This window comes from Musca vetustissima, unplaced genomic scaffold, assembly GCF_032173495.1.
Source record: "Musca vetustissima isolate MV318-11 ecotype Yass unplaced genomic scaffold, APGP_CSIRO_Mvet_v1 utg35610, whole genome shotgun sequence".
In the NCBI taxonomy this organism is placed as follows: Eukaryota; Metazoa; Arthropoda; class Insecta; order Diptera; family Muscidae; genus Musca; species Musca vetustissima.
In genome coordinates, this window is record NW_026886921.1 from 1,775 (window position 1) to 73,863 (window position 72,089).

General features: G+C 34.8%; 4 protein-coding genes across 4 annotated transcripts; 3 read left to right on the forward strand and 1 right to left on the reverse strand.

Annotated features, from left to right (window-relative positions):
* The first annotated feature begins 3,096 nt into the window (after positions 1–3,096).
* On the forward strand, positions 3,097–3,960 carry LOC133334392 (adult cuticle protein 1-like). The gene is made up of 2 exons (XM_061542688.1): positions 3,097–3,114; positions 3,575–3,960. The coding sequence occupies exons 1-2, from the start codon at positions 3,109–3,111 to the stop codon at positions 3,941–3,943; spliced, it is 375 nt and encodes a 124-aa protein (XP_061398672.1). The 5' UTR covers positions 3,097–3,108; the 3' UTR covers positions 3,944–3,960.
* A 6,748-nt stretch (positions 3,961–10,708) lies between these two features.
* Positions 10,709–11,471, forward strand: LOC133334393 (adult cuticle protein 1-like). Its single transcript, XM_061542689.1, has 2 exons — positions 10,709–10,726; positions 11,105–11,471. Exons 1-2 carry the CDS (start codon positions 10,721–10,723, stop codon positions 11,453–11,455), a joined length of 357 nt encoding a protein of 118 aa, XP_061398673.1. The 5' UTR covers positions 10,709–10,720; the 3' UTR covers positions 11,456–11,471.
* Positions 11,472–16,256: 4,785 nt separating this feature from the next.
* On the forward strand, positions 16,257–17,157 carry LOC133334391 (adult cuticle protein 1-like). The gene is made up of 2 exons (XM_061542687.1): positions 16,257–16,299; positions 16,760–17,157. The coding sequence occupies exons 1-2, from the start codon at positions 16,294–16,296 to the stop codon at positions 17,144–17,146; spliced, it is 393 nt and encodes a 130-aa protein (XP_061398671.1). The 5' UTR covers positions 16,257–16,293; the 3' UTR covers positions 17,147–17,157.
* A 26,483-nt stretch (positions 17,158–43,640) lies between these two features.
* On the reverse strand, positions 43,641–50,474 carry LOC133334390 (probable cytochrome P450 6g2). The gene is made up of 4 exons (XM_061542686.1): positions 50,408–50,474; positions 45,453–45,931; positions 44,582–45,385; positions 43,641–43,928 (listed from the first exon to the last, which is right to left on the reverse strand). The coding sequence occupies exons 1-4, from the start codon at positions 50,472–50,474 to the stop codon at positions 43,641–43,643; spliced, it is 1,638 nt and encodes a 545-aa protein (XP_061398670.1).
* Between the last annotated feature and the right edge of the window lie 21,615 nt (positions 50,475–72,089).

Sequence of the window (72,089 nt, forward strand, 5' to 3'; positions counted from 1 at the left end):
TGGCGTCTATCGGTAACATACAGACAAACAAATTTTTTTCTATTTTATATATATTGATATATATATTTATGTATCTCCGGGTTCATTGACGCTACATACAGAACTGGTAGTTTAGTCAATTTGCATATGACATAGTAAAAGCCAACACACGTTAGTGTAGGTTGATATTGAAGTTATTCCGGAATCGTTGATTTTCATAATGAAATACATTTTAATCAGTCTATCTTTGGCCGGCATAGATACTAAATGCCTTAAAATAATAGAAAACCAGAAAAGCAGAATATATGATACCATTCACCTCTTTGGGTATATTCAACAGATGCATCCTACATACGTCGCATTTTTGAAGAAGCAATAACATGAAAATATGTGATATTTACGATCCCATTCTGCAACCTATACTAAATTGTTCATTTGGGCAGATATAGAGTCGTTTGTATACAATGGGACAAAATTATGTAAATCGATTTAAAGCAAATCTCAATCGGACATCCGTTGATTACTTAGAGCCCAATTAACATGAAGTCGGTTGATAATATATGGGATATGCCTACACTACATAACGCAATTACGTCATTCTATCTGCAAATTTTGTGCGTTGTGAAAAATTTTGGGTAAATTTGTGTGTACAGTCCAAAAAAATTCGGGGCACAAAGGGTTAAAATCTTCCTGGTACTGTATTATTTGTGTTCATCCATCAGCAAGTTGTCTTCGGACCTCTTCCAGTTGTTTTGCTTCACCAGCTCTTCTTCCCGCACCATATGTTGTTGTTGCTATAGCTGTGGTTGCCGCTCATACCGCAGTTCCTGCTAATAGTGGTACTTTTGTTGCTAAGACTCGTAGTGCTCCAGCAACAGTTTAAATTAATTATAATAGTAAAATAAGTGGAAAAAGAGTCGTGTCTATTGGTGCTTGTTACAGGACGGTTGTTCCATAAGCCGAGCTTAAAAAAGATTTCCAAGCGCGTCGGTCTTGTGCGCAAGTCCACCAATTTGGAAGACCACGTTCCAAGATGTTGTTTTCTACTTGGTCTTTCCATCTAATTCGTGGCCTTCCCCTTCTACGGGAACCATCAGTAGGCTCATTTTTATATGCCTTTTGAGCTGGGGCATCTTCATTCATCCGCACAACATGGCCTAGCCACCTTAGTCGCTGCAGCTCAATACGACTGACTATGTCGATGTCCGCGTATAAATTGTAGAGCTCGTGGTTCATTCGACGCCGATATTCACCGTCGACGCAGATCGGCCCGTAGATCTTTCGGAGGATTTTTCTCTCAAACACCCCAAGAGCTGCCTCATCTGCTTGCGCAAGTACCCATGCTTCTGATCCATATAATAGCACGGGTAGTATCAGCGTCTTGTAAAGTGTGAGTTTGGTCTGGCGGGAGGTGGCCTTGTTTCTGAACTGCTTACTTAGACCATAGTAGCATCTGTTGGCCATCACAATCCTTCTCCGAATTTCAAAACTGATGTCATTCGTTTTATTTATGGCGGTACCAAGGTATATAAAGTCTTTAACTACCTCGAAGCTGTGGTTCTCAAGTTCCACAGTTGGTCTGAGTCTACTGGACGTCTTGCGCATTGATACCATCAGCTTGGTCTTCACGCCGTTTACTGCCAGACCCACTATGGCAGACTCCTTTTCTATTTGTTCAAAGGTGGCTGTTACCGCTCGCAATGTTCGACCCATTATATCGATATCATCGGCGTAGGCGAGTAACATGTGTTGTTTGGGGTACAGAGTGCCATTTCTGTTCACCTTTGTATCTCGTATGACCTTTTCCAGTAGGATGTTAAAAAGATCACACGACAAACTGTCACCTTGTCTGAATCCTCGTTCGGTATTGAAGAGCTCCGATAGGTCCTTTCCTTGGTGCATCATAATGTTGATAAAATTGCGGTGCTTCAAAATTTTATAACAGATGACGAATCATGAAAGGCGCATGAGCCCGTTTCGCCTCTAGAAGAATCTGTTGAATCATTAAAAATTCACGTGTTTCAATCAGAGTGGAAAATGTTCATCGATAATTGCTTTGCACGCATACAATTATGCTGAAGAATACTTTGAAAACCAATAAAACCATTTCTGATGATAAATATTAGCACATATATAATACGATAATATATCGGGTTTAGAATATGGGGATTTCGGACATGTAGGAAAACCTATCAATTTAGGCTTAAGTTTCGGTGTAAAAAGACCCCATATTCGCTTAATTTCAATTTTAATGTTATGCCCGTAATAAATAAACCAGGATTTCTTGCTATGTTGATCCTAAAACATTTAATAATATTAATATAGAAGCTCGATAATACGATAATATTTCGGTTTTACAGTCCAGTCAATTTGGCCGATAGTATTTTGGATTCTCATTGCGTAAAAAATCTTCGTAGCAAAAACTATCAATTTTGATTTATGTTTCGGGGTAAACAGACGCCATTTTAGTTTGAATATAAAAATCTGACATTATATTTATAACATCCCAGATTTTGGACCAAAACAAAGTATAATTGGCTTTACATGATATATACATTTTTATGAAAAAGTTCACTATCCAGATGGGCGATTCCATCTTCAGATTGAATAAAGGTTTGATATAAAATGTTACGATGTGCAATAAATGGACCATATCGAATCACATTCGCTATATGAAATATCAGTTTTTAATATGCTTACCATTTATGATGGTGGTTGGTACTATTAGCAGAGCACCGATTTAAGTTGGGTTTGTTAAACATATATAGGGAAATATATCGGCGTTGATTGTCATTATGCACCAAAGTATTTATGCAATAGTGTGTGCAATTTATATTTCTCCGGGTTGGTTGACTTCGCACACAAATCTGGTTTTGTTTGACATTGCTTTTGTTGAAATAATTTCTGGAATTATTTGTTGTAATAAAAACTGGACATTTTAAAATGCATTGGCGGCGTTTTATCTACCTAGCGGTGTAAGCCCGGAATGAATAAAAAATAGAACAAAACAAATATGTAAATTTTTTACAATATGTTGGGAATAGAATTGCTTTGGTATAAAAGGTTGCATCAAACCTGAAATGTCAGTAGAATTATTTCTAACGTTTTACAAATAACCAAATAGCAAACATGAAGGTGAGCGGAGTAGAAAATGGATTAAGGATATTTTAAGAAGGATATGAAGTATAAAATATAAAATAAAATGTTGGTGGGAAAAATAAAAAACTGAAAAATATTAAAAAAGTGTTTATCCAGTTTCAGCAAAAGGATTTTACCCTCCATAAGGATATTGTATATATTACGTCTATAAAACATTGTGGTATTAGGAGTGGAAGATCGCTAAATAAGGATTTTCTACCAAAAATTAAATAAATTTCAACGGATATTTAGAATTTTTGGAGACGATTAACTTTAATAACAATGTTTCAGTCACGAAATTATTTTTGAAATTTTGTAAACATGCAATTGTGTTTAAAGTGGGGATTTTATCAATACAACGAAATATTATACATTATCGATGAAATATTTAACATCGACACCAAAAATTTCAATTAAAATTTCACTTAAACTTTTCCATTTCATTCGTTATTTTCAGTTCGTCATTGCCGTAGTCTTGCTTGCTTTGGCTTTGGGAGCCAACTCTTCAGTTCTTCCTTGGGGACCAGTTGTTGTCGGTGGTCCCCTACCCGGTACAGTTGTACTAGGTGCACATCCCCCCGCCGCTGTTACAGTTGCTGCACACCCCCCTCAGGTTGTTGTCGGTCCTGGACCGGTACAAGTTGTCTCCGGCCCTCTTCCTGCCGTTGTCCCCGCCCCAGCTGTTGTCGCTGCTCCTGCTGTTGTGCCAGCACATAGTGGTACCTTTGTTGCCAAGACTCGTGGTGCTGTACATGTTGCTCCATTGGCCGGTCATACTCAATCTGTTGCCTCCGTTAACCTACAACCTGCACCAGGAACCGTTTAAATTCCATCTGTGTAAAAATTAGAATAAATACTATCATTAAATTAAAGTTGTAATTAATATTGAGTGTGAAATCTTAGAGATGTTCACACACATAATAATGGACATCCTTCACCTTATTTAGTTAATTTGGTAAACTTGTTTAAACATTGTGAAATTAGAAGTCATTATCTACATATCTTACTTTCATATTTTTCTTCATCTGTCATCTGCATGTATCTTAATACATAACCTTCTTTAATTCTTCTCTATCCCAATGATTTTCGGATTTCAACTAGTACACAGTCTGCAATTTGTCAAATAAAAAATCAATATAAACCAATCTGGTGATTAATTGGTCTAATATGAGTGTAATTGAATCGATTCATGTTTGTTCGTAAACAAATAGAGGGTGTATTTATGTTCCGGTATAGATGACTTTTTTTGAAAATCGGTTCAGATTTCAGAATCACGACGTTTTTACACGAGTGCACCGAAGGCTGTTTGAGTCTAAAATGAAGCGTATAAAGTTTTATCGATATCGGTTCCACGTATACTTATATAGCTTCCATAAATATATTCGTCCGATGTTAGGTAAAGTCACCGAACTCCTAAGGTATGTCGGATTAAAACGAAACTTGTCATAGCGTACCAAGTTGGGTCATGTGGTAAGTTTCATTCGGTTCAGATTTAGATACAGCTCCTATGTATAATTTCGACCGATGCACCAATGACTGTATTCTCATTCCATTTACATGAAATGTGTTGTTAATAAGGTTAAGATATATTGCGACAAATATCCAACCTTCCTCCAATTTTCTTCATACCCTTCACCACATTGTGGTACAGGGTATTATATATTTGTGTATATATTTGCAACAGACAAAAAGAAACGAGATAAATACGTGGTAACTTTTTGCAGTATGTTAGAATCACTTTCCGATTTGATTTATTCATGGGCGTTTGCTGTCGTTGTATTTACGGAACAAGGTACAAGACGCATTTTTATCTGAATGAGAAGAAATTTGGTGCAACTCATTTATCAAATCAAAACGTTTTTGATTTGGATATAGTTCCTACATACGTCAAACAAGTCACAAAATCTTGCACAATGTAGCGAATTAAGTACAAATTGACGTGTGTAATATTTTGTTGGAATTTGTTCGGATTTAGATATAGCTCCCCTATATACTTTCGTCAGATTTTAAGTAAGTGATGGACCAAAGATCTAACGTTTATCCGATTAGTACAACATTTTGCACAACGTATAAAAATGTGTCTAAAATAACGTCTGGTAAGTTTGGATGAAATCGCTTCAGATTAAGATATTCCTCCTGTTAATATTTTCGTTCGATTCTATGTTAATGTTACACTAAACACCTAATGGGTGTCCAATGAGTTGTAGTAAGTTTTTACAGTATTGACGTTTGCAACACCTCGTGGGACGCATTTACTATTCGAATGTGATGAAATTTAGCACAGCTTCTTTGTTTGGCTCTTGACCAAACCCTATCGATTCAATGGCAAAGGGTACCGTTCTCATATATATTTTTATCCGATTCCATGTAAATTGTTAATCAGAGACATTATTGTAATACTATGTAACATAATTTCGATGTTATTTAAGGGCTGTTTATACCCTTCACCACACTGTGGTACAGGGCATTATGTCTTTGTGCATATGTTTGTAACAGGCAAAAGGAAACGAGATAGACACATGGTTCCTTTTGAGAATATGCATAGAATCACTTTCTGAGTCGATTTACGCATGTCCGTCCGTCTGTCTGTCCGTCAAATGTATTTTTGTGAACAAACTGCAGGTCGCATTAATGTTCCGATTTGGATGAAATTTGACATAGATCACTTATTTGGCCCAAGGACGAACCCTATTGAAATTGGGAAAAATCGGTTCAGATTTAGATATAGCTCCCATATATATTTTCGTCCGATTTAATGTAAATGGTACACCAAAGTACCTATATATCTTTCGGTATGCACGAAATTTGGCACAGCGCACTATAGGTAATTTAGACAGTTTTTTAGGCAAAAAGTATTTTTTTTTCAATTTTGAAAAATAATATCTTTTTTGGCATTAAAGAAATATTTTTTTTTTAAATCAAGGCGTATTTTAAAACTTTTAAAACCGCTAAATACAAAGCATAACCATCAAAATTAAACCGGGAGAGTATTGGCGGTGATGTGTGCTGTTTATTTAATATAATATTTGTTAATACGTTTGTGTAGCGATTCAAAATTTACATAGGAGACTATAATAAAATAATGTGTTTATTTTTTACACATAAGTCATTTTAGATAGACTTTTACTAAAATGTTTAAATTTGTTTAATCTTTTGACACCTGAAATATATTAATGGAAGCCTTCTAAATTGATTCCATTAGGTCTTAAAATTACTATTTTGCGTTTTTCAGGATATATCAGTTTTTTTGTAGGGAACCTCAGAATAAAAAACAATAAAATTTTCGATATTTGGTTTGATGAAAGAAATAAAAGCATGCACACATATTGTTGTTTACAACGCCCCCGCAAGTAAAGTTGGCAATAATAACAATATGGACTAAAAGTACGTCAAATTATAGGTTAGGTTATTTTGCTTGCATTTGTCAAGATGGACCGAATGACATAGGAAGATAGAACTTTTCCACGAAAAAACGAATACACACGAATTTTGATTACAAAATAAATAACGGGAATCGTAAACCGCAAACCGCAAATAGGTTGTCGAAGGAAAGATTATGAGAAAAAAACTAAAAAGTGGAGAAGAGAAAATGTCGGGCTTGAGTTCCCTTTAGAATATAAACCATCAAAAATTTATTTTTTTCAGAATTGATTAAAAATTAAAAAGTGGCATATGAAAAAAAATTGTTCAGTATATCCAGTGTTTACTATAATCGTGTTCGCCTGTAGTAAGCATGGTTTTATCTCACTTTTACATATTAATAACTTTAAAGAGTATTAATGGGTACTGAATTAATTGTTATTAAGGGATCCGGAAAAATATACAACATTGTAATAATTATTCCTTTAAAAATCTAATCGCGGGGTTGAAATTTTGTTAACCCACTAACCCAATTGTTTTCAATCGTTTGTTGTGTTTATGAAAAGTATTGAAAATATCTGAGAAAGAATTTGCTTTGTTCGTTATATGTTTAGTTGCTTATAACCGTTATTCGTTATATCCGGTTTGTACTGTGGAAATCTGCGTTTTCTCTTTCTTGTACATATAAATCATTTAAAAAGTCAAAAAATCGTTTAACACCGCTGTTATTAATTTTTGTCTCAAAAACAGGTGAAATTATCTATAGTGCAGGGTAATGAATTAGGTCTAGAATGTTGTGTGTTAAGTTTCCTGAAATCTGTTCAGATTTAGATATAGCTTCTATATCTGACCAAATGAATAATTTAGTATCGGTTGCAAATGCGACATCTGTTAGGATTCATCTGAATATAGCCAAAGTGGTGAAGGGTATCATATAGTCGGCCCAGGTGAACTTTCCCTACTGTTTTTATACCCTTCACAACACTGTGGTACAGGGTATTATGTCTTTGTGCATATGTTTGTAACAGGCAAAAGGAAACGAGATAGACACATGGTTCCTTTTGAGAATATGCATAGAATCACTTTCTAAATCGATTTATACATGTCCGTCCGTCCATCCGTCCGTCTGTCTGTCGATGTTAAATTGTAAACAAAGTACAGGTCGCATTTATGATCCGAATTGGATGAAATTTGGCATAGGTCGCTTATTCGGCCCAATGACGAACCCTATTGAAATTGGGAAAAATCGGTTCAGATTTAGATATAGCTCCAATATATATTTAACCGATTTAACGTAAACGGTCCCTATATATCATTCGATTTCCACGAAATTTGGTACAGCCTAATCATTTAGGTCTAGAATGATGTCTGCCAAGTTTCGTGAAAATCGGTTCAGATTTGGATATAGCTCCCATATATAGTTTCGTCCGATTTCATGTAAAAGTCCCTATATATCCTTCGATTTGCACGAAATTTGGTATAACGTACTGAATTAAGCGTAGAGTGATGTCTGGCAAGTTTTGAGGAAATCAGTTCAGATTTAGATATACCTCCCATATATAGTTTCGTCCGATTTCATGTAAATGGTGCACCAAAGTCCCTGAAAATCATTTGATTTGCACGAATTTTCGCGTAGTGTATTGAATTAAGCCTAGAATGACGTGAAAATCGGTCCAGATTTAGATATAGCTCCCATATATAGTTTCGCCCGATTTTATGTATATGATGTACCAAAGTCCCTATGCATCTCTCGATTTGCACGACATTTGGTATAGAATACTGAATTAGGTATAAAATTATGTGTGCTAAGTTTCGTGGAAATCGGTCCAGATTTAGATATAGCTTCCATATATAGTTTCGTCCGATTTCATGTAAATGGTGCACCAAAGTCCCTATATATCTTTCGATTTGAACGAAATTTGGCATAACGTACTGAATTAAATCTAGAATGATGTCTGCCAAGTTTCGAGAAAATCGGTCCAGATTTCTATATAGCTCCCATATATAGTTTCGTCAGATTTCATGTAAATGGTGCACCAAAGTCCCTATATATCTTTCGATTTGCACGAAATTTGGCATAACGTACTGAATTGAGCCTGGAGTGATGTCTGCCTTGTTTCATGAAAATTGGTCCAGATTTAGATATAGATCCCATGTATAGTCTCGTCCAATTTCATGTAAATGGTGCACCAAATAGTCCTTCGATTTGCACGAAATTTTTCATCCGATTTAATGTAAATGGTGCATCAAAGTCCACATATATCTTTCGATATGTACGAAATTTTACATAGCGTACTGAATTTAGTCCAGAATGATGTGTGACAAGTTTCGTGAAAATCGGTTGAGATGTAGATACAGCTCCCTTTTAAGTAATTGACACACCAAGGAATCAATAGGATAGGAACAAAACGTACTGACATTTGTATAACCTAACCTGTGACAAGTTTCGTTGGAATCGGTTCATATTTGGATATAGCTTCCATATATATTTTCGTCCGATTTGAAGTAAATGGTGCATCAAACTCCTCATGTTTGTCAGATTTTCTGAAATGTTGCTGAAATTGTGCATAGAATTACGTAGATCTATGTAGATTCACACTTAGTTATATATCACATATTTTATTTCATCCAATTTCATGTTAATAGTCCTGTTTAATATACCCATAGTGGTGAAGGGTATCATATAGTCGGCCCCGTCCGACTTTACTACTTTCCTTACTGGTTTTTGTTTTATTTTTAACACATCAAAAATATAAATTCTTATTCAGCGTAAATTTCTATGCCGATATAAATAAGACTGTTGATTGCAATCATTCTAGCATCAAATCGAATTGAATTCATTTTACATAAAAGAAAATTTTGTTATGGCAGGACTGGGGAGTTATCCTAGTTAGGCCAGACTCTAATGTGGCTGCGTGAAATATAACATATGAAAATTGAAACTGGTCAATAATGTCATTTAGCCGAATGTTAACACTATTATTAATACTAGAAAGACTAGAATTTTTTATAGACCAAATCGCCTAAAATCGGTCAAAATGACCTCATTCTGAAAGAATCTTTATTATGTAAAGACATTTTTTTACACTAATTTTTTAATATTTTTTACATTATCTACAATCATACAAAACGTTTGTTATTATTTGTTTTCGGTGGGAGGGCTCTCGAGTTTCCCTTTTTGAAAAATAAGAACGCTGACAAAATGTTCGAAAAAAGTAAGTGTTTACTTAAAGAGTGAACTCGACTAGATCTGGCCATAGACGAAATTTACTTAATACTATATTAAAAGTAGTTTTATTATTTAATATTTGACTAGAGGTCAAAATGACCGATTTTAGGCAATGTAGGTATAGCACATGTGAATACGGGAATGAAAGGGGGAAGAAGCAGCAACAATGATTTATAAAAGTAGTTCTATGCGACACAAAAAGTCACCAAAATTTTAAAAAGCTGCGACATAATTTACACAATTGTTTTTTTACTTGAAATTGAAAAACGGTCAAAATGACGGCTTTCGGCAATCTAGTGTTAATAACACCAGATACTGCCAAATTGGTTACTTTTTTGAAACAAGATGTCACAAGCGAGTCTTTTCCGTTATTGGAAAATGTTTCCAATATTGAACCAAGCTTTTGCATATACACAAAAAATTTACTTATCCTTTTAAGTTTTAACGTATTTGGTTGCATCTTGGTTGGTACAAATACATAGGGAAAGTTCAAAATTCGTTCGAGGACGACTATATGATATCCTTCAGCACTTTGAAAACATACAAGAGATGTTCATATGAACTATATCCTGCAAATAAAACAGACGTAGCATCATTGGAGGAACATTGACAACATTGACCGTTGACCGTCATTAGGAACCAAAGTAATAATGTAAGTAACTAATTTTATTTCGTCACTTTACATTTACATGTAACGATGTGAAAATAACTCAGGTGTTTATTATGGTGGTTGGTGTAGGTTGACATTGAAGTTGTTGAAATAAGTTCTGGAATTGTTTGTTCTTACATAAACTGGACACAATGAAATGCATTGGCGGGGTGTTTTCTATGTAGTGGAGTGAGCCCGTAATGAATGTTAAATAATTAAATAGAACAAAAGAAATATGTAATTTTTTTACAATATGTATGTTGGGAATAGAATTGGTTTGGTTTGGCTTGCTATAAAAGCTTTGATCAAAGTTGAAATGCCAGTAGATTTATTTCTAACGTTTTACAAATAACCAAATAGCAAACATGAAGGTGAGCTGAAAATGGATTAAGTGGACAATTTAATGAAGGATATAAAATAAATCGAAATAACATAAAATCTTGGTGTGAAGGATAAACAAATAGTGCAATAAATTAACAATATTAAAAATGTGTTATCCTGTCGGAGCAAAAGGATTTTACTCCCCAAAAGGATATTGCACATAACGTCCATAAAACTTTTTTGGTATTAGAAATGGAGAAAAAAGAATTTTATAGAAAAACATGCAATTGTGTATAAAGTTTTGATTTTTCCAATAAATCTAAACATCAAACGGTCGATGAAATATTTAACGTTGAATCCAAACATTTTGATTAAAACAAAAGTAGTGATTTATATTGTAACTTTCCCATTTCATTTGTTATTTTCAGTTCGTCATCGCCGTAGTCTTGCTTGCTTTGGCTTTGGGTGCCAATTCCTCAGTTCTTCCATGGGGACCAGTTGTTGTCGGTGGTCCACTTCCCGGTACTGTAGTAGTCGGTGCTCATCCTCCTGCTGCTGTTACAGTTGCGGCTCATCCCCCTCAGGTTGTTGTCGGTCCTGGACCAGTACAAGTTGTTTCCGGCCCTCTTCCTGCTGTTGTCCCTGCTCCTGCTGTTGTTCCAGCTCATAGTGGTACATTTGTTGCCAAGACTCGTGGTGCCGTACATGTTGCTCCATTGGCCGGTCATGCTCAATCTGTTGCCTCCGTTAACCTACAGCCTGCACCAGGAACCGTTTAAATTTCTTCTATGGAAAAATTAGGATACCTACTATTATGAAACTAAAGTTGTGATCAACATTGAGTGGGAGATCTTAGAGATTTTCTCAACCGCATTAATGGACAACCTTCACCTTATTTAGTTTATTTTTGGAAACATGTTTAAAAATTGTGAAATTAGAAGTCTCTATCTATCAGATTTTCACATATTTCTTCATCTAATTTGTTTGTATCTTTCTACTATACCTTCATCCTTTATTTTCAATCCCATGTGATTTAGATTTATAACTTTTGTACAGTCTGCCGTTTGTCTCTAAGTCAAATAAATAATGAAAATAAAACAAATTTGTGATTGTTTTAATATGAGTGAAATAATGAAGAGGGAATGTAGGTCTGAAGTGGCTGACAACATTTATTTACATTATCCTATGATCCAAAAATTACAGAAATGCAAATTTTAAATTTTAATATAAAACAAAGTAGCAAAATTGAGCTAACATATTGAAAATACGGTAAATAGAGAACCGGATGAAATAGTATATAGCTCATTATTATGACCCAATGATGTAATATATTGAAAATTTTTGAAATCAGTTCAGATTTAGATATAGATCCCATATATAGTTTCGCCGTAGTTTAAAATAGTCCACCGCAGTGCTAATATTTGTCTGATTGAGATACAAATTTATATAGGGTACCAAATATATTTTCGTAAGATTTTATTGTAAATGATACATCAAACTCGTATAATATATACAACTACTAAAAAAATGATGTGTTGCCATATATTGCCCATATTCCTAGTCATGAAATCATCTTCGAATATAATTTGTTTCGGATTTTAGTCTGATTTCAACAAACGCAACCTAAATTATTATATTTTAATATATATATATATATATATATCGATAATTTTACAAACCGATTTATGTAAACCATTCTGTACACCAAATACAAATTTCAGCAATTTTTTTTCGTAAAATCTGAAACCCCTAAAGCGTGGACTGTTACTATTAACGCATGGAAGAGTATACAACACTCAAACTACTGCAATTTAGATTGCAAAGTTATATACTAATCCACATACTATGGTGGAGGGTTTAAAAAATTGTGTTATATTAAATATATACCCCTAAAAGGGATATTTGTTACCATATACTTTGTAGTCGTATATGGTAACAAATACCAATTTACCACGAATTCGGTTGAAAAACGCGCTCAAGAAACTCAAAATGCCGAAAATTTGGGTACCATTATATGGGGGCTACAAGAAAAACTGGACCTATATTTATAATTTTTGGTGGAAAGATTTGGTACCACAATAAGAACCTAATGTATTAAATTTCATCGAATTCGGTTGAAAAACGCACTTAAGAACCCAAAAATACCAAAAATTGGGGGGACCGTTATATGGGGTCTACCAGAAAAATAAAAAATGACCTATATTTATAATTTTTAGTGGAGAAATTTCCAATAAGAACTTAAAGTACCAAATTTCAGCGAATTCGGTCGAAAAATGCGTTAAAAACCCCCAAAATACGGACAATTTAGGGATACCGTTATATGAGGGCTACCGGAAAAAATGCAACGTTATTTATAATTTTTAGAGGAGATATTTGGTCCCAATAAGAACCCAATGTATCAAATATCAGCGAATTCGTTTGAAAACGCGCTCAACGGACATGCTTAAATCGTCATAGAAGCAAATCGATTTCGAAAGTCTTTATTAAAGAAAGCCGGAATATTTTTCAGTATGTGAGGTGTATGAAAGTCTGGATCGATATTAAGGAAAATTTACATATGTCAATCGGTATGCAGCACTATAGCGCATTTTAAGAAAATATATTTGGGAGCTATATCTAAATCTAAGCTGTTCGCAATTGATTTTTATCAAAATGATAAAGGCAGATATAAGAATCAAAAAAGTAATACTGGTGACAGAATTTGTACAATTCGAGTACGAAGCGATTTATGCATGTCCGCATTTATAATCCAATTTGGATGAAATTTGGTACAGCTCATTCATTTGGCCCAAGCACGAGCCCTATTGAAATTGGTGAAAAAGGTTCAGATTTAGATATAGCACCCATATCTATTTTCCTCCGATTTAATGTATAGGGTGCAGCAAAGTCCCTATATATCTTTCGATTTTGTACAGCGCACTGAATTAAGTCTAGAATGATGCGTGCTAAGTTTCGTGAATATGGGTTCAGATTTAGATACAGCTCCCATATATATTTTCGTCCGATTTAATGTAAAAGGTGCACCAAATTCGCTCTATATATTTCGATTTGCACGAAATTTGTTACAGCGTACTGAATTAAGTCAAAATTGATGTATGCTAAGTTTCGTGCAAATCGGTTCAGATTTAGATATAGCTCCCATATATATTTTTGTCCGATTTTATGTTAATGGAGCATCAAAGCCCCGATATATTTCTCGATTTACACGATTTTTCGTATAGTGTACTAAATTAAGTCTGGAACGATGTGAGCTAAGTTACAATACCTCCTATGTATATTTTCGTCCGATTTTCAGTAAATGGTGCACTAAAGATCCATAGCGAGGTCGATTGATACAGCGTACTTAAGTTAATATAAAATTATGTTTGGCAAGTTTCCTTCAAATCGGTTCAGATTTAGACATAGCATAGCTTCCACATATAATTTCGACCTATTCGTGCTTATTGATTTAGATTAAATTTGAAACAGTGCAGCATATCAAATAGTGTGTCTCAAGTTTGCTTTAAATCGATTTTCAAAATTTAGCATAGGCATGTGTAATGATTTATGTTATTCGTTTTACATGTAGATAAAGGTGACACTTTTAAGTTCGTTCAATTTCACGTCAATGTTCCTTCGAACGTCTGTTAGGATACATATGTAGAATATACCCAAATTGATGAAGGGTAACATATAGTCGGCCCAGTCCGACTTTACTACTTTCCTTACTGGTCTCTATATTGTAAAACTCACAACATTACCAAAAATTTGAATATTTTAGATTTTTGTTTTGATATGTGTCGTTCATAATCAGGTCTTGACATATGAAATCCAAAAATATCCATCTACTAGCTGCATATTCAATTTAATCTCTAAAACATTTTGTTGCCCGTGGGTAACATTGGCTACAGTGGCTAGACAAACTTCAAAAATCCCCTGTGGATGCGCATTAAAGTATCAATAGTAGTGGTACCTCAAAAACCTGTAAATAGATAACGGCTTAAAAATTTGTCAGATTAACGTGGATGCAAATACACGTCATCATCTAAAAATGAACATGGTGCGACCAGCGGAAAATTTACATTCTACTGCATTTTTAAAATCAGCATATTGGAAATAGAAAGCATGAAAAGATTCTCCTGAGATTTTCACAGAACGCCATGACATGCACTAGGAATAACATAGGTTATATGAAGTTCTAATATTCCGCGTGGATGCGGAGTTGTATTGTCGAACGTAATCATACCTCGAAATAATTCTGAGTAACGTGGGTGTAAATACGCATCCTTACAACATGATTTATATATGTGTATAGAAAATATATTGTTTGTGGACCTAAAATCACTGAACAGATTTTACTTAAATGTTTACAGTACGTTATGCGATCCCATGGAAGTAATATAGGTTAGACAAAGTACACATGGATGCGGAATAGCATCAAAAGTATTCATACATCTGAAAGAATATGTGTATGAACATTTGCTATATGCGTATTTTAAGATTGGATGCAACTAAGGATCAGATGAGAATATATCTTGGAACGATGAGGATATGTTTTGAAATACATAAAATGCATATGTATGTATATTGAAATTTAACGTTGATAACGAAGTTAACGTTGATAACTTCGGCAGGGGCAGCGAAGTGCCTCGGGTCCAGCTAGTGTATTATACAAAGACATAATACCATGTACCACAGTGTGGTTAAGGGTATAATCATACAACTGTTGAAAGGGAGATTGGGTACCTAATGATAATGGAAGAATCCGAATGGTGTAACCGATTTGATTCATTAATTCCACATCAAATGTAGTAACCTTCTAGAACGACATTATGTAGAATATATATACTATCTAGGAAATCATTATTTCGAGGTGTTACAAACGAAGAAACGAACATTATATACAGCTAACACAATATTCATAATATGGTGCAGGGTATATATAATATGAATTAGGAATAGCCACCAATTATAAGCACCAATAGTCATCTTCCAAAATCAATGTAACCTCTATGATAAAGAGTATATTAAATTTGATACGTCCAATTTATTTGTTCTTTAGTATGTTAGTCGATTAATTTTGTATTCTTCTCATATAAACAATAGCGCTCATGGTTGACCATTTTTAACAACTTACTACTCTCTAATTAGATAAAAGACATAGACTTTAGTGTGTTTGGCTTCATATTTCAGTCATTTAGGATCGTCATAGAAAACCACGCCTTTAATGCTATTATCAATGTAGATTTTATTTCTCCGGGTTTGTTGAGTTTGCACACAATTCTAATTTTGTTTGGTCAGTTTACATTTACATGTATCGAAGTAAAAACAACTCAGGTGTTTAATGTTGACGTTGGTGTAGGTTGACATTGAAGTGGTTGAAATAAGTTCTGGAATTGTTTGTTTCAATAAATACTGGACATAATGAAATGCATTTGCCGGTATGTTATCTTGAGGGGGGAATGAGTGGGAGATGAATGTTCGTTAATTAAAATAATGGAAAATAGAACAAAAGAAATATGTAAATGTTTACAGTTAATATCTTCGGAATGGAATTGGTTTGCTATAAAAGGTCGGGTTTAAACTGAAATGTCAGTAGAATTATTTCTAACGTTTTACAAATAACAAAATAGCAAACATGAAGGTGAGCTGAGTAGAAAATGGATTAAGTGAACAATGAATCGAAATTACATAAAATGTTGATGTGAAGGATAAACATATTGAAAACTATTAAAAAATGTGACTACAGGCGGAACAAATTTATTATATCCTCCATCAGGATATTATATAAATTAAGTTGATAAAACTGTTTGGTATTGGACGTAGAAGGATCACTGTAAAGGAAATGTGGCTATGATTTCTACGAAAAATTAAATAAAATTCAAGAGAAGAAATTGAAGAGAAGAATAGTTTTATAGAATAAAAAAGATTAAGCGAAAGGCAAATGCTTTAATCGCGACACTATTTTTGTGAATATACAGTTGTGTTTAAAATGTGTATTTTATCAATACACCTGAACATCATACATAGTCGATGAAATAAAATGTATAAACTCACAAATAGTTATTTATATTGTAACTTTCCATTTCTTTCGTTATTTTCAGTTCGCCATTGCCGTAGTCTTGCTTGCTTTAGCTTTGGGTGCCAACTCCTCAGTTATTCCATGGGGACCAGTTGTTGTCGGTGGACCAGTTCCTGGTACTGTAGTAGTTGGTGCTCATCCTCATGCTGCTGTTACAGTTGCGGCACATCCCCCTCAGGTTGTTGTCGGTCCTGGACCAGTACAAGTTGTTTCCGGCCCTCTTCCCGCTGTTGTTCCAGCCCCAGCTGTTGTTGCCGCTCCACATGTTGTCGCTGCTCCTGCTGTTGTGCCAGCTCATAGTGGTACCTTTGTTGCCAAGACACGTGGTGCTGTTCATGTTGCTCCATTGGCTGGGCATGCTCAATCTGTTGCCTCAGTTAATCTACAACCTGCTCCCGGCACTGTTTAAATTAAATCTTTGGATAAAATTTTAGAATTGACTGCAGTACCTGAATTTTGTCTTACCGAAATTCACACACCCCTTGGACATACGTCACAACTTCAAAAATCCTCTTTAGCTTCATTACAATTCTATTCTATACCATTTCATTCGCACGCTTCTCTTTCTATCGCCTCTTTACTATATATTTCCTTTCGCCTATATTTCATGGTACTTTATTGTAACACGTATTCTATTTTCATAAACCCTGCTAATCACTCCTAAGTCACTATCCCACATTGTGAGCCATATGTCGACACGATGATAGCCAAACATTTAACTCTTCAGGATATATAGAATAACAAATCTCTAATAAAGATAAAAAACACTTTTATATAAAATGTAAATAAATGTGAACAAACACAAAGTTTAAAATAAAAACATATTGAGTTTATTTATTTGTCTTAAACTCCCTACCACAGTATGCAGGGTATATTAATAAAGTTATTCCATTGGTAACTCATCGAAATATTGATCAGTGTAACATTCTAAGGCTATCTATTCATGTCAGGAGAAGGACATGGCTTAATACGTTATCATTCGAAGGAATTGATATAGCTGAAAATAGTTGTCCTTTGTCAGCGGTATGGTCAATTTCGAATATTGACTATATCGTGTGGGAATACCTTTATATAACGACAACAAAATTGTGCATAATATCACTTTCTGAGTCAAGGTCTTCAAAATAGTGGTTTACAACTTTAATTGCATCTTCATTTGAGGTAAAAAGCTTCCGAGCAAGGATTTTTTTATATTTGGAAACAAGTAAACGTCACTGGGAGCTAAATCAGCAACTCATATTTTAATTCATTGATTTTAGCCATTGTTAAAACACTCTTGTGCGCTGGTGCGTTGTCTTAATGAAAAATTCTTTTTTGTGTTGTAAGCCAGGAAGTTTTTCTAGAATTTTTAAATTTAATTGATCCAAAAGGTTACAATAGTACTCTGAATTTATTTTTTTACCCTTTTGCAGATAGTCAATCAATAAAATACCTTTCCAAAAAACCGATGCCACAACCTTACCAGTCCATTGAATTGTTTTTGCCTTCTTTTGGGCACTTTCTCCGGCTTCAGTCCATTGCTTGGATTGTTCGTTTGTCTCTGGAGTATAGTGGTGGATCCATGTCTCATGAACAGTTATGAGACGACGCTTTAAATCCATTATATTTCGCTTAAAACGATCCAAGAAAGCTTGAGAAATGTTAACGTGAATCAAATTTTGTTAAAATCGGTCCAGATTTAGATATAGCTCCCATATATATTTTCGTTCGAATTTAAATAAAGAGTGCACCAAAGTCTCAAAGTTAGGCCGATTGCAACAACATTTTGTGCAATATACTGCATTATTTATAAGCTAACGTGTGTTAGGTTTTGTTAAAATCGGTTTAGATTTAGATATAGCTCCCATATATAGTTTAATCTAATCCGATTTTAAGACACTTTTTTTAAATGGACTTTTTGTACCATAGAAACGTTTATTATAAAAAATTCACCAAATTTAAAAAAGTGTCATTAAAGCAGTTGCTTTTGTACTTAATGACTGCCTTCGGCACAAAGTTTTGCATAACGCACTGAAATTAGTATAACCTAACGTGTGGAAAGTTTCGTTTAATTCGGTTCTGATTTAGATATATATCTTCTTATATACTTTCGTCCGATTTTAAGTCAATAAGACCCGAAATATGGTCGATAGGCACTCAATTGTTGTCCGATTGAGATTTGCTTTAAATTGTTTTACATAATTTTAAAACATTGCAAACAAACGACTCTATATCTGTTCATATGAAAAATTTAGCATAGGTTACAGAATGATATGTTTATATATTGATTTAAGTCGGTTCACATTTAGATAAAAATCACATATTTTAGATTATCTAATTTCGTCCTTCGAAAATACGTGGTCTATAAGGATGCATCTGTTTAATACACTGAAAGTGGTGAAGGGTACCATACTACTACTTTCCTTACTGGTTCGAAATAGGAACATATTTTGATATAGCTCTCATATATAGTATATATATATATATATATATACTAGCGGGCCCGGCAAACGTTGTCTTGCCTTAACAATATTGTTAAGAAATAATTTTCAGTATTTCAGATTTGTTTTTCGTTTTGCTTTTTATACCCTTCACCACACTGTGGTACAGGGTATTATGTCTTTGTGCATATGTTTGTCACAGGCAAAAATAATCGAGATAGACCCATGGTTCCTTTTGAGAATATGCATAGAATCACTTTCTGAGTCGATTTATGCATGTCCGTCCGTCTGTCCATGTTAAATTGTAAACAAAGTACAGGTCGCATTTATGATCCGAATTGGATGAAATTTGGCACAGCTCATTTCTTTGGCCCAAGGACGAACCCTATTGAAATTGGGAAAAATCGGTCCAGATTTAGATATACCTCCCATATATATTTTCGTCCGATTTTAGGTAAATGGGGTACCAAAGTCCCTAAATATCTTTCGATTTGCACGAAATTTTGTATATCCTACTGATTTAGGTCTAGAATGATGTGTGCCAAGTTTCGTGAAAATCGGTTCAGATTTAGATATAGCTCCCATATATAGTTTCGCCCGATTTTAGGTAAATGGTGCACCAAAGTCCCTGAAAATCATTCTGGCATATCGTATTGAACTAAGTCTAGAATGACGTGTGCTAAGTTTCGTGAAAATCGGTTCAGATTTAGATATAGCTCCCATATATAGTTTCGCCCGATTTTGCACCAAATTTGGTATAGCCTACTGAATTAGGTCTAGAATGATGTGTGTTAAGTTTCGTGAAAATCGGTTCAGATTTAGATATAGCTCCCATATATATTTTCGTCCGATTTCAGGTAAATGGTGTACCAATGTCCCTATATATCCATCGATTTGCACGCAATTTGGCATAGCGTACTTAATTAAGTCTAGAACGATGTGTGCTAAATTTCCTGAAAATCGGTTCAGATTTAGATATAGCTCCCATATATAGCTTCTCCCGATTTTAAGTAAATAGTCCACTAAAGGCCTTGGAAATCTTTTGATTTGCACGAATTTTGGCATAGCGTACTGAATTAAGTCTAGAATGATGTGTGCAAAGTTTAGTGGCAATCTGCTCAGATTTAGATATAGCTACCATACGTATTTTCATCCGATTTAATGTAATTGGTGCACCAAAAACCCTACATATCTTTCGATTTGCCCGAAATTTGGCATAGAGTATTGAATTAAGTCTAGAATGATGTGTGCAAAGTTTCGTGAAAATCGGTTCAGATTTAGATATAGCTCCCATATGTATTTGATCCGATTTTAAGTAATTGGTGATGCACCAAGTCTCTGAAAATCATTAGATTTGCACGAAATTTGTCATAGTGTACTAAATTAAGGCTAGAATGACGTGTGCTAAATTTCGTGAAAATATGTTTATATATATTTTCGTCCGATTTTATGTAATTGTTGCACCAAAGTTCCAATATATATTTCGATTTGCACGAATTTTGGTATAGGGTACTGAATTAAGCCTAAAATGATGTTGCTAAGCTGCGTGAAAAGATCCATAGCTAGGCCGATTGACACAACGTACTGATGTAATATAAATTAGTCTCTGGCAAGTTTCCCTGAAATCGGTTCAGATGTAGATATGTAACAAAAACGCGTCGTCTGTTAGGATACATATGTAGAATATACCCAAATTGGTGAAGGGTATCATATAGTCGGCCAGTCCGACTTTACTACTTTCCTTACTGGTTTTTTTTATACTTGCATAAACAATTTTTCTGGATAAGAGATATATTTCGCCATATACCGATTTTGATCGTTACATTGGAAGCTATAGCACACACGCAATAAATTTAAATAATGTCATAGCGTACTGAACTGAGTCTAGAATAATGATGCACTAAGTTTCGTGAAAATCGGTTCAAATTTAGATATACTTGCCATATATAGTTTCGTTCGATTTTATGTAAATGATGCACCAAACCCCCTATATATTTTTCGATTTGCATGAAATTTGTCATAGCGTACTGAACTTAGTCTAGAATTATATGTGTTAAGTTTCGTGAAAATCGGTTCAAATTTGTATATAGCTGCTATATACATTTTCTTCCGGTTTCAGGCTAATTGTGCACTAAAGACCGAAAGTTTGTACGTTAATTTCTGGCAAGTTACGTTGAAATCGGTTCATATTTAGATATAGCTCGACACGAAATTTTGCACTACGTATCAAATTGACTCTTGAATGACGTTATTACGTGTTGTTGAAATTAGCGCAGATGCAGACACAGCTTTCATATATATTTCAATCGGGTGTCTGATTGAGATTAAATTTTGAAGAGTGCGGCCTACCGAATAGCGTGTATCAAGTTTGCTCTACATCGATTTACTTCAATTAGTCCCATTGTACTCAAACGACTCTAAACTTTCCCGAATGAAATGAAATTTAACTTCCGAATAGACCCCATACAATGATGCTCCACTTCGGAGGTTTGGCCAACGGTACCCGCAATATTCGGCATTTTGGGGAGCTTCTCTTAGCAAAAATTACCTCCTTAGCAATATTGGTCCAAGTTTCCAGATAGCCCCCATATATGGTATTCCCCTTTGTTCGGCATTTTCTCTTGGTGTCAAATCTTCCTACCAAAATTCCACATTATAGTAGCTGCAATATGTCATTACGGGATATTAGGTCCATGCTTTGATATAGCTCCTACATTCAGGTCCCGTTCCATTTTCGGTGTTATAAAGACGTTGACTGGATGGATGTTAGAATTAGAATTCTCTTTATGTCTTCTGATTTTCAATTCTTGCATTTGCCCCAAAAAAATCGTGAATTTTTCGGAAAACGTGTGCATACAATGATCGCGTGTACATTCAATGATATACTTCTGATTTATTTTTTTGTATTCTCACCTCAAATATTTTCAATACAATGACAATCCAATTGAAAAAATAAAATATGTACATATACATACATATGTACATATTTTGTAAATGTAAAAAAAAAATGACAAATCATGGCTTAAAGGATTGATACGCTACCCATTTCTCCCAAAATATCTTCAAATAACAAAAACGAAGTGGTCCAATCAAAATAGCTCGATACTAAATTCGTGGAAATGCAAATATGCTTCATAATATTTTTTTTCCAAATTTTTCGCGGTTTTCGATTTTTTCTCACCTTTTAAACCTTCCCTGAAGCTCCACGCATATTTCAAGACTAAAATAAGAAAAATCCGTTCAGCCGTTCTCGACAGCGAGAAACAAAAACAGCAATTAATTTTTATATATAGTATAAGAAGTTAAGATATATGTATGTATATATATATATATATATATATGTATATATATTATTGTCCGGTTTTATGTAAACTCCCAAAGTTTGCCGATTGAGACGAAAATTAGCATTGGTATTTATGAAAGTTTTGTTGATATCTGTTCGGATTTAGATATAGTTTCCGAATATAATTTCTGATTTCGCCTAAAAGGTGCATCATATACTCAAAGTTAATCCGATTGCGACGAAATTTTGCACAGAATAGCTAATTGAATCTGCAATGAAGTTTATTGAGATTCGTTTAATTCGGTTCCTTTTTTGATGTAGCTTCTATATATTTTCAGACGATTCTTTCAAACGGATAAACATTGGGTCTTTGGTAAACTAAACTGGGGTTGGTTTTGCTCAATGTTTTTTTTCGACTGCAAAGACTTGGTGCAACATAACATCTAGTCACAAAGTTAGTTGTACGGTCAATAATACTTCCTAGGGGTGCTGAATGCACTGAATTGTGGTTCCTAATAACACCTTGCTGCTTGTGTGTGTGTTTTTCGCTAAGAATATCTCTGTTATTATGCCTTGACTACCACCTTCAATGGGCTTGGCCCCCATAAACGTTTTCACATTCTCAAACCTGAAGACACCGATGAACGTAAAGCGTTTTGCTATCTAATATTCATGAAATAAATATCGAAACGGGAGCAGTTGGATATACAAAAAACGGGTTTTAGAATTGTGTCAGGGATAAAAAAATACTGACATCACCGTTACTAAATAAATACTATTTGAATGAGGATGCAATAAAGTTTATTTTATGCCGCGTATTTCGAAGCACAAAACTATTGGCCGTCCATCAAGTTTTCGTTATTACTGTTAATATAATGTCTTTCTTCCTAGTTATGTATAATAAGATTTATGTCACTTTTCTCAACTGTTTCTTGACCTAACCAAGGAATCCGTGAAGTTAAAGTGTATGTATTTAATAAATGAACAGAATATTTAAAATCATACAAATGTTTAATACATGCTGTGCAATAAATCTGTCACAATGCCCTATTGCGAAAATCAGAGATAACATTTTTATCTGTGCCATTTTTGGCAAGGCATATCCCACTCACATACAAATATGTATCAGTATATAAGCAAACCGGATTCCAGATAAGTTTGTCTTGTCTGCATCTTAGACATGCCAGTTCATATGAGTTAATCTGCTATGTCCTCTAACGGAAAAGTTGTTTACCTTTGTTACTTAATCAAGAATTGTTACGGTTTCAATCGGATCAGTTTATACGTAATACATTTTTTACAATTATCATAAGTCAAAGGGGGAAAAACAACAAAACAATAACAATTCAAACAAGAAATTACATAAATTACAACAATTTTATATTAATTTATTTACTACATTTAAAAATAAATGCGAACTATGGATTCTGAAACAAAGAATAGAACTATTGAGTAGAGAGAAGTCAATGTTCCTGGAAGACTTGTGGGCACAATAAATCACTAAAATGTATGGAAATAATTTAAAAGTCATCGGACTCAGATGATGGTTGTTTGTCTAGATACTAATATATTCTTGGACAGATGTCAGACGTTCTTTGATTGGCATTTGATTTTGTCCAAGTCGACAAGCGATCACTTTACAAAGTGTTTGAAAATGTTTCCCTTAATTTGCATCAAAATCGTTTAACTATCGCCAACAGAGCGTGCATGGAGATCACGTTTACAATTTCATCCATTTAGTCATCATTTATACGTCAAATAACATCAACGTATTCGTAAAAGTGTCGAAAATTATCAATAAATCTGTCAATTAAAAGAAAACCAGTGAAAAGTATCGGATTTATTTGTGGTGAACAGTGGAACAGAACAGGCAGATATGGGGTCAGGTTAGGTTGAAAAGAGGGTTGGATTACATGTTCAATATTATAAATATCGGTCCACTTTTTCTCGTAGTCCCCGTATAACGGTACCTCCCAATTTACGGTATTTAGGGGTGTTTAACCGCATTTTTAAACCGAGTTCGCTGAAATTTGGTACAATGGGTTCTTATTGGTACCACTTTTTCTGGTAGCCCCCATATAAGACACCCTAAATTTTTCGGTATTTTGGAGTTCTTGAGAACGTTTTTCAACCGAATTCGCTGAAATTTGGTATGTTGTAGTCGCATATGATAACAAATCTTCCTATCAAAAACTATAAATATTCGCCCCTCGCCCTCCTGAAGGAAAGAATTAAGACGGCAAACAAAAATATTGGGTTCGAAATTGACATATATCGATCATAAATTAGGCGTAGCCTTCATATAATTATAACCCTAAATATTCGCTAATTTCTACACTGTGTAATCTAAATTGCATAGTTTGTGGATTGTATATTCTACCGTCATTAGTATCAGTCCACGCTTTGGGGTTTACATAAAATGGTTTGTAGAATTATCGGTATAGGTTCACTTTTTTGTAGGTTCCCTATATTTTCATTTCAAGTATCTGTCAGTATACCTATGATGGAGGGTATCCAAAGTTCGAACCGGACGAACTTAATGCTTTTTTCACTTGTTTTGTTATACCCTCCACCAGGTTATATTAATTTTGTCATTCCGTTTGTAACTCATCGAAATATTCATTCCTGACCCTATAAAGTATATATATATATATATATTCTTAATCAGGGTAAGACGATCTAGCCCTGCCCGTCCGTCTGTCCGCCCATCTGTTGTAATCACCCTACCTTCTAAAGGAATTGAGACAGGATGCTGATATTTTGCAAATGTTTGTCTTTTGTCTGCAGGCTGGTCAAGTTCGAATGGGATATATCGGTCCACGTTTAGGCATAGCTCCCATAGAAGGGTACCCCCAATTTTCGGTATTTTGGGGTTCGTAAGCTCGTTTTTCAGCGGAATTTGCTGAAATTGGAACATTATGGCATTAAATATCTCCACAAAAAATTATAAATATTGGTCCACTTTTTCTGGTACCCCCATATATACCTCCTAATTTTCAGTATTTTGGGGGCTTTGATCGTATTTTTCACCGAATTGGCTGTAATTTAGTATTTTGGGTTCGTAATGGGTATCAAATCTCTGCATAAAAAATTATGAATATAGGTCAATTTTTCGGATAACCCCGATATAAGGGTACACCCAATTTTCGGTATTTTGGGGTTCTTAAGCGCGTTTTTCAATCGCATATGGTATTTTGTAGTCGTATATGATAACAAATCTCCCTACCAAAGATTATTATTATTCTTTTTGGGGTAGTCCCCAACACACTCTGATACAGGGTATTATGTCTTTGTGCATATGTTTGTAACAGATTCCTTTTGAGAATATGCATATAATAACTTTCTGAGTCGATTTACGCATTTCCGTCCGTCTGCCCGTCCATGTATTTTTGTGAACAAGGTAGAGATCGAATTTATGATCCGAGTTGGATAAAAATTGGCACAGGTCACTTATTTGTCTAAGAACGAACCCTATTGAAATTGCAGAAAATTGGTTAAGATTTAGATATAGCTCCCATATATAGTTTCGTCCGATTTTATGTGAATGGTGCACCAAACTCCCAATATTTGTCCGATTGGGACAAAATGCCAAGTTTTGTTGGAATCGGTTCAGATTTAGATATAGCTCCCATATATAGTTTCGTCCGATTTTTTGTGAATAAAGCACCAAACTCCCAATATTTGCCCGATTGAGACAAAATTTTGTTCAGGGTAGTAAATTAGGTCCAGATTTATGTATGAGAAGTTTTTTCGGAATCGGTTTAGATTTAGATATAGCTCCCATATATAGTTTCGTCCGATTTTATGTAAATGGAGCACCAACGAGTCAAATTTAGGCCGATTGACACAAAATTTTGCACAGCGTACTGAATTAGGCCCAAATCTTGTGTATGCGAAATTTCGGGAAACCGATTCAGATTTAGATATAGCTCCTATATATAGTTTCTGAATATATAGTTTCAGATTTTATGTAAATGGTGCACCAAACCCCCAGTACTGAGTTTGGTCTAGATCACTGGAATCGGTTCAGATTTAGATATGTAAAAGCTCACATATATAGTTGCGTCCGATTTCATGTAAATGAAACATTTACATAGAATGCATAGAATCATTTTCTGAGTCGATTTATGCATATCCTTTGATTTGCACGAAATTTGGCATAGCGTACTAAAGAATGATGTGTGTTAATTTTCGGAAAAATCGATTTAGATTTCGATATAGCTCCCACATATACATATTTATTTGTACGATTTTACATAAATGGTGCACCAAACTCCTAATGTCGAAATTTTGCACAACTTATAAAATTGAGACTTGAATGGCGTTATTGCGTTTTATTGAAATTGGTGCAGGCTTGGCTAAAGCTTCCATATGTATTGCGAAGTGATTGAAATTAAATTTTTTAACAGTACTATAAATCGTTTTCCATAAATTTGTCCCATGGTTCGCAGACGACTCTAAATCTGCCCGAATGAAATTAAATATATCATAGGTAACAAAAAGGCATGAGTATGTTCCGTCGAGGAAATATTGACATGCAATTTTAATGATACATATATATGTACAATGTATCCAAAGTGGTAAAGGGTATCATACTGGGACTGGGCCGACTTTACTACTTTCCTTACTGGTTGTTAAATTGAAATATGTATATATTGCAGCTGGATAAAGGTTGCGTACTAATTAATTACAATTATATGATATTCAAAATTAACGTTGATAACTTTAGCTGTGGCAGTGAAGTGTCACGGGTCCTGGTATATATATATACATATGAAAGCCATAACTTAAATTGCTCTTTCTTCTTAGGAATGTTCTTTGAATATTCTTCGATGACATTCTATGTTAATTTTATAAATTGTTAAAATAAGTCGTTGCATACCGTCCCAACTATTGATTTTATTATTGCCATACCTGAGGATACATTTTATTTCACTGTATCCTAATACGATCGCCACTTATCCGCATTGTTCGACTGATATTAACCAAAGACAATGAATGAATTAAAAATTAGAAAAGAAAATCTCCACTAAAAACCACAAGTATTGTACATTAAACTGACAAGCATCGGACAACACTTGAATGCCTCAATGGACAGGCGGGAAGGCTTAAAAATGATGTCGAACAAATCTTAAAGACAACTGCAATGGCAACAACAAAAAACAACAACATTGACAACAAAATAGCAAACTTGCATGATAAAAATACATATATCGATCTCTGCTGCCATAGAGACTGGGGGCAAAGTCTTGTAAAGAGCTATGTACGCAGTAGCCAAGCCCATGGGCACAGGAACGTTAATCTTGTTTCCAATTTGAGCGCATGCGTCACAGCCAACGTAATGAACGACCAGAAGATTGTTTTCTGTTTTTTTTATTTTTTTGTTTTTAATTTTTTATTCTCGGCTTGTTAACATGAACCGGTTAAGAACATGTAACAATTATTAAACAAGGTAAACTTCATCGTAATTAATGCAGCAGCAAACAACACAGCATTCACTTTTGCTCTCAATTAAAGACACATGGCCAGATGTTAAGCTTTACGCATAGAACAAGTTGGAATATGTGCGGAAATTTTCAAACGCAATATACTCGTATTACAGATATATGTCGGTAAAAACGTTAAATATGCACATAGAAGGAGTATTAAAGTGGAAGTCAAAGTTTCGGCCTAGTAATCATATCAAAATCTTCGGAATCCATCGCTTTAGTAAATTTGTTGACTTTTGAAAATAATATAAGTTAAAAATGCCGGGAATTAGTTACGCTGCCCAAACTTTAGTAGTTTGATGCGTTATTCACATAAAATCGGACGAAACTGTATATGGGAGCTGTATCTAAAACTTAAAATACTTGATTTTTTTCGTTATAATCGGATAAATCTTGGAAGTTTGGTGCAACATTACATTACATCGTACAAAAATATAAACTGGTACATAAAAATTTTAATCGATTTACTCAAAACTTTATACGCTTCATTCTATGCCCAATTGGGTACGGTGGGCAGATCAGTAAAATCTTAGCTGTGCTCTATTGACTTCTACTATAACCATGGTCATTTAGTTTGGACTGATATTATTTCGATATAATTCTTCTTTGCTCTACTCAAACAACTGGTTTGATATATCAAATGTCACATAATGCAAAAATATACTGGTTTTCTTCCTCGAAGCCTTACGAAGTCCAAGGTGTCCTTCAAGTGAATTTCTTAATTTTGAGTTTTTATTTCAAATTTTTCTTTATTTTTATAAATATTTATCGATCTTTAGTTATTCGAGCAATTTCTGGGCCAATTATTGGGTACTAAATTTGGTACAGTGGGTTCTTATTGGGTACTAAATTTGGTACAGTGGGTTGTTATTGGGTACTGAATGTACTGCAAAATATTATAATATAGGTCGACTTTTTCTGGTAGCCTCCATATAACGGTACCTCCTAATTTACAGAATTTTGAGGGTTTTGATCGTATTTTTAACCGAATTGGCAGTAATTTAGTATTTTGAGTTCTTAATAGGTACCAAATCTCTCCACAAAAAAATTTGAATATAGGTATATTTTGTACCTTATATGGGAACTACCCATATATGGGTACGCCCAATTTTCGGTATTTTGGAGTTCTTTAGCGTTTTTCAACCGAATTCGCTGCAATTTGGTATTTTGTAGTCGTATATGGTAACAACTTTCCCTACTAAAAATTATTAATGTTCGCCCCCTTTTTGGGGTAGTCCCCACATAACTCCCTTTTATACCCTCCACCTTAGTATTGAAATTGGTTAAAATCGGTTCAGATTTAGATATAGCTCCCATATATATTTCTGTCCGATTTTATGTATATGGTGCACTAAAGTCCCTGTATATCTTTCGATTTGCACGAAATTAAGTATAGCGTACTGAATTTAGTCCAGATAGATGTGTGTTAAGTTTCGTAAAATTCGGTTCAGATTTAGGTATAACACCCATATATATTTTTGTCCGATTCTATGGAGCATCAAAGCCCCAAAAATTTCTTTGGATTTGCACGAAATTTTGCACAGCGTACTGAATTAAGACTAAAATGATGTGTGCTAAGTCCAATTTTATGGAAATGGTGCACTAAAGTCCCCATATATCTTACGATTTGCACGAAATTTGGCATTGCGTACTGAATTAACTCAAGAATTATGTGTGTTATATTTTCGTCCGATTTTATGTATATAGTGCAGCAAAGTCCCTGTATATCTTTCGATTTGCACGAAATTTGGTATATCTTACTGAATTTAGTCTAGAATGATGTGCGCTAATTTTCGTGAAAATCGGTTCAGATTTATATATAGCATTGCTTCCATATATTAACATAGTTTGCAGAATGACATGTGTAGGGATTGATGTTAATCGGTTTACGTATATGTAGATAAAGATCATATGTTTAAGTTCGTTCAATTTCACGTCAATGTTCCTTCGAAAAGGCGACGTCTGTTAGGATACATATCGTCGGCCCAGCCCGACTTTACTACTTTCCTTATTGGTTGGTATTGCAAATGTCAACGCATTAGTATAGCCCTATATAACGCTACCCTCCAGTGTTGCTAAAACTTGATTGAGAAAAAATGATAGATTTAGCTGAAAAATATGCTAAAAAGAGCTAACAATTTTGGAAATGAATAAAATTAAATTTGATTATAGTTGATAATGAGATCTATATTATTTAAATTTGAAATTAACAGCAATGTTGTGAGGATATTATAAGTGTTTCTGTTTCAACAACATGTAACGTCAACAAATTTTGGACCTGGACTAACATTTTAGTATACGGATCGCTATATCTCGACTAGCTGAGTCACACACATCTATGTGTGTCTGTCCATTAACATTTGTAAACAAAGGCATGTTCACAGCTGTGAAACAATTGTCACGATATTTAGCATACCCGGTTCTGGTCAGAGAAGACACTTATTGTGTTTGGTAAAATCGGTCAATATTTGGCCTGGTCTAGAGGTCACAGAATTGCACATGAGGGAAACTTTAACGAATAAGTATATTTAGGGGATGAAATGAACCAAAAAAGAGTGTTTTTGCCTATATTCCACTTTTATCAAGACAATTAAAAGCCAGTAAGGAAAGTAGTAAAGTCGGACGAGGCCGACTATATGATACCCTTCACCACTTTGGCTATATTCAAAAGATGGAATCCTAACAGACGTCGCATTTTTGAAGAATTAACATTAAATTAAACATTTCATTCCGCAAGCTGTACTAAATTTTGGTCAGATATAGAGTTGCTCCTTACAATGGGACAAAATAATGTAAATAAATTTTAAGCAAAATATCGAAATCTAAACCGATTTCATCGAAACTTGTCACATGTTAGGCTACACTTATTTCAGTATGTTTTTTGCATTCGGCGATATTCTGAACTTTTCATTTACTTATATATCCAAATTTCGTGCAAATCGAAGGATATATAGGGACTTTTGTGTACTATTTACGTAAAATCGGACGAAAATATATATATCTGAACCGATTTTCACGAAATTTAACACACATCACTCCCGACTTAATTTAGTACGCTATGCCAAACTTCGATCAAATCGAAAGATATATAGGGACTTTGGTCCACTATATACCTAAAATCGGACAAAAATATATATGGGAGCTATATCTAAATCTGTACCGAGTTTTACGAAATTTAACACACATCGTTCTAGAATTAATTCAGTACGCTGTGCCAAATTTCGTGAAAACGAAGGACATATAGGGACTTTGGTCCACTATATACCTAAAATCGGACGAAAATATATATGGGAGCTATATCTAAATCTGAACCGATTTTTACAAAATTTAACACACATCGTTCTAGAATTAATTCAGTACGCTGTGCCAAATTTCGTGCAAATCGAAGGATATATAGGGACTTTGGTCCACTATATACCTAAAATCGGACAAAAATATATATGGGAGCTATATCTAAATCTGAACCGATTTTCATGAAATTTAACACACATCGTTCTAGAATTAATTCAGTATGCTGTGCCAAATTTGGTGCAAATTCAAGGATATATAGGGACTTTGGTGCACTATTTACCTAAAATCGGACGAAAATATATATGGGAGCTATATCTAAATCTGGACCGATTTTCAGGAAACTTAACACACATCATTCTAGAGCCAATTCAGTACGCTGTGGCAAATTTCGTGCAAATCGAAAGAAATTTAGGGACCTTAGTGTACCATTTACCTTAAATCGGACGAAAATATATATGGGAGCTGTATCTAAATCTGAACCGATTTTTCCCAATTTCAATAGTGTTCGTTCTTGGGCCAAATAAGTGAACTGTGCCAAATTTCATCAAAATCGGATCATAAATGCAACCTGTACTTTGTTAACAAAAATACATGGACGGACGGACATGCATAAATCGACCTTAAAAGTGATTCTATGCATTTTCTCAAAAGGAACCATGTGTCTATCTCGTTTCCTTTTGCCTGTTACAAACATATGCACAAAGACATGATACCCTGTACCACAGTGTGGTGACATTACATTTTGTTCTTGATCAGAATAAAATTCTATGACGATTTACGCATGCCCGTCTGTTGAAATCATGATAGAGAACGCAATATTTAAGATAAAGCTCCGAAATTGTACAAGGTTGTTCCCCATATAACGGTACTGTCATTCTAGGTATTTTGGACACATTTTTCCACCGAAATGGTTGCAATTGGTTTAATATGGTACCTGCCAATATGGGAAATTTTTGAAACATTTTTCAATACAAGTGACTGTAATTTTGTATTTTGGGTTCTCATTGTATAATTTTTTGCCTTTAACACCTTTTTATACCCTCCACCATAGTATGGAGGGTATATTAGTTTAGTTTTTCCGTTTGTAACGCATCGAAATAATCATTTCCGACCATATAAAGTATATATATTCTTGATCAGCGTAAAATTCTATGACGATATAAGCATGTCCGTCTGTCCGTCTGTCTGTCTGTTGTAATCACTCTAGCGTCTAAACGAATTGAGATAGATCGCCAAAATTTTGCATAGAGTCGTCTTTTGTCTGCAGGCAGGTCAAGTTCGAAGATGGGCTTTATCGGTCCACGTTTAGGCATAGCTCCCATATAAGGGTACCCCCCAATTTTCGGTATTTTGAGGTTCTTGAGCGCGTTAGTTAGTTATGCAATCTGTTTCGGGTTTAGGTTTGGTTCTAAGACTCTGTTGTAATCATATCACCTGCGGAGAATATCGAGATAAAAAACTAGAACGTAAGGTTCGATAATGAACTATATATGAACTTTAACCCGTATTTAGACCTAGCCCCTGTGTGGGAGGTACCAGAAGGAGTGGACCGATATTCCCCATCTTCAAACTTGAAGTATGTTTGGATGAAATTATAAGATGGCCAAAGTTTGGATGAAATCAAAATTTTCTGAAACAAATTTGGTCTAAAGAAATATGGGGTTTAGAGCCATTTTATCCGTGTAAAAGTGTATACACCCTCATTATCCATTAAAAATTTCTGAAATTTGTTTTATAGTTTACATTGTGTTATACATAACTGGTTTTCCCTATATTTTCATTTTAAGTACCTGTCAGTATATCTATGGTGGAGGGTATCCAAAGTTCGGCCCGGCCGAACTTAACGCTTTTTTTATACTCTCCACCATAGTATGGATGGTATATTAGTTTTGTTTTTCCGTTTGTAACGCATCGAAATAATCATTTCCGACCCTATAAAGTATATATATTCTTGATCAGCGTAAAATTCTATGACGATCTAAGCATGTCCGTCTGTCCGTCTGTCTGTCTGTTGTAATCACTCTAGCGTCTAAACGAATTGAGATAGATCGCCAAAATTTTGCATAGAGTCGTCTTTTGTCTGCAGGCAGGTCAAGTTCGAAGATGGGCTTTATCGGTCCACGTTTAGGCATAGCTCCCATATAAGGGTACCCCCCAATTTTCGGTATTTTGAGGTTCTTGAGCGCGTTAGTTAGTTATGCAATCTGTTCCGGGTTTAGGTTTGGTTCTAAGACTCTGTTGTAATCATATCACCTGCGGAGAATATCGAGATAAAAAACTAGAACGTAAGGTTCGATAATGAACTATATATGAACTATAACCCGTATTTAGACCTAGCCCCTGTGTGGGAGGTACCAGAAGGAGTGGACCGATATTCCCCATCTTCAAACTTGAAGTAAGTTTGGATGAAATTATAAGATGGCCAAAGTTTGGATGAAATCAAAATTTTCTGAAACAAATTTGGTCTAAAGAAATATGGGGTTTAGAGCCATTTTATCCGTGTAAAAGTGTATACACCCTTATTATCCATTAAAAATTTCTGAAATTTGTTTTATAGTTTACATTGTGTTTTACATAACTGGTTTTCCCTATATTTTCATTTTAAGTACCTGTCAGTATATCTATGGTGGAGGGTATCCAAAGTTCGGCCCGGCCGAACTTAACGCTTTTTCACTTGTTCCGTTTGTAACGCATCGAAATAATCATTTCCGACCCTATAAAGTATATATATTCTTGATCAGCGTAAAATTCTATGACGATCTAAGGATGTCCGTCTGTCTGTCAGTCTGTTGTAATCACTCTAGCGTCTAAACGAATTGAGATAGATCGCTAAAATTTTGCATAGAGTCGTCTTTTGTCTGCAGGCAGGTCAAGTTCGAAGATGGGCTTTATCGGTCCACGTTTAGGCATAGCTCCCATATAAGGGTACCCCCCAATTTTCGGTATTTTGAGGTTCTTGAGCGCGTTTTTCAACTGAATTCGCTCAAATTTGGTATATTGAGTTGTTATTGGGTAGCAAATTCTTCCACTGAAAATTATAAATATGGGTCCACATTTTCGGATAGCCCCCATATAAGGGTACCCCCAATTTTGAGTTATTTTGGGGGGTTTGATCGCATTTTTCGACCGAATTCGCTGAAATTCGGTACTTTGAGTTCTTATTGGGTAGGAAATCTCTATACTAAAAATTAGAAATATAGGTCATTTTTTTCGGGTAGCCCCCATATAAGGGTACCCCCCAATTTTCGGTATTTTAGGGTTCTTGAGCGCGGTTTTCAACCAAATTCGCTGAAATTTGGTACATTGGGTTCATATTGGGTACCAAATTTCCCCACTAAAAAAATTAAATATAGGTCCACATTTTCCGGTAGCCCCCATATAAGGGTACCCCCAATTTTCGCTATTTTGAGGTTCTTGAGCACGTTTTTCAACCTAATTCCCTGAAATTTGGTATTTTGTAGTTGTATATGGTAACAAATTTCCCTACAAAAAATTATTAATATGCTCCTTCTTTTTGGGGTAGTCCCCATATAACCCCCTTTTTATACCCTCCACCATAGTATGGAGGGTATATTAGTTTTGTTTTTCCGTTTGTAACGCATCGAAATAATCATTTCCGACCCTATAAAGTATATATATTCTTGATCAGCGTAAAATTCTATGACGATCTAAGCATGTCCGTCTGTCTGTCTGTCTGTCTGTTGTAATCACTCTAGCGTCTAAACGAATTGAGATAGATTGCCAAAATTTTGCATAGAGTCGTCTATGGTCTGCAGGCAGGTCTAGTTCGAAGATAGGCTTTATCGTACCCCCCAATTTTCGGTATTTTGGGGTTCTTGAGCGCGTTTTTCAACTGAATTCGCTCAAATTTGGTATATTGAGTTGTTATTGGGTAGCAAATTCTTCCACTGAAAATTATAAATATGGGTCCATATTTTCGGATAGCCCCCATATAAGGGTACCCCCAATTTTGAGGTATTTTGGGGGGTTTGATCGCATTTTTCTACCGAATTCGCTGAAATTCTGTACTTTGAGTTCTTATTGGGTAGGAAATCTCTATACTAAAAATTATAAATATAGGTCATTTTTTTCGGGTAGCCCCCATATAAGGGTACCCCCAAATTTTCGGTATTTTAGGGTTCTTGAGCGCGGTTTTCAACCAAATTTGCTGAAATTTGGTACATTGGGTTCATATTGGGTACCAAATTTCCCCACTAAAAAATTTAAATATAGGTCCACATTTTCCGGTAGCCCCCATATAAGGGTACCCCCAATTTTCGCTATTTTGAGGTTCTTGAGCACGTTTTTCAACCGAATTCCCTGAAATTTGGTATTTTGTAGTTGTATATGGTAACAAATTTCCCTACAAAAAATTATTAATATGCTCCCCCTTTTTGGGGTAGTCCCCATATAACCCCCTTTTTTATATTAAAATAGTTATGCAATCTGTTCCGCGTTTTAGGTTTGGTTCTAAGACTCTGTTGTAATCATATCACCTGCGGAGAATATCGAGATAAAAAACTAGAACGTAAGGTTCGATAATGAACTATATATGAACTATAACCCGTATTTAGACCTAGCCCCTGTGTGGGAGGTACCAGAAGGAGTGGGCCGATATTCCCCATCTTCAAACTTGAAGTAAGTTTGGATGAAATTATAAGATGGCCAAAGTTTGGATGAAATCAAAATTTTCTGAAACAAATTTGGTCTAAAGAAATATGGGGTTTAGAGCCATTTTATCCGTGTAAACATGTATACACCCTCATTATCCATTAAAAATTTCTGAAATTTGTTTTATAGTTTACATTGTGTTTTACATAACTGGTTTTCCCTATATTTTCATTTTAAGTACCTGTCAGTATATCTCTGGTGGAGGGTATCCAAAGTTCGGCCCGGCCGAACTTAACGCTTTTTCACTTGTTACTTGTTATATTCGGATATTGTAGTGTAATTATAACACTAGGAGGTGTTATTTTTCACCGACACGGCAATTGGTTCCGCAGAAAATTTAAGTCTTGTGCTTTTTTCCAGTGAGCGGAGCAGTATAGTAGGACGGGGCTATCCATATGATACATAGCCCCGTCCGACTATACTGCTCCGCTCACTGGAAAAACATTGGAAAATCAGATCCACCATGTGAAACATACGGAAACTTCAATGTGTCAATTTTAAATCGAAAATCGACAATTTTTTGGAGTGATGCTATAAAATAGGTGCTAGATCAATTTTTTTCGTGCTAAGCTAGCTTAAAAAGTGCTAAATCTAGCACTAAAAGTGCTAAATAGGCAACACTGCTACCCTCACATATATGGTATTGAGGATTTTTGGCATGTACTTTGTGCTCCCATTGGGTAGAAAATCTCTCTAAGAAAAATGATAGAAATAGATCCACATTTTAGAATATGACTGTTCTACCCATTACTCGGTATTTTGGGAGGTATGGGCACGTTTTTAAAATTGGAAATACAATAGGTAACACATATTTCTACAAAATACCCCTTTATTCGATAGTTTAAGGAGTTTTGGCACGTTTTTTTATCATTGAGTATCATATCTTCCAAATATTATCAACAGTAGTCAATTTGTTAGTATGACCGTCCATTTAACAGTGCTCTCAAACTTCTTTATTTTGGAGAGTATGGGCACATTTTTTTATCGAATTAGTTATATTGAAATCACATTAGATAGCAAATCTTCTTGCCAAAAGTTATCAATATTGGCCAGGGACCGTAACGGTTATAACTTATATCAAATCAGGTAAAAAATAACTGTTATTATGTGACCTAAATAAAAAAAATCCACTTTAATTATTTATTTTTTAACGAAAAAAATAAACGTTGATTTTTAACTGTTAAAAATGATTTTTATTTTTTCCGTCAAAAATAAAAGTCTTTTTGGGACTTTTATTTTTTCCGTCAAAAATAACAGTCTTTTTGGGACTTTTATTTTTTCCGTCAAAAATAAAAGTCTTTTTGGGACTTTTATTTTTTCCGTCAATAATAAAAGTCTTTTTGTGATTTTTATTTTTTCCGTCAGAAAATAAAAGTCTTTTTACGTAAATAAACGTATAGAGTTTGGTACCAGTTATATAACCTTTGACCTAATAGTCAGGGGAATGATTCTTTAATTTATATTCATGATTTGGTACACTAGACTATTTTTTAAAAATTTATAACAAATATTTTTTACCTTTGATCTTGATTACTTATGTGTACACTTATTGTAATAAGGACAGAGATTTATAAATTGTAATTTTATAACTGATTACAAGTTGTATAAACTTCTTTACATAAAAAGAGTTTTATTTCCTGACGGAAAAAATAAAAATCCCAAAAAGACTTTTATTTTCTGACGGAAAAAATAAAAATCCCAAAAAGACTTTTATTTTTGACGGAAAAAATAAAAGTCCCAAAAAGACTGTTATTTTTGACGGAAAAAATAAAAGTCCCAAAAAGACTTTTATTTTTGACGGAAAAAATAAAAATCGAAAAAAGACTTTTATTTTTGACGGAAAAAATAAAAATCATTTTTAACAGTTAAAAATCAACGTTTATTTTTTCCGTTAAAAAATAATCCTTAACATGGGAACTGAGAGTGTTTTCTCAAGATCACTCAATATCCTTAATGGGCTCCTCAGTACGAATCTATTGGTATATGACACTATTGGTGTCCCATGTCTCTAACATGAAGATTTTTTTGTTCGCATTTTAAAAAATACCTGTTATTTTCGGTCCCTGATATTGGCCCATCATATTTTTAACCGAATGGGTATTTTTAACCGAATGGGTTTTATCTCATTAGGTGTCATATATGGAGAGTACAAAAAGTTCCGCACGGCCGCACTTAACACGTTGTTTCTTTAGTTTTTCTTCGTTTTCGTTCTTGAAATTGTCGCCCAACTCTCTGCCAGTGCCTTCCATAGATACAGCCAACATTTTGCCAAGGACAGTCTAAAATACAGACTCCATATTTTTACCGTCTGTCGCTTTGAAACAGCTACAACGTATAAGAGTTACTTTGCTACAAATAATTCCAATTTTAGCCCAACTGCATTTATAGAGGCTTATCTGTACAGCCGTTTCATTATTATGTCTCAAGTTCAAAACAATCATCTTTTTCTCAAAAACACTTGATAATGAAATTCAAGTTCAAGTTTACGCACATACTGACAATGACAGATATACGCAATGCACTCAAAGGCCGTACTGGCACGCGCATTCTCAGGAGTTCAATGTCCACAGCATCCATTGCTAACGGTGTGGTGTTGACGCAAACTGGTTGGCCACAAGCCAAAACAAAACGCATACAACTTGGCAAAAATTCTTTACGCAAAGCGCGTAAAAAGGCGTGTACACAAACGTGATTCACAGTGGAAGTACTTGAAATACTCATTTGCTACAGAGAGTTTTAGGCGTTGCCTCGTGTTGCAACGTACATACATAAGTGTGTTTATTTTACTTTTTGAATGGGTGTTGTTGTATTTTTTGGATTGGCGCGTGTTTTCCGCGATCGTTGCTCTAGTTTTGGAATGCAATTTTTTTGGATTGTTGGCAAAGTGGTTTTTGCGTTAATTCGTGTTAATGTTCGAAATTGTTATTATTTCAGTTTCAAGTTGAATGCACTCCAGCGTCGAAGTGGGCTATAGATTTGTATCATTTTACATTTTTTTTGTTTTGGCTTGCGTGCCACAAAGTTGTTTTCAAGTTGTTTTTGTTTTGTTGAATATTAAACGTTTTGTTTGTTCTTTTGTGTCTTTGTTGTTGCTGTGCTTGGAATATCCGAAATTTTGCCACGAGACTCTAGACTAGTAGTCCGCCAATCCACACTCATTGATGATGTTGACGAGGATGTTGTTGGCATGGGTGTTCCACTCAGTTCTGCCATTGCCAAATTGAAACGGTTGATGTTTGTTGTTGCTGTTGCAGTTGCTGCTGGTGATGGGCGTTCATCGAAAAATAGTTTGGTGTGGATTTATTGTTTTGAAATAGTTTTGGCGTTAATTAAATCCAATGAATGGCATGTCATTATCATGAAACTATAAATTTGCCACATTGAACGAATTCTAATTGAATGCATTTTAAATGCAACAATTGCATTTGCGAAAGACCTTGAATCAGTTCAAATATCCATAGAAATATTACAAAATTATCGACATTTGAGTAATTGAGTTATTATCGATTGTGGAATGCCTGGGTTGATCTCGTTTCTATTTCTATTTATGTGTTTGATAATTACAAAACATTGGAATTTGATCATTTGGAAAATATAATTGTATATAATTTTTGAAAGGAATATTTTTCATTAGATTTAATGTGAATATTAACTACTAACGATAAATTTGAAATAATTTAGATCGGATTAAGATATGAACTTTGACTTCTTAAACAAGTTGGTATAAGTATCAGATGATATCACTTTCTTAGTTCTAAATCTAAGAGGACAACTATCTATCTATATATCGACGCCTCCGAACCATAGTATGCTAAGTCTGAAAAGTGAGTTTTTCAGTAGAAGCTTTCAAAGTATGGACGTTTCTTTAATCGTACGTGCCATGCTAAGTACATTTTTGCTTATAACTTTGGTTTGGATTGGCCGATGATTACCAAAATTTCAGTGAATGTAAATTAAGGACCGTAGTATATAAAAAGGTAAAGAACTTTAAAACATGCTAATCGACTTAGCATACTATGGTTCGGAGGCGTCGATATATAAAAATGAATTGCTGTTCGTTAGTCTCGCTAAAACTCGAGAACGGCTGAATGGATTTTTCTTATCTTTGTCTTGAAATTTTCGTGGAGCGCCGGAGAAGGTTTAAAAGGTGAAAAAAATTTAAAACCGAGAAAAATTTACAAAAAAAATATTTTGAAGCATATTTCATTTCCACGAATTTAGTATCGAACTATTTTGATTGCACTACGTTGTAGTTGTTATTTTGAGATGTTTCATTTCAAATTTTCAAAATATTTAATTTTTTTGTTCAATTTGAATGACATTGTATTGAAATTTTTTTGGGAGAATACAAAAAATAATTGAGAAGTACATGTGCATGAATGTACATGCGAACATTGTATGTACACATTTTCCATAGGATGCACGTACATTTTGGGACTAATGCTAGGATGGAAAATCAGTAGACATTCTGAATCGAGTTCGCGTCAATTTAGGGTATTCGCGTACATTCGGGGTATTATATGGGTAATAATGAATATTGATATGCCACGGGAAATATCAAATCAGGTAGTTATATGCCTAATCGTTTTTACATATCTTTGAACTTATATGTAAATAGAACACCTCACATATATCCGATACCAAAAATGTGTATCACAGAGAAAACTAATATACGAGATATTTTCTTTGCAAAACTCTATCATTAAACTCAACTGGAAATTCAGAAGAGTGGACCGATATTGACAATTTTGAGTAGGATTCATGCCACCAAATAAAACAACCAATTACAGCTGATTAGGTTAAAAAACGTGCCCAGATCCTCAAAGGATCATATAATGTAGAGTGCCATTATATGGAGGCTTTTCGGAAGCTTGACCAAATTTTGTTAGGAACATTTTCTACTCAATGATCATCCAAAATATAAAATTACAGCCAAATACCCGTATACTTGGGCCAATATTTATAATTATAAGTAGATAATTTTTCTACTCAATAAATGTCCCCTATATTAAATTAAAAGCAATCTGTTGAAACCCGTACCCAAAATCATGAAAATACGGAATGTTTATATGGGCGGTACCCCGAAACATGTGCCAATATTGATAATATTTGGTACGGACGCTTTCTGCTGAATTACAACCAATTCTGTTAAAAAAAATCGTAACAAATTCTCATATTGTGAGGTACCGTTATATGGGGGCTACCCTAAATAGTAAACTAATATTGAACATTTTCAATACCACATATCCTAGGAGTAGTAGCAATGTATGTGCAAATTTCAGACCACTATCTCAAATCGTGAAGGGTAGAAAAAGCTAACTTAATATTGGGCTATTGTTTTGTGAATTATACATCAACAATATTGCTATGCTAAACAACGTTTGCCGGGTCCGCTAGTATATTATATATTTCTTGCCTAGTCAAGAGCAAGTGATGCCCGGTGCTATATGACATTTCTATTAGAATGTTTTGGTGCGCAATTCGAGCGAGCTCTCAGGCATTGGCTCTAGTGAATTTTACCCGACAAATCTTTAAACTGAAAGTCAATATTGCACTGATAGCCGAAATGGGTCTGGAATGAAATCTGTTAGATTTAATGGAAACCGGTTCAGATTTAGTAATAGCTCCCATATATATTTTGGTCAGGTTTACATCAAAGACTCAAGGTTTGTCAAATTTACACAACATTTTTGGAATGTTTAGGGGTAACAACTAATTATCCCCAAGTACCACACTGTGGTACAGGGTATTATGTCTTTGTGCATATGTTTGTAACAGGCAAAAGGAATCGAGATAGACCCATGGTTTCTTTTGAGAATATGTATAGAATCTGAGTCGATTTACGCATGTCCGTCTGTCCGTCCGTCCATGTATTTTTGTTAACAAAGTAGAGGTCGCATTTATGATCCGATTTGGATGAAATTTGGCACAGTTCACTTATTTGGCCCAAAGACGAATCCAATTGAAATTGGAGACAATCCGTTCAGATTTAGATATAGCTCCAATATATATTTTCGTCCGATTTTATGTAAATAATGCACCAAACTCCTAATATTTGTCCAATTGGGACAACACAGTGCACTGAATCAGGTCCATGCTTATGTGTGCGAATCGATTCAGATTTAGATATAGCTTCCATATATATAGTCGTCCGATTTTATGTGAATGATGCACCAAACTCCCAATATTTGTCCGATTGGCGCAAAATTTTGTATAGAGTTCTGAATTAGGTCCAAACTGATGTCTGCAAAGTTTAATTAAAATCGGTTCAGATTTGGATATAGCTCCAATATATAGTTTCGTCAGATTTTATGTGAATGATGCACCAAACTCCCAATATTTGTCCAATTGAGACAAAATTTTGCACAGAGTACTGAATCATATTTAGATATATGTCTGCGAAGTTTTTTTAAAAATCGGTTCAGATTTAGATACAGCTCCCATATATAATTTCGTCCGATTTTATGTGAATGATGCAACAAACTTCCAATAGTTGTCCGATTGGGACACAATTTTGCTCAGAGTAATGCATTGGATCCTGACTGATGTCTGCGAAGTTTTTTTTAAATCGGTTCAGATTTAGATATAGCTCCTATATAGTTTCGTCCGGATATTGGATATTGTATATATTAACATATCTTGCATGTACCCAAAGTGGTAAAGGGAATCATATAGTCGGCCTCGTCCGACTTTTAATATTTCCTTACTGGTTTAAATTGCAAAATTTCTTTAATGATAAAAAATTGGTATCTAGGCAGAATTGTGAAAATCGACTACTAGAGTTTTTTTGCAAATAGAGAGCAGGATTTCTATGAGAGAAACATTATGAAGATACCTTTAAAATGGCAACAAATCATACAACAGAACGGTGCATCGGGCATTCCGAAGCATAATAGATTTCCTTTTATCCATCCTAATATAATCTCCAATCCTTCAGCTAATCTTCACTAACTTAAATAATAATATTTATCACATTATACCACTCCCTATTCTTTCTATATGCATACTCATAGGTATGTCCATTCTTTAAATTGGCTGATGTAATATAACCAAAAAATATTTTAAGAAACACGTTTTTATTAATTGAAATCTTATCCAATTGGACAGCCATTCAATGGTCAAAATAAGCAACAACATGAAAAAAACGTTACACCAAACATGAATATCGGAATAGTTTTTCTTCTGTTTTTCTATGCTGACCAGTGCAACATAAGCGAGACAACAAAGTAATAGATACACTACTGGACACTGTTAATAAATATAACACTTAACCTCAATTCTAGGACAACAAAATTAGGAATTCCACATTTTGTACTGCCAATAAAATTGATATTGGACTGAATGGTAAACAATAACAATACTGGTTATGTTGGATATACGAGAAGTTATGCTGCACGTTAAATGCGAAATTATTTGAATAAATTATAGTGTGGGAGAGGTCGACAAACGTGAAATGAGGTATTTTAAAGAGCTGAACACGATGAAGCCGAACAGAACAATAACAATGAATAGACATAGACGAGCTGAAGGGAGTCTCATATAGACAAGGTGAAAAGAGTCAGTCATATAGTGATGAGTTATACACGAATTACACTAGCACGTCTTGACATTTCTAAAGGAGGCTTCCAAGATGGTCATAGTGTCCATTTAAGCGCAGACAATATTTTCTATATTGTGTTATATTTTTACTAAAAGTTGTTTAACTTATTTTGTATTAAAATATATATATTTTTTTCAAAATAATTTATTTCAATATTGTAATGGATCTCGTTGTACATTCAATACGATACCGCCTTCAGATTGTAATATCAATGCTTTGGGATCCAATTTAATTCGATGAGGATTTTTTGGACTTAACGTCACGCGATGATTGCGTAAAAATTGCAAAAGTCCAACCTTTGTTTGAAGATATGCAAAACGTTCTCCAATGCACGCATGCGGTCCAAGTCCAAATGGCATATAACTATAAGGTGTAATGTTTTTACGATTTTCAGGCGAAAATCGCTCTGGATTAAAGGTCTGTGGTTCCGGGAAGTACTAAAAAGAAAAAGAAAAGAAACAATTAAATCTAATTTAAGTATTGGTATATGATTCCACTTGGGAATATAATTAATTACAACAAGTAACAACGATGTTAAATTCGGCCCGGCCGAATGAGGATGACAATTAAAATATCTAAAATAAATGGAGGCTCCTAGGAGAAAACTCATGTTATGATAGGACCTTGAACATACCGAAAAATACGTAAGAAACAGATGGTTGAAATTCTCAAATATGGGACCTACCCGTAAACGTAGGTAATTATTAAATAATTTTTTGGGATCTTATGGTGGAGGATATAATAAAGCAGCTAGGGGTGTACAAAAACCGGATGCGTACCTTCACCACATTTGGGTACATACAAAAGATGCTACGAAGTTTCTTATTGTAAGCTACAGTAATAAATATATGGATTTCAACCATACTGAACAAACATTCCTCCCTACTGATCCTGTCATGTCCATAAGATCAATGGACAGGGTGGATCCATACGAAGAAAAAACTAAATACACATAAATGAACATAATAAAATCCGAGATGCCAAATTGAAGTTTTTTTTTCGGAAAAATGAGCTATGGGAATTGAGAATGGGACGTTAATTTTATATGGCCACTATTTCAGAACGTGGAATCAATTGATATATATCTTACCTTTGGATCCATGTGCAAAGCATATGCTGGTATATAGATGGGCATACCCTTTGGTATGCTAAAACTGCTAAATGGTTCCAACAAATAGCTATCATCTTTCTCCACAGTACATTCACGGTCCAAAAACGGCAACGGGGGATATAATCGCAAAGTTTCACTTATAACCATTTGCATATATTCCAACGATTCTATATTTCGCAATGTAAGTTTTCCACCACTATTTATCAATACGGTGCGCACCTCTTCTCGTACCCTTTCTTGAATTTCAGGATTTCGTGCCAATTCGTAGAGAGCGAAAGACATGGTAGCCGATGACGATTCAAAACCTGCTGTGAAGAAAATTGCTGCTTGGGCTACCAAAAGATCACCGTCAAATTTCACCTCGCCATTTTTAGATGCGATGCATTTGGAACTGTTTTTAAATTCAATTAAAATATCGATGAGGTCATGGCGTATCTTTCCAGATTTTTCCCTCTCGGCAACGACATAATTAAAGGTGGAACGTAGAAACTCTGTTTGTTCGTCAGGTACAACTTTGGCCCCGAAATAGGGAACCAAATGAGGAAGGAAGAAGACAACACTGAAATTAATGGCTCTACGTTTATTGAAACGAAATATTTCACGACCATTTCGTCTAAACTGGCCATTGGGATTTTCAAATGAGTTGGCTTGAACACCAAAGGCCACAGTGGCAATAACATCCGTAGTGTACAAGGCACAAAATTCCTTTAACTCCAATTCGAATTCGGGGCTATCTGCAGAGGTAGAGAATTTCAGCAGATATTTATTCAGATTTTCACCAACCTTTAAAAGAAATAATTATTTTTATAAAACATGAAGTATTTTTGGAATGGAATTCCTTCTTACTCACCTCTGCTATTAACGGAAACATTTGTTTCAATTTACCACTGGTGAAAAACGGTGTCAATTTGAAGCGTATATCCTTCCACGCAGGATTTTTCAACATAAATAAATTCTGGGAACCCAAAGGATCTCCTTCGATATCTGAACAGGAAAAACGATTGCTGAACTTGGGAAAATCTCTGACTAAAATCCGTTTAATAAGTTCAGGTTCACGCAGTAATATGGCCGGTCGATAAAACACATAAATTCCTACAAATGGTTTGTCCTCCGCCTTGGGATGATTATAAAATTCCTCAATTACCTTGGCAGAAGGTTCAGCCATGCTAAGTATTTTACCCAAATTACCAACCAACGGTAGAGGTGTGATTTGCGGCACATTGTAACGTTTCCAATAGTTGTGTAAATAATTCAAATAAATCCATAGCACCGTTGCCGTCAAACAAAATAAGGGAACAGTAACAGGGACCGTAAGTTCCGACCACATTGCTGCGAAGTGTAATGCAAACTGGCACTACCCTGGAAATATATATAACAATGTGTTGTCAAACATGGCGCATCCTCTTGAAATATTTTTAGATATTACAAATAATTAATACTAAAATATGCATAGAGAGGTCATTTTGGTTCATGCCGCTATTTGTTTAAAATATTTTTAGAAAATGTTGTTTGAAATTATCAAAACATAAAAATGCTCATAAATATCAATGAAAACAATGTTTACAATAAATATAATTTTTTGGAAAAAAAAACAGAAATATTTTCTGCTATTTATTATATATGAGCAATATTTATAATTTTTGACATAAAAAATATATGTTATTCTTCATATTGTGACGTAGTCCATAGTTGTTGAACTGCAAAAAACGATATATTTCATGGCGTTGTACAGCAACTTACAGTGTTAGGTGATGAGTTTACTGTAGAGTAATCTGACGAAGTGACGAAGATTTTGATGTCACTCTGGGCTAGAATGATTGCGCTACGTCGATTGAGAGCTCTTCGAGCCAAATAAACATCAACAAAATTTACGAAGGATGATATTACTAAGGTCATTCGCAACTCTAGGTTGGTCCTTGATATTGGAAATGTAAATAGACTTCAATAGAGGGGATTCCATGAAAAGCAGTTATAATATCACTGGAACTATTTAACCCCTACTTTATGGACTACATGATAACCTTCACCCAGTTTGGGTACATACAAGAGATGCTCATATGTACAATATCATTTAGATGGAATAGACATAGCATCTTTGGAGGACCATTGAAATAGAATAGTACGAAAGTAACTGCGTGAAGTACATAGATATTTGAACTAAATTAAAGCTACCCATACAATATGTGAAAAATACTCTATGCAATATTCCATGTAAAGCGAGCAGACATAGACTCCTCCATTTGCACCATTATACCATTTATATAAAATCGGATGAAACCGATTTTCTCCAATTTCCGTCTTCTCGGGTCGAGAAGACGGAAATTGGAGAAGACCATTTACATAAAATCGGAGGAAAAAAAATTATATATATATATATATATATATATATATGGCAATATTGCCAATTTGTTAACATAGCTGAAGCGGAGGTTCACCCCTTTATAACTCGGGAATTACCTAAGGATATGAAAAAAGTGAATAGTTTTGGGTCAATTGATCTGTCGTTGCAAACTGTTCCTGATATTGACCTCCAAACTTTATTTTGGTGGAAGCTGTGCCTACTTTAATGTAAACAAGTAAAAAGGCGTTAAGTTCGGCCGGCCGAACTTTGGATACCCTCCACCATAGAAATACTGACAAATTTTTGAAATGAAAACATAGGGAATGTACATATAACTACAATTCTTCCAATCGATTGTTATAAACCAAATAGAAAATTCAGCAATTTCAATTCCTAAAACCTCTAAACCCTAAAATGTTGACATATATTATTAACGCATGGTACGGTGAAACATGTGTATAAAATGTTGAAAATACTCCAATTTAGAGGGGAATATTATATATGAGGCATACTAAAGCGGGACCCATATTGACAACATTGTGTAGGAATTAGCAACTACTTGATGTTTTCATTATTTAAGGGGTTAGGTCTAATTAAGGGCCGATGTAGCTCATGTTCCAAGCTAATATTTTAGTTTTTAATCCCAATACCGTCCATCACGCTAAATATTAAATAGGTAGGGTGTTTTATATAGGACCTGGTGCTAAATGCGGGTCGATACAGTTCATTCTCAAACCTCACGTTTTAGTTTTTATGTCGATATCCTCCGAGAGAAAAATTATTACAACATATGGCTAAATCGACTAAATCGTTTTAGAATTCCATAATATGAGGGGTATGAACTGAAAATTTCGTCGGGTATGAACGGAAAATTTCGAATTCGGTTGAAAAACCCGCTCAAGAACCCCAAAATACCGAAAATTGGAGGGTACCCTTATATGGGGGCTATCCGAAAAAATTGGTCTATATTTATAATTTTTAGTTTGGAGATTTGCGACCCAATAAAAACTCAAAGTACTAAATTTCAGCGAATTCGGTTGAAAAACGCACTCAAGAACCTCAAAATACCGAAAATTGGGGGGTACCCTTATATGGGAGCTATTCCTAAAAGTGGACCGATATAGCCCATCTTTGAACTTGACCTGCCTGCAGACAAAAGACAACTCTATGCAAAATTTTGGCGTTCTATCTCCATTCGTTTAGACGCTAGAGTGGTTACAACAGACGGACATGCTTAAATCGGCATAGAATTTTATTCTGATCAAGAATATATATACTTTATAGGGTCTGAAATGATTATTTTGATGCGTTATCTCAAAAATAGTGTGAGCTGGCACATCCATGGTTCTTAATGGACCACATTGAAATCGGTATAGATCTATGTATTTTTTAGGGTGCACACCGAAATCGGATGCGCGTTAATGGCATATGGAGTTTTCGAAAATTATTCGCGTTTTACGAGATTTTTGGTACTTCAATGCAACATGTAGCATATGTTAGTCGTCTAATGAAATTTCGCAAAATATACATGGATTGGAAGATAAACTTCAGAAACCGCATGCGCATCAAATGATTTTGAGAATTACGCGATTTTGACGCAATTTTAAATGTATATTGCATAATATTATCTTATTTTAAGACTTATTCCTATCCAAGATTTATCGGAAGGGTCTTGATATAATCCGCAAGGCGTATACTTATACACAAGAAGTGATTATTTTTATGTCTGCCAATTTTTGGGCGAAATTCGGGTAAAATATTTTCTGAAATTTCTTGTATAAAATTAAAAAAATAAATATGATGACATTATTTTTTCGAACCAAAAACAAATATTTTTCCTCAACATCTTGTTTTGCTGTCGCTGTAATTTACATAATTTACCGCTACACAGACTTTTGTGATTTTGATTCATCGTGGTGTTTCGATTATGTAGATATTTTTAAATTAATTTTTAGGTGTGTGTATATCATTAATATAATGGAAATATTGACGTAGTCTCCTATATTATTATTATTGTTCTCATATTTCGTGAAGATGTGCAACTTTTTCCCGATTATTATAATATATTCATATTCTTATTTTAAGGAGGCAGATATATATCAACGTTTTTGGTCAATATAATAAACAGCGTAATTTTAAGATTTTTTTCTTATGCCCAAAATTAAAAACACGATAACTTTTGCGCGCATCAACCAAAAATTTGATCGCGAACAGTTTCGGAGTCAGAACATTTTTCTCTACATGTGCACCAAAAATCATTGATGTACCACAAAAACAAAAAAGCTGATTTTTTGTAAATGGAATATTAAAAAATTGGCAATATTGCCCATGTATATATATATATATATATATATCTAAATCTCGAAACTTGACACTCGTCATTCAATACTCAATTCAGTACACTATGCAAAATATCGTTCAAATCGGGACATTGGTGCACCATTTACATAAAATCGGACGAAAATATATATGGGAGCTATATCTAAATCTGACCCGATTTTCTCAAAACTTGACACACATCATTCTATACTCAATTCAGTACACTATGCAAAATATCGTTCAAATCGAAAGATATATAGGAACGTTATTGTACCATTTACCTAAAATCGGACGAAAATACATATGGGAGCTATATCTATATCTGAAACGATTTTCAAAGAAAAACTATTCTGAACCGAATTCAGTACCCTATGCAAAATTTCGTCCAAACCGGAAGATATACAGGGACTTTGGTGCACCATTTAACAAAAATCGGATGAAAATATATATGGGAGCTATATCTCAATCTGAACCGATTTTCCCAATTTCAAGGGTTCGTCCTTGGGCCAAATAAATGAGCTGTGACAAATTTCATCCAATTCGGATTATAAACGCGACCTGTAGTTTGTTTACAATTTAATATCGACAGACAGACGGACGGGCATGCATAAATCGACTCAGAAAGTTATTCTATGGACATTCTCAAAAGGAACCATGTGTCTATCTCGTTTCCTTTTGCCTGTTACAAACATATGTACAAAGACATAATACCCTGTACCACTGTGTGGTGAAGGATATGTACATTGCGGTGTACAAAATTTTAATCAATATTATTAAACACATCAGTTGTTTGAGGTCTAGATTAGGTTTAGACCAAATTGTATACCCCATTATTCTGTTATTACGTTTATCGTTTTCTTCAATATTGAACATTTGTGAGGGATTACCAGAACAAGTGGGCCGATGTTTAGTCTTCCAAATATGAATCAAATTATTCACTTTATAATAATTCCAAGGCCAATCACATTTTCGACAATGTCATATTGTTGGACTATATGTTCATACATGGTTTTCATTGTAATAAATACATTATTTAACATCAATTGTTTCACCAACGAAAAAATAGAGGACAATCTGTGATATATGTTTATGGCTTATGCATTTTGCGCGATTGCCATATTTGTACACATTTAAGAATCAAAATAAACTTATATGGCAAGAGATCACAGGGTTCGTATAGATCAATTCCACATCGATGACAGTAAACAGCATGCATGTTGCATACCACAAGTGGTCAGTGTGAACAACAACTACAACAACAGAACGAAAATAAAAACATGTTTCATATCGGCATCATTGGCATGGACACAGTCTAAGTGGAATTCAGTGTAAACGGCATGTAGCTATGTACCACCAAAGTGAAGTATGTTAAGGTAACGCCTTCCTGACTGCCGCTGCAGTTCATAGCGGATTTTTTAAAAGAAAATTTCTTGAATGCAAGCGCTGCGTTTAAACATAGGATTGGCTTGGTCGCCTTGTGAATGAAATGTGAAACAATATATTATTTCTACGATTTATGTATTATGAGTAAATAAATCAAAACGGCTGCGGAGAGACAAGATCATTGCCATAACAATTAATCCATATTTGTAGAGGAAATGACATCAGAAATTTGCATTGTTGCAATACTCAGATGGTAAGCAATAACTAAATGGTCAAATACTTACTGACCACAATGAAGGACACTAAAGTAATGGGCTTGGCCCAATGAAGTTAAATACCTTTTTGTTAAAAGAATTAAGGTGCGACATTCAGTACATGTTAGATGACATTTTGAAATAATATGCATATTTTACATGTCCAATATCACTCTCAGAATATGTTAAGAAGCGTGGGAACATTTTTTGTAACCTTCACCATAGTATTAGTAGGGTATATTAATTTTATCATACCGTTTGTAACTTATCGAAATATTTATTTCCGACCCTATAAAGTTACATATTATGGATCAGGGTAAAATTCTAAGACTATATAGCCATGTCAGTCTGTTGTAATCACGGTATCTTCTTAGGGAATTGAGATAGGGTGCTAAAATTTTACATATGGTTGCCTTTTGTCTGTCAGGAAGTCAAGTTCGGCCAAAGTTTTTAAGGTTTTAGGTATTTTGGGGTATACTGAAGGCGTTATTCTACCGGATTTACTGTGATTCGTCAAATTGGATTTTTATTGGGTACAAGATCTCTATACTGAAAGTTATCAATATCGCTTCACTTTTTCGGGTAGCCCCCATATAAAAATACCCCCAAATAGTAGGTATAATGTGGTTGTAATTAGATACTTTGGATTCTTCTTTGATACGAAAGCTCTCTACTAATAATTATCAATATCGGTACACTTTATAGAGTACTAGCGGGACCCGTGGCGCTTCGCTGCCCCTACTGAAGTTATCAAATTAAAATTTAGATATGATCAATTAGTAAGCTTCCTATATACAGATGCAATATAAAATTTAATTTAAAATTAGGTAAACCCTGGTATTTTTTATATGCTCGCATTAACACTACAAAAAAGTGTGAAATGTCCATGCTGTTTTTTGTAACGGTGGTAATTTTTTGTTTTCTTGAAACACAATTTTTTCGAAAAGTAACAGCAATTCAAAAATTATAATATTAATACTTTTTATCAGTTTTACACAATCGATCACCTCCATCTGATACCTCCACCACAAAATAGTATTAAAAAAAATTGTGGTGTATCTGAATTTATCCTATCCCAGTCTCTGACTTTTTCCAGATAATAAAACGATTTATATTTAAATCGCTTTTTTTTGAAATCCAAATAACATTTGGACTGTTCCAGTACTTTTTTAATAATAATTGTACTAAAAGGGAAATATTTCAAAATCGCTCTCAGAGTACAAAATAATTTGAAAAGTTCGGGAGGGCAATATTTCAAAATCAACATAACAGCCAATCAGAAGTAGGCATTCATTTTTACTATTTTTACTCGGCCATATTTCTCGAGTAAAAATTTACAAAAAGAACGCCATTTTGTTTTGTGTTCTCTTAAATTTTATTCAATGTTTTACCAGTTTTGTGGGTTCAGGGACGGTTTTCGAGTAAAAAGTGGCACAACTTGTAAAATTAGAAGATTTTTTTAGGTTCTGGAACGGAACTATTATGTTTGATTTTGTTCAAAATAAACTTGTTTTCACAAACTGACAAAAATGGCAAATTATAATGTCAACCATTTTTTCAAAGTTTACACAATTTTTATTTCAATATACATACATATGTACATATCCTTATCGTTCGAAAATATATCCTCATCGGATGATACCCTAAGATATACCCATAGAAAATGTTCGACATGTGTATGTATGTACATTCTTTAAGATGTATTATACTTTTGATGCTATTACTCCTCAGTTTTATCTAACCTATGTTACTGCCATGGGATCGCTTGACTTACAATGAACATATTAGTAAAATCTGTTTAGTGGGTTTTCAGTCCAAAACAATAAGTTTTCTATTTTCTACGTATACATAGATTTAAATGCAATGAGGTGTGCATTTTCACTTGTCCGTGGTCATTTTGTGTGGATGATGCGTATTTACACTCACGTTACTCAGCAATGGTTTGAAATCGGTATCTATAACCGTACTTAAGATATACACAAATTACATGTTCATAATTTTTGAAGTATGATTACGTTCGATGCTATAACACCGCATCTTCGGGAAATCTTAGAAGTTTATATAGCATATGTTATTCACAGGGCAAGTTATGACGTTCTGTGAAAATCTCAGTAAAATCTTTTCAGCATTTTCAAAGTCTACAAATAAAATATTTTCAATTTTCAATATGCAGATTTTTAAAATGCAGTAAAAAGTGAATTTTCCGTTGATCGTACCATGCTCATTTTTGTATGGATGGTGTGCATTCACACCTTCGTTATTCAGGCAAATTTTGAAAACGGTATCTGTAACCGTTCTTTAGATAAACGCATATTACATGTTCAGAAATTTTGAGGTATGTTTACTATTGATGCTATAACTCCGCATCCACGCGAAATTTTAAATGTTTATATAGCCTATGTTACTTTCAGGGCATGCCCCGACATACAGTGTAAATCTCATTAAGATCTTTTCAGCGGTTTTGTCGTCTATCGGTAACATACAAACAAACAAACAAATTTTTTTCTATTTTATATATATATAGATTACAGTACCCACAAATTTTCGGTATTTTGGTGGTTTTGATTGCGTTTTAAACCGGTTTCGCTGTAATTTGGAATTTTGGATTCGTATTTGGTAACAGATTTTCCTACAGAAATGATTAATATTCGGCCTATTTCGGGGAGTCCCCATACATCCCCTGTTTATATCCTCCACCACAGTCTGGATAGTAAATTAAATTAATTTGTATACCCTTCACCACACTGTGGTACAGGGTATTATGTCTTTGTGCATATGTTTGTAACTGGCAAAAGTAATCGAGATAGACCCATGGTTCCTTTTCAGAATATGCATAGAATCACTTTCTGAGTCGATTTATGCATGTCCGTCCGTACGTCTGTTGATGTTAAATTGTAAACAAAGTACAGGTCGCATTTACGATCCGATTTGGATGAAATTTGGCACAGCTCACTTATTTGGCCCAAGGATGAACCCTATTGAAATTGGGAAAAATCGGTTCAGATTTAGATATAGCTCCCATATATATTTTCGTCCGATTTAAGGTAAATGGTGTACCAAAGTCCCTATATATCTTTCGATGTGCACGAAATTTGGTATAGCCTACTGAATTAGGTCTAGAATGATGTATGCCAAGTTTTGTGAAATTCGGTTCAGATTTAGATATAGCTACCATATATAGTTGCGGCCGATTTTAGGTAAATGGTGCACCAAAGTCCCTGAATTTGATTTGATTTGCACGAATTTTTGCATAGCGTATTGAACTAAGTCTAGAAAGACTTGTGCCAAGTTTCGTGGAAATCGGTTCAGATTTAGATATAGCTATCATATATAGTATCGCCCGATTTTAGGTAAATGGTGTACCAAAGTCCCTATATATCTTTCGATTTGCACGAAATTTGGTATAGCCTACTGAATTAGGCCTAGAATGATGTGTGCTAAGTTTCATGAAAATCGGTTAAGATTTTGATATAGCGCCCATATGTAGGTTCGTCCGTTTTAAGGTAAATGGTGTACCAAAGTCCCTATACATCTTTCGATATGGACGAAATTTGGTATTGCCTACTGAATTAGATTCGTGAAACTCGGTTCATATTTAGATATAGCTTCCATATATAGTTTCGCCCGATTTTAGGTAAATGGTGCACCAAAGTCTCTGCAAATCTTTTGATTAGCAAGAATATTGGCATAGCGTACTAAATTAAGTCTAGAATGATGTGATGGTTTTAAGCAAATTGTACACTAAAGATCCATACCATAGTTCGATTCACTATGGTATGGATCCCTGGCAGGTTTGCTTGAAATCGGTTCAGATATAGATATAACTTAGCTTCAATATATAATTTCGACTTATTTATGTTAATTGTACGCCAAATATTCAATAGGTGTCTGATTGAGATTAAATTTTAAACAGTACAGCGACGTCTTTTCGGATACATATGTAAAATATACCCAAAGTGGTGAAGCGTATCATATAGTCGGCCCAGTCCGACTTTACTACTTTCCTAACTGGTTCCGTTTGTAATAATCATTTCCGACCCTATATAGTATATATATTCTTGATCAGCGTAAAAATCTACGGCGCTGTCCGTCTCCTCTAAATGAATTGAGAAAATTTAGCATATATTTGTCTTCTGTGTGCAGGCAGGTTCGAAGATGGGTTAATCGGTCACCCCATATTTGAGGTTCTTGAACGCATTCTTCAACCGAATTCGCTGTAATTTAGTACTTTGGGTTTGTATTGGGGAGCAAATACTTCCGCTAAAAATTATAAATATAGGTCCACTTTTTTTTGTAGCCCCCCCATATAACGGTCTCCACAATTTTAAGTATTTTAGGTGATTTTATCGCATTTTCGACCGAATTCGCTGTAGTTTAGTACTTTGAGTTTTAAGAGCGTTTTTCAGGGGAATTCGCTGTAATTTGGTATTTTGTATGCTAGCAAATCTCCCTCGCAAAAATTAATAATCTTCACCCCCCTTATAACCGTATTCCATCATAGTAGGGGTCATATTCCGTACGTGAAATTGTCAGTTTATACCCTACAAAGTAGGGAATTCTAAGACGATTTAGCCGATTTTGTCATCTGTTTTAATCATTCTACCTTCGGAGGATGTCGTGATAAAAAAAACTAGAACTTTAGGTTTGAGAATGAAGGCCTAGTCCCTCAATTAAGCATAGCACATAAAGTAATGATAACTATAAATGTTTGTCCCGCTTTTCATATTCAACCAACACCCAACCCTAGAAAAATTAAATTCCGTGTACGTTGGTGATGCGCTCATATAACTTTGCCCTTTATATTGCAGTATTCTGAGGATGTGTATACGCATGTTCCACAATACGTTCCACGTTTTATGAAATATTTTCTTCAAAACTTGCTGAAATTTGTATTTGGTGTACATTATGGATTACAAGAAAAGCTTGGTACGATTGTCGGTATATGTATAATTTTTGGTATGTTCTAACTAATTTATGTTTTAACTAATTTATTTCTCATGTTAAGGATTGACCCCATATAATACCATTTCACCATAGTATGGGATATATTCTGAATTCGAAATTGTCAGTTTATATCCTTCAAAGTATGAAGTTCTATTACAATTTAACCATTTCTGTCAGTCTGTACATCTGTTGTTATCATACTATCTTCGGAAGAAACTGAAATGAGCTATATCGGCCCAAAATTGGGCACATCTCCCATACAATGTTACTCCCAGATTTTCTAAATATTTTAAATATTTAGCGAAGTAAAGAATCGATACACAAAACTGAAAGGTTCGAAAATGAGGTGTGTCTGTCGACATTTATCTGTACCATATATTCATATCTAGAATCTAGAAACATTTTTTATAGCCACACAATTTGTGACATACCAGTTTTTATTCGTCCATGTAAGATATATATTGAACCTATGAGAAAATTCGTTACGTTAGTAATAAAATGTTTTTCTAAATAGATAATTATAAGTGACTATTCTGCTTCCTTGTGATACAAACAAAAAGCAGAAAAATCACAAAGAAAAAGCAAAAAAGGGTCAACAAAATCCAATTCCATTGTCTCATTAACCCCAATCAAGTAACCTACTAAACAGTAATAGGTTTTTCAGCTCCAAAAATCCACCATCGTCGGAAATCAACATGTAATAAACTTCGATCGATCGAACCCACATCAACACCAAAAACAACTTTTGAACTCCGACCAAACAAAATTTGGTCATTTAATTTGAAAAACATAGTTATTAACCGGTCGATACCAACTGCTGTTGGGTTCGTTAGTTGCAGTTGTTAGCGTTGATATTGTCGCTACCGCTGTTATTACGTTTTATTATTTTCATTTTGGGAGGGGATGCAAAGGGTGTAACAACAAACAACATTACTTAATTATATTGAATTTTTGTGCAAGCATGTTTAGCCTTTAGCTGGGCTAGCTGGTTCGCTGCTGTTATTGCTGCGGCATGCAACATTTCCAAATCAACAACTTGTTTGTGTTTTTATTTCTTTGACGGCTACTAAAATAGTTTTCAATAACGATCGCAATAGAATGTGGCCGAAAATAAGCGTTTAATATGGCACACTTTTAATTTGTTAGCACCACCAACAATGTCTTAGTTGCCCAATTTTCCTAACAAGAGGAGAAAAAAACCGAACGAAATCAATTGCCAAATTTTAACAACCTTGCATTCGTCTATGGACATGAATCACTAGTTGATTGGCATGAGATTAAATGGATTAAAGAAAATGCATTGTCGACTCTAACGAGTAGCACGCTTAAGTTATGACCATTTCTGGTCGGCGGCAGTAGCATATGCAACTCATTGGCATTGTCTGTCTGCCCGGATTTAAGCTGTCATGCCATGTCTAAAAATAAATCAATTTTTTACTTTTCTTTGCAACCTTTTACGTCAAACGTAGCAGCAGTGTACAGCACCTTCTTGACTCCCACGCAATGTAAATACTCAACTCAATGACGACCGCAAATGGCTGAGGAAACCAAACAAACAAAAAAGCAAACCGCGGAAAATTTGTGCAGAATTTTAATTGATTGTCGATTGGGTCGATGATTGAAAGGCATTTAATTAATATTTACAGGAGGACATTATGTAAATTTAATTGTGACGCGAAAAAATGAAAGAAAATAGCCAACAGGTTGGTTCGTTGGTAGATTGGCCGCTTGTTTGAAATGGCGGTGGGCGGACACTGAAATGTTGCACAGACCACCCTTTATGGTTTCGATTTAAATAAAATAAATGCAATATAATAATTCCTAACGTCTCTATATGCCACTTACGAAGTCATTCTATACGGTCAATTGCATTTCATTTTCATGAAAAAGCCACATAGTAAATCGCTCCAGTGGAGTTGAACATTTGTTCGATGTGGAACAATTTAATGACCATTTATATCGTCGATCATAATAACTGATTGTAGATAACATTTTCATGACATGTCATAATTCGTTCCTATGTCTTGCACAAGTCATGCGGCAAATTGCTATAAAATGTGATAATAAACGATAATAGGATAACAAAAAAGACAAAGATTGCAATCAAGGCCAAACATAAATTTTAAACAACAAAGGCTATTCTTTGAGAGACAATGCCACAGACGTAGTATTAATATATACCATACTAGCAAAGTGCCTGCTACTTCGTATGCGGAAAGGGAATACAAAAAATATTTTATATGGCATCGTAAATACTGCAAATTTGTTGTACTATAGTTTGCGATTTAGTACTCTTCATACACATAAGCATTATTTTCCGAAATCTCTCTTACTTCTATTAAACAGATTAAAACCAGTAAGGAAAGTAGTAAAGTACCCCATGCAAAATTTCGTGCAAGTCGAAAGATATATAGGGACGAAGTTATATATGGGAGCTATATCTAAATCGGAACCGATTTTCACGATGTTTAACACACATCGTTCTAGGCGTAATTCAGCCCACTGTGCCTAATTTCGTGTAAATCGAAAGATATATAGGGAGTTTCGTGCACCATTTACCTAAAATCGGACTAAAATATATATGGGAACTATGTCAAAATTTGAACCGATTTTTCCCAATTTCAATAGGGTTCGTCCTTGGGCCAAATATGTGACGTATGCCAAATTTCATCCAATTCGTATCATAAATGCGACCTGTACTTTGTTTACAATTTAACATTGACAGACAGACGGACATGCATAAATCGACATAGAATGTGATTCTATGCATATAATGTGATTCCGTTGCCGAAATCGAAATTTAGTGCAATTGCTATTCTATTTACTATTCGTACAAATCAAGTCGAGTTTCCATAGCTATCTCTATAGGTAAATACTACACTTCAACAGTAATCTAAATTCCAAATCCAACCAAATCCAAATTGTTCCAAATTTAGGACCATCATACTTATAAGTAAGAATTTCTAAAACTACATCAATCTTACTCTTCAACAGTAATCTTAATTACACCAAAGTCCAAATTTAGTACTTTTCGTACTCATAAGTGTGAATTTAAAAATATACCTCAATCCTGATTTCAAATAGTAATTGTAAGTCAAATTTTAAGAATTCCAGCTCTGTCTGTTCATCAAAACCAAATTGTACCAGATTTGGTACCATTCTGTACTTTTCGTACCCATTTTACAAACTATATCAAAACTACACTCCCACAGTAACCTAAGTTGCAACTTTCGGGATTCGAATTCTACCCGTTCACCAATGTCCAATTAGTACCAAATTTTGTGCTTTTCGTACCCATAAGTACGAATTTCCAAAACTACCCCTGTCATGTTCTCCAATAATAACCTTTAGTCCAGCTCTATTCGTTCACCACACTCCAACAGTAATTTTAATCATAAATTTCAGGATCCCAGCCCTATCAGTTCACATAAATCCAAATTGTAGCATATTTAGTACCATTTATTACTTTTCGTAATTTAAGTTTGAATTTTCAACACTGTCTCAATCTTGTACTCTAACAGTAATTTTATTTTCAAATATAAGTTTTTTATCTAAATCCTTTCAAACTTAGTACCATTTAGTACACATAATCATCCATTTTCAAAACTACCTCCATATCTCAATCCTACAATCCACCCTTAATTTTGATTCAAAATTTTAGGGTTCCCGCTTAAACAAAACGAATTGTACCCTATTTAGTACCATTTAGTGCTTCTCGTATCCAAGAGTACGAAATTCCAATACTACCTTAAATGTGTGATTTGCATTCAAATTTAAGTTTTCCATCTCTACCATTCATTCTGATTTAACTGAACCAAATTTAGTACACGAAATGACAAATTTTCAAAACAACCGACATATTTCAATCCTGCACTTCAACAGTAATATTAATTCAAAATTTCAGGATCTCAACCCTATCCATTGGTACCATTTAGTACTTTTTGTTTCTATAATTAGACTACGTCAATCCTACACTTCAAAAGTAATTTTAATACCAAAATTCTGGAGTCCAACTCTATCCACTTAACCAAGTTGTACCAAATATAGTACCATTTAGTACACATAAGTACTATGCTGCCATACCTTAATTCTATATTTTAAAAGCAACCATTATTCCAAATTTTAAGTTTCCAGCTCTCTCCGTTCACCCAAATCCAAATTGTACCATATCTAGTGCCGTTTAGTACTTTTCGTACACACAAATACGAATTTCCACAGATGTCTCTATAGCTCAATCTTCAACATTAATCAGAATTCCAAATTTCAGGTTTTAAGCTCATCCGTTTAAGCAAAATCCAAATTGTACTATATTTAGTACGATTTAGTACTTTTCATACCAATAAGTACGAATTTCCAAAACTACCTCAATTCTACACTGCAACAGTCATTTTAATTCCCAATTTCAAGACTCCAGCTCTATCTGTGAACCGAAATCCAACTTGCACCAAATTTAGTACCATTAAGTACTTTTCGTACACAAAGGTACAATTTATTAAAGCTACCTCAACAGTAGTCTTAATTCCGATTTTCAGGATTCCATCTATATACACTCAACTGAATGCAATTAGTACCAAATTCAGTACCATTTAGTACTTTTTAAAAAACATAAGTACGAAAATCTTAAACCATTTCCATACATCAACACTACTTCCCAACCTGTATTCTATATGAAATTTCAAGATTTTAGCTATATATCTTCAATATATGTACAATTAGAACTAAATTTAGTACTTTTAGTACACTTAAAGGTCGAATTCCCAAAAACCCTTTTGTACATCTATCTAGCTTTCCATCAGTGACCCACATTCCAAATTTCAGAATTCTAGCTCTTCCCGTTCGCCTAATACAAAGGGTACCATATTACTTTTCGTACCCTTCTAGTTCGAATTTCCAAAAACCCAGCCTTATCTCACGCCTACACACCAACAACAACCCACACTCAAAATTTCAAGCTTCTAGCTTTAGCCGTTTCGTCTGGGCGATGATCTGTCAGTCAGTTACCCACTCACTGACTCACTCACTTAACACTAAGCTCTTTAATATATATAGATTGTTGTATATGACCAAAGCAGCTGAATCTATGTTCCGAAAGCCAGGAAACCAAGTCGCACTTTACAATATCAGTAAATGCATCACAGGCAGATCGGTGGATATTGTCATACGTTATGAGGTCGGTGGTTACACATACGGTGGTCGCACACATTGAATGGGATATGGATTATTTCAGCTTCACTTTGGCAGCTTTCTTTGATATTGCAGAAGCCTTCAACAACATGAAACTGGAATCTACCCATTCCACACTCTAATGAACAGTTGGGTAAATGTTATAGTACCGGTTACTATATGTCGATAGCCACTAGGAATGTCAATATATATCAATGTAGATATCAAATGCTACGTAGCAAAAAGTATCGACTATTTGGTAGATAAGAGATTCATAGTTTTGCCCAATATCTATCTTGGCTAAGCCGTAATGTTTTATTTTATCTTTATTTCCTATCGTTTTTAATCCCTAACCTTGAGCACTGACAACAAAATCTTTATTGCGGGAGCAGAATTGCATACCGGAATGCATGTCCTGAAGACTTTTGTCCTTGCCAGAATATTAACCACTCCGAAACTTAGCTTTGTAGTTTTTGCCAAAATCGAATACATCAATAATTGTATGTGCAATGACTACTTTCATGGCCTGTGGGTTGGAAAATTTCTATTGGAGGTGAAAGACCTTGGTGAGTATATGAAAACCCCAGGCGAGATATATATTTTTTTTCTAGCGACCCTATTATACTTGAGAGATAGATTCAGGTCTTCATTTGCAGCCATTGTATATATTTTTGAGATTATATTTCTTAAGTAAAATCGAATGAACATTTCGTTCTTCTAACTCGACTCCTAGATATAGGTCCGTCCGATTTGATGAGAATGGTGCACCAAAGTCTCAAAGCTAGTCAGATGAAATCGTATGGAAATATATGTGGAAGCTATATCTAAATTTAGATTTCATTCCCATACGCTCTGCAATATTTCATGAAAATTAAACACCATTTGCATGAAGTTGGATGAAAATATAAATGGGCCGAACCAATGCCAACAAACCTTTATACACATCATTCTTGGCTCTATTTCATTCGCTTTGCAAAATTCCGTCTCAATAGGAGAAACATTGGGATTTTGGTGCATCATTTATATAAACTCGGCCAAAACTATTTATAGGAGCTATATCTAAAACTGAACAGATTTGTACAAAACATCGCATACATCCATCTGGACCTAACTCCGTACGCTGCGAAAAAGTTTGCCTCAATTGGAAAAACCTTGTGAGTTTCGTGCACCATTTAGATCAAATCGGATGAAACTATATACGGGAGCTATCTGAACCGAACAACAAAGCAGCAGGAGCCGATGGGTTACCAGCCGAACTATTCAAGACTGGTGGCCAGATGCTGGTCAGGAGCATGCACCAGCTGATTAGCACAATTTGGCTAGATGAATGCATGCCCAATGATTGGAACCTCAGCATCCTGTGTCCCGTGCACAAAAAATGAGAGAAGACGATATGTGCCAACTATAGAGGAATTAGTCTCCTTCCCATCGCATATAAAGTACTATCCAGTGTGCTGTGTGAATGATTGAAGCCAATGGTCAATGACATCATCGGACCATACCAATGCGGCTTCAGACCTGGCAAATCCACCATTGACCAGATTCTCACTCTGCACCAAATCCTGGAAAAGACCCACGAAAAACACATCGACACATACCACCTATTTGTCGACTATAAAGCCGCATTCAACAGCCCTATCCGTTCAGAGGAAAAGCCATGTTTATATTCGGTATTCCTGCAAAATTAATACGGCTATGCAGGATAACTTTAAGTGGCACAAGGCCGGCAGTTAAAGTAGGAAAGGACCTATCGGAGCCCTTCAATGCCGAACGAGGATTCAGACAAGGTGACAGTTTGTCGTGTGATCTTTTTCACATCCTACTGGAAAAGGTCATACGAGAGGCATAGGTGAACAGAAATGACACTCTGTACACCAAACAACACATGTTACTCGCCTACGCCGATGACATCGATATAATGGGTCGAACATTGCGAGCGGTAGCAGCCACCTTTGAACAAATTGAAAAGGAGTCTGCCAAAGTGGGTCTGGCAGTAAACGGCGAGAAAACCAAGCTGATGGTATCAACGCGCAAGATGTCCAGTAGACTCGGACCAACTGTGGTAGTTAAAGACTTTATATACCTTGGTACCGCCATAAATAAAACGAATAATATCAGTTTTGAAATTCGGAGAAGGATTGTCATGGCCAACAGATGCTACTATGGTCTAAGTAAGCAGTTTAGAAACAAGGCCACCTCCCGCCAGACCAAACTCACACTTTACAAGACGCTGATACTACCAGTGCTATTATATGGATCAGAAGCATGGGTACTTGCGCAAGCAGATGAGGCAGCTCTTGGGGTGTTTGAGAGAAAAATTCTACGAAAGATCTACGGGCCGATCTGCGTCGACGGTGAATATCGGCGTCGAATGAACCACGAGCTTTACAATTCATACGCGGACATCGACATAGTCAGTCGTATTGAGCTGCAGCGACTACGGTGGCTAGGTCATGTTGTGCGGATGAATGAAAATGCCCCAGCTCAAAAGGAATATAAAAATGAGCCTACTGATGGTTCCCGTAGAAGGGGAAGGCCACGAATTAGATGGAAAGACCAAGTAGAAAACAACATCTTGGAACGTGGTCTTCCAAATTGGTGGACTTGCGCACAAGACCGACGCGCTTGGAAATCGTTTTTAAGCTCGGCTTATGGAACAACCATTCTGTAAACAAGCCAGCTAAGTAAGTAATCTGAACCGATTTAAACAAAACTTCACATACATCAAACTGGACCTAATTCAGTACTTTGTGCAAAATGTTGTCTCAATCGGACTCATCTTGGGAGTTTTTTGCACCATTTACAAATAAATGATCTGTGCCAAATTTCATCTCATTCGGATAATAAATGCGGCCTGAACTTTGTTTACAGACAGACGGACGGAGATGCATAAATCGACTCAGAAAATTATTCTATGAATATTCTCAAAAGGACCCATGGGTCAATTTCGTTTCCATTTGCCTGGTACAAACATATGCACAAAGACATAATACCCTGTACCACAGTGTGGTAAAGGGTTTTTGGATTTATGATTATTTTTGATTTATGATTTTTTATCGAAGAACCGAACTTTCTTTGGCATCGGAGTATATGTTCAATATATTGTTATAATTTCTAGTTGTATTTAATTCAATTTTCTCAGAAGGAGTATAAATTCAGCTTAGAAACAAGAACTTCTCATTTACATCCGTGTTTTTAAAAGAAACAAATAACTTACTTAAGAACAAGATACCATGACCATACCCAGGGGTGGACACTGTTACAAATTTAATTTGTTCGTAATGTTTTTGTCCCTTTGCAAATTTCCCACAATAATTACAAACGTATTACATAAAATTGCATTCATTAATCAAATTTGCATTTTGTTTCACTTACGATGCCTTGCAGCTAGACAACCAATTGGCAGTGCATAACATATGCGAGGTGTATAAATATGTATGTGGACTATATTTAGAGTGACTGGGTAATTTATACCGCCGATATTTATGCGGTGTGCATGTTGAATCGTGTCTATCATTAATTACTTCAACGTTTAACTGGGCGTTGACAATACCCTTAGCATTTTTGCACATTTTTTCATAAGAACTGGAATGAATGTTCAATCAGTATTCTTCCTAGAGTAGAATGTATTTTTTGCTGTGCAGCGGATATTACACCCAAAGCAATAAAAACGTTAATTTATGTTAATAAAGTGCCAGTGAACTGTTAAGTACCTAATGGTTTGGATTTTAATTTGCAATAAATTTTTTGTGTCGGGAATAAATCTAACTGAATTCGAAATGATTGCAAGGGTGGTGGGAGCATTTTGTTTAAAACCTCTAAAATATTTCTAAGGAATATGTGCTGATTCGCTACCTACTGTGGTCTCTAATAATGCCTACAAATATGACCTTACATTTAAAACATTTTTATACTTTCATGCATACAATTATTATTAACATTTATCTTTTGTTGTTGCATTTATCCATAATAACCATATCTGCGATAAACAATTAAACATTTAAAATATGTAACATAAAAAACATAAAATTCTCCATATGAATGTTAATGGGCGTTAGCTGCCTACCTTGATTTCCTCGTTCAAAACAACTTCAGAGTTCAATAAAACTCAATTCTCACGTCTGTTCAAACGAAACTGTTTATTAATAACAGACTTAAGATAAATAAATATAAGAGAGCGGCATTGAAATGCACGTGTAAAGGATATTGTAATTTTCTTATTATGGCTAGTTTGATGAATGCAAATGTAACGAAGGTCACAGATTACAAATATGAGATTTAATTTTGAATATCAAATAAAAAAATACAAAATGTCGGATCAAACATAAGTAAAACATAAATATTTTATTTCTTAGCAGTTTTTAATATCAAACCAGTAAGGAAAGTTCAAAAGTCAGACGGGGCCGACTATATGATACGCTTCACCAATAAATCAATCTGAACCTGATTCAGAACTCTGTGAGAAAGTTTTGTCTCAATCGGACCAATATTGGCAGTATGGTGCTCCATTTACATAAAATCGGACGAAAGTATATATGGGAGCTATATACAAATCTGAACCGATTTTTCCCAATTTCAATAGGGTTCGTTCATGGGCCAAATTAGTGACATGTGCCAAATTTCATCCAAATCGGATAATAAATGCGACATGTACTTTGTTCACAAAAATACATGGACGGACAGACGAACAGACTGACGGACAGACGGACATACATAAATCGACTCAGAAAGTGATTCTATGGATATTCTCAAAAGGAACCATGGGTCTATTTCGATTCATTTTGCCTGTTACAAACATATGCACAATGACATAATACATCGTTGGTTTATGTAATATGGGCATAAAACTACGCTATGGGCATAAAACATTGATCTTTTTACATATTTTTTGAAGACGTCAATTAAAAAAGTATATTTTTCCATGCATAAATTCTGGACGGAGAACATATCAAGTCGAAGATTGGTACTATAACCATCGAAATATCGTCTGGCACATCATGGCACACGAAAACCAGTGAGCGGAGCAGTATAGTCGGACGGGGCCGACCATACGATACCCTACACAACTACCACGGAACTCAAATTTTCTGCGGATTTTTATTCCGAGCCTGGGCAATATTTAGTGATATTTGCACCCTCTTGCCCGATTAGAGATAAACAGCACCTCTTCCTCACACATACATATTTTCCGAATATTACGAGTATTCAGTACAGCTATTGTCCAGATTTTCTTTCACCGTGGGTTGTATTGTGATGCTCGGCTTTTATTTGTGGTCTATAGATCGACTCGAAAATAACACACATGGACACACGGTCCACTACACTCCAAAATTATTATCTGATATTCACCGAAAATTATAGGCGTTGTCCTTGACCATAACTGGAACCTCATGGAACATTTCAAAGCGATCAGCGCTATAGTTCCGCTCTCTAGAGTGATAATGGATTATTAAATAATATACGAATACGGAGATACCTGGAAATATTTAGGTGTAACTCCCACATCCGGGAACATACAACAACATATTTGGTATTAATTTAAAGGTCAACCACTCCTCTATGATAAAATATCAACTTCTCGGGTCTATGTCCTTCAGGAGTAAATATATACGCTATAGAATACAAATTTTGTCATTTTTCACACAAAAGTCAGGGTCCATTTGACCCGCTAAATATTGACCTATCTTTATCAAAACAGGCATGCTTATTCTTTGGCCCGATCCCCTTCTCCATGCAAAATTTCACGATGTTCGGGCCATTATTGCGGCCTCTGGAGCGACCAGAAAAACCGACAAAAATTTAGTATTTGGTCCATTTCATCCCCTAAATATTAACCGATCTTTCCCAAAAACAATAGGGGTCTTCATTGGCCAGAACCCACCCTACATGCAAAATTTCGTGAAGATTGGTTCATAACTGTGGCCTGTATCGTGTTTACAAATTATAATGGACAGACGGACGGACGGACGGACGGACACACATGTCTAGATCGACTCAGCTAGTCGAGATATGACGATCGGTATACTTAAAGGTGGGTCTAGGACCAATATTTCGCGGCGTTACAAACTTTTGGGGCTGCACAAAGCTATAATACCCTGACAACATAGTTGTGTAGGGTATAAAAATCATATTTATGGGTTTTAAATACGAATTTGTTGGTTGATGATCTTTAAATTACTAATAATTTTCAGAAGAGCAGAACAGGTGTTAACATCTAATCGGTCAGGAGAGTGCAAATATCGTGGAAAAATACCCAGGCTCGGAATATAGATGCGCAGAGACTATGAGCTCAGTGGTAGTTGTGTAGGGTATCATATGGTCGGCCCCGTCCGACTGTACTGCTCCGCTCACTGGTTCAAATATAAATTATATTCAGAAAATTAGTAAGGAATGATCAAAACTCGGACAGACCGACTATATGATACCCTTCACAACTTTGGTTACATAGAAGACATGCTCATATGTACAATAACCTGTCGATAAAAAAAAAATGGAATCTTATGAATTTAAACATGTTATCTACATAGATATTTGAATCAATTTAAATCAACCCATACACATACCATTCTTAAAATCTATGAAAAATAGCATGTTAATCGGGTAGGCTTGGGTTCTTTGGTCTATCATTTATAGCAAAATTATGTATGGGAACAAAATATAAACCTGGACCGATTTGAGCAAAGGTGGCATACACTATTTAGTATGCTGCAGTACAGTGTCATGTCCAATGTTTAATCTCGATCGGTGCACAATATGCATGAACTCAGACAAAAAAAAATCATCTGAACAAAATTTACAAAATCCATTACACACCATTTTAAATTGATTACAATGAAACTTACACACGTCATTCTAGACTCAATTGAATTGAATATACAATGAAAATGTCGTATAAATCGAGCAAACGTAAACTCTTTGGTGCACCATTTACATCAAATCGGACAAAAACAATTATGGGAGCTTCATCTAATTCTGAATCGGTTCAGAAACAACAAAACACGACATTCTACACTCAATTCAACATTCAATGCAAAATTTCGACTCAATTGAACAAGTAATGGTAGTTTATGTCACCATTTACCTAAAATCGGACAGAAGTATTTATGGGAGCTATATCTATATATTCGACGAAACTTCGCACACATCATTATAAACACAGTAAAGTAACTTCGGGTAATGTGGACTATGCGTCTAATGTGCGTCATGAGGACGAGTTCGAAATATGGGCGCATTTAATATGCGAGGAGGTATTCCATCCTCTGAAAACTCGATATGCGAAATTACAGTTGCTTCGGTTGGATAATGAAACAAGGACTTTCAAAATACCGCAAATGGGGCGGTACCCTTAAATGGGGGCTATTCCAAAACATGAACCCATATATTTTCGCCTTCATTGTTACCCAAGAGTGCAATAAATTGAAATTTATCACAACCAATCCACAACCTACCTTTTACTTACTGATCCTCGTTACCTACACATACTGGTCCACATTACCCACCAAGTTATTTTTATTCTCAGTTTAGAGTTTTTTGAAATATAATGCAATACCATTTTTATAGACAAATATATATAATGTTTGACCTGGAATATCTTTAGCCAACAAATCTACTATGTTGTGAAAAAAATTTGTTTTTATTTTTTACCGTTATTACGCCCAGAATATATAAAAAGAAAATGGTGGTCCACATTACACGAAGTTACTCTACGGTATGGTATTCCAAATTTCGTCTTAAGTTAAGTTGCATAAAATGGTTGATAAACTAAAAGTGTAAAGAAGAGCATAGATTGGGAATAAAATAATAATAAAATACCCGGCCCCCGAGATTCCTGTATCGCATATTCAGATTAAGTCAAAGGTGTTATTTGTTAAGTCGGCATCTTATTTTCAAATAAAGGAGGGTGCAGAAAGGGTGATCACCAAACCACTGATCCTCATCAGTTCCCTTAGTTTTTTGTTAGGATATTCTCCCTAGAAGCTATTTATTGCTTCTTTACGAAAAAACTTTCATACCCAAATGTCTCTTGTAACAAAGCGAAGTACATAGCTGACCAACGAAATAAACTCATAGAACAGAGGAAATTCTATAGAGTCTCAATCAGAGTGGGTAAGAGATATTCTTTTGAATTTTCTACAAAACATGAGGTCTGTTATAGCGAACAATGGTGAATCATTAACTCGAAAATCACGTTGTTTGAGTTATGCCTGTCTTGCAGAAAATGAGCGATATCTTCGTCCGATTTCTTGCAAATTGTGCATTGATTGCACAATGGGCTTGGGTAAATTTTGGCAGCCTACGTTAAGTGGTGTGGGAGTTAAATAGTTTTTACCCAATATTTGGTTAAATACTTCGGTATTTACCGACTTCCTTAAACTATTATACAACAATTCATTTTGAAACGAGTTGATAACAGAAACCTGGAAGTAGGGTTTAAGGTGTTATATTGGCTATACATAATTGAAATTCTGCATAGATTGCAGAAGGACATTTGTAAGAATTACTTGAAGCTGATTCATAATTAAATAGATTTCGTTACGAATAACATACAACTATTATCTATATTGGGCAATGTCCCCCTCCCATTTTCTAATATTTTCAAAATATGCAATTTACCCTGTGGGTTGATAAGCAAAATAAATGAGAGTGACATTTAGCCTTTCATTGGTTGTCCAAGAAATGTCGAAAAACAAAATAAACTAATCACTCTAAGCAGCACGAATTCCGCGTCATGTCACTCATAAACATTTCCATACAAATGACACGCTATTACAATTGTTTAACATTTGCAAATGTTGGTCCTGGACTTTAATTTGCCAGCTCTAGAATTCATAGATTTTTCACAAAACACATTCCACACCTGCCACTTTGGTATAGTCAATTTTGCAGTCCAGTTATATACCTTAATGATTTCAGAGCAGATTTTAATCTATATGAAAAATGTATTTAAAAAATTCCGATTTATTTTGGATGCCGTTCTGTTTTGAATTGTTTATGCGCCAGTAACAATAACAACAACTACAATTTTTTCAACATTAGAAACAAATATCAGCATATTGAACAATATAACCCATTAACCGAAAGTGAGGGCGTTTTAAGATTTAGCTTACAAAACCTGGTTTAATGTTTATTGGCTGCCTTTTTGTTGCTGCTTTCGGTCATTATATTAAATATTTATTATATTTTTTTTGCTGCAAAATTGCAACATACATAAATATTTATTTACATTTATTACGATTTAACTCTCAAGGAGGTCTTATTTCAAACTGGCATAGATAGTTCGACTACAAGCGAATAACAATAACCCCACTGTAATGTAGCAAAACAATGCAACAACAATTGAAAAAGGAAACATGGTGGAAGGGGTGGAAGAGGGAGTAACAGGCAATCCATTTACCATGATAAGGCGACATAACAACAGAAAATCAAACACGTTTCCAATGACTTTGTCATAGTTCAGAGTCAACCAGACGGACACAGCGGACCGACAGACAGACAATGGCCGTATTTACAACACTTCAAGTGACATTAATGACAGTTAATACAACGACCAGCACGACACAAAGGTTTGACTTGGGGTTTAATTTCTTGTCTATTTGGAAACAAAAAAGAGAACACCACAAAACAGGATTGATTTGCTGTGAACGAGTTCATAAGAGCCCAATCTATCAAATATTTAAATTGCCATTTTTTGTAAATAAAATCCATTTTGTAGGGGTATTATAAAAATTGACCTAATTTTTGTTATAATAATTTTGCCTTAAATGCCAGTCATGGATATATATATTATTAGTTTTTGGGCTGTGGTTAAAATAAAATGTTTTGTTTGTTTCATTGTTGGCCACAAATAGGAGAGGAAATATGTTGCAACATGCTTTAAACGGATTTGTTAATGTACTTTTCGACTCTTTCCTAACGTAAAGAACTAACTAATAACGTAAAGAACTTTAAGAACGGAGGCGTCGATATAACACAATACGATGCAAGTAATTTGTCAATAATTTTCTTCTAATCGGTTGTTCCATAAGCCGAGCTTAAAAAAGATTTCCAAGCGCATCGGTCTTGTGCGCATCCCATCCAATTTGAAAGACCATGCTCCGAGATGTTGTCTTCCACTTGATCTTTCAATCGGATTCGTGGTCTTCCCCTTCTGGGCGAACCATCACTTGGCTTGATTTTATATACATTTTGAGTGGGGGAATCCATCATCCATTCTCACAACATGATCTAGTCAACGTAATCGTTCAGCTCGATCCGTCTGACTATGTTGTTGTCCGAGAATAGACGTTATATTTCATGGTTCATTCGACGATGAGATTCACGGACGCATATCCGCACATAGATCATCTGGAGAATTTCTCTTTCAAACATTGCAAGAGCTGCATCTGCTTGCGCAAGTACCCATGCTTCAGATCCATACAACAGCACGTCTGTAGAGTGTGAGTTTGGTCTGGCTAGAGGTGGTCTTGTTATTGAATTACTTACACAACCCATAGAACATCTGTTGGCCAACAATATTCTTCTTCAGATTTCAAAGCTGATGTTATTTGTTTTGTATATGGCTGTACCGAGGTACATAAAATCGTTCACTACCTAAAGTCGGACTGGGCCGACTATATGATACCCTTCACCACTTTGGGCATATTATACATATTTATCCTAAAAGACTTCGCCTTTTCGAAGGAACATTGATATGAAATTGAACGAACTTAAATATGTGATCTTTATCTATATCTAAACCGACTAACATCAATCCCTACACATGTCATTCTGCTACCTATGCTAACTTTTGTAAATCGATTTAAAGCAATCCTGACACACACTATTCGGTATGCTGCACTGTTTAAAATTTAGTCTCAATCAAACACCCATTGATTGTTTGGTGTACAATAAACATGAATAAGTCGAAATTATATATGAAAGCTATGCTATATCTATATCTGAACCGATTTCAAGGAAAGTTGCCAGATATATATAGGGGAGAGGGGGGCACCTTTGAACACTTTTTGCTTTCAAGCCTTATAAATTTTTTTATTTTATCATTTTTGGTTTCTTATAAATTTTAACTAATAGGTACATATGTAAC

What these genes read in the sequence shown, in the direction of transcription:
- LOC133334390 (XM_061542686.1), bottom strand. Translation starts at nt 50,474, where the DNA reads ATGCTGTTTACTGTCATCGATGTGGAATTGATCTATACGAACCCTGTG. An exon ending in TGTTTCCGTTAATAGCAGAG is followed by an intron (nt 45,386 to 45,452) that starts GTGAGTAAGAAG and finishes TTTCTTTTAAAG; the next exon opens with GTTGGTGAAAATCTGAATAA. An exon ending in CTTTGCACATGGATCCAAAG is followed by an intron (nt 43,929 to 44,581) that starts GTAAGATATATA and finishes TTTTCTTTTTAG; the next exon opens with TACTTCCCGGAACCACAGAC.